The following is a 72,089-nucleotide window of genomic DNA, read 5'->3' on the forward strand; positions in this document are numbered from 1 at the left end:
AACTCCTATGTATGATAAGCGTTATATATGTTGAAACTTACAGATCGCCTGTCTAAGTTAACTGTTCTATTTGATATATCCAAATTTAAACCATATTATATAGATCGCTCTTCTAACTTAGGCGTTCTATAAGTATTAAAATTATTAAAAAAAAAAAAAAAAACTCAATTGAAGCCCATATAAAAGCTCACCCATACATAACCCTAAATATTATAACTACTGAATGCGAGCCGCCCTTATTCTCCATATCTTCTCTATTCTCTCTCTCCTCTTCCCCTTAGCTTCATATCCCTTTATCTGTTCTTTGTTCATCTCCTTCTCTATCTTCTTCCATGTATCAGTGTTTCTGTCTTTCTCTTTTTTAAAACTCCAATGTCGAGCCAAGTCAATTTGCAAGCCCAGGCCATGTCATCACCGAGCCACTTCGTAAGCCCGTGTTACCGCCGACCTGTTTCGCAAGACCATGTCACCAACTCACCACCGAGCCACCTAATCTCCACCGTCGAGGCACAACCCGTCGCACGTCCACCCGATGCAGTGGTTATGTCGCAAGGCCGCAAGTCATCATCGAGCCACCACCTCAAGCCCATGAGCATTATATTAATTGTACAAGGTTTTTCATTTGTAGATCTGTTTTTTTTTTTTTTTTTTTTTTTTTTTTTTTTTTTAAATTTAAGTTAAAATTTCAAATTCATTCTAGTTAGTATAATTTCGATTCAATTGTAATTTTTAATATAATACATTTAATTTATAGTGTTGAGATAATTGTTTATTTGTAAGTTTGGATTATAACTACATGTTTAATTATACGGTATAATTTATTTTTTTTTTATGTTGATTTTGTAAGTTGTCGTGGGTGGTCGTTGATGGCCGTGGGTTGTGAATCTGGGTGGGAGTAGTGGGTAAATTCATTGTATTGTACTAATATTGTTCTTCGTAGTTCTATCTTCAAAAAACTGATGTTGAATTATTATTATTACTATTAATAATATTAATAGTAATAATAATATTATTTTTTTTTAAACAAAAGGAAAAGAGAGCGCCTATCTATGTTAGGCATTCTCTATTTTAATAATTATAGAGCGCCTAACTTCAGATGACCGCTCTTTTTTCCTAGTTTTTTATTTAATTTATACCTAGAATATGAAGCGCCTATCTTAGAGAGGTGATCTATATACTGTTAGATATAGAACGACTCAAGGAGGCGTTCTGTAGACTTTATAAGGCACCCCACCAGAAGAGCGCCTCTGAAGCGTTCTATATTGCTTGTTTTAGGCAAACTGTATTCCTATTTTTGTAGTAGTGTACAATCGCTATAAATGTTTAACTCATTTTCTTCAAAAAAAAAAAAAAACATGCGTATGATTTTACAAGATTTGAACATGCAACCTCAAAATCTTATATTAAATGTTTCACCAATAAGCTATGACATATTTTACGTATTCTTTGTCAAACAATATTTATATATCTAGTGTTGAAAAGGCTTTTCGTATCGATTTTTAGGATTTAGTGGCGATTGTAAATAATACGATTTCTCAAAATTATATAAATGTGTAAAAATAGTGTGGATATGTATTATTATGTTTTATGTATCGTTTTTTCTACAGGACCGTATCGATTTTATATGGGAAAATCATGGCAATTGTAAAATGATACGACTTCCTTAATTATTTCACAAACACACTTGCATATTGTAGCGAATGTACAATTGCTACGAAATAATCGCTACGAAAAAATATTTTTCTTGTAGTGTTGACCCGCTTTCGATGGGCCGCATTAGTCACTACCCGTCCAGGAACAAAGTCAGAAAGCCCATACTGTGTCAAAGGAGAAGACCCTATCAAGTCAACACAGACATCGCGACCACGATCCCATGGATAAAGTAACACATCTGCAGGTCTGAGAGCCCCGTTGTTCCCTCCAGATAACCCAATGTCCACCTCATTTTCTAGCTGAAATCCCTGACTGATAACAAACATCTACAAGGGTATCCCGAACAACATTATGCCGATGTTAATGCCCACAATACCAGCATAGGATACCGCGTGATCACGAAAAATATCCCCAGTAAAAACCCTTGAACAAGCAGAGCATGGCGTCGTGATAGAGAACAATGGAATACCCAACCGGTAGCACAACACACAGCGATAAGTCTTGACGTTCATCGTTTGACCTAACCCCAAAATTGGGACCGCCCTAAGCCAAGCAAAGGTGTGATCTCCTTGATGTGATTTCCATAATGCTGATTGTCGAGGAGTTAAAGAATAAGCATATTCTGCTGAAGCGGTAACCTTTGTAAAATATATATCTGCTAATTTCTTCATGAGTTTAGGGGTAGCGACCTCACTAGGATTACTCAAAATGTCAGACTCTACAGTTCCAATAAACAGACCCAGCGCATCCTCAAAGGCTCGTCCAAGACCGACAACACCAGCATACCGTAGAAGTTGTGTCTGCAACCCAACAAACTGCAACCGAGAAGCAAGAAAAGCATAGTGACGAACATGACCTGCAGAATAAACACCAAGCCCTCCAAACGCAAATGGTAAGGTGGCAAGCCGCCACTGTCAGTCGCTAAACCCACGCCCTGAAGCAGTAACAATATGCTCCATGGAAGATCGAAGAGCCTCATCGAAAGTGCGCTGAGCCGCCTCAAAAGTACTAGGAGGACAACACTACTAAAATTCGGCCAAATTGCGATTGCGCCTGACAATCGTTGAAAATACCAAAAACGGTTGCTGAAAATAATTATGATCGTCAACGGTCGTAACGTGGTGGTCGTTATTCAATTGGTCGCAAAAAAAATATTATTAGGACCGTTTGGCGGTCGCAGATTTTTTATGACCGTTTTTATTATTTTCAACAATCATATGGTAAGAGGTCGAAAATATTTATAATTGCGACCGGTTTTAGTGGCGATCGCAAATTTGGAAATTAGCTACCGCCATAAGCTTTCGTTAAATTTTTTTTTTAAAAACCCACCTCCTGCACTTGAAAGCCAGCCCCACCACCACTATCTACTCAAACCACGTTTACCCACCCTAAAACACCAATAGCCACCACCGAATACACCACCACGACACCACTACCAACTCAAACCACCTTTACCCACCCTAAAACACCAATAGCCACCACCGAATACACCACCATGGCACAACTACCTACTCAAACCACCTTTACACACCCTAAAACACCACTAGCCACCCTGAATACACCACCATTCACCTCATATATGCCACCTTCACTCCAATAAATCACCCAACCACAACGAAAATAAAATCCAAACTAACAAAAATCAAACAAAAAAAAATAACATTGGAATTTAACGAACCACAAAAATCAAACCAAAAAATAACCAAAATCAAAACAACCCAAAAAAACAAACATCAAATCAATCCCAAAATCAACCAAAATGAAACCTAAATTCAACGAACTTTGAACAAAATATGAACAACATTCACGAAAATTTGAACAAAATCAATAAAAAAATCAAAATCAAATCCAAATCAACAAAAATCGAATAAAAACTCAAACAAAAATAACAAAAATCGAATAAATAACGGAACAAAACCACAAAAATAGAAATTAAACAAAAACAGACAAAAATTTCAAAAAAAAAACAACGTACCTTTCCCAATATTTCTTCCTCTTTGGGTTTATATGGTAAAGTTCGACTATAAAAACTCTAGATCTGGAATTTTTTATGGTCGAATTTGACCATGAAAATCATAAGTCGTTTTGATGATGAAAATCCGAACACCATGATTTGTTTGTTGAAGAAAATCTGAACACCAAAATTTTAGATCCAGAAAGAATGAAAAAAAAAGAGACCTAAAATGGAGGGGCATGAGATCATGCGAACAAAGACGAAAGAGAAAGGAAAGAGAAGAAGGAGGAAGGAAAGAGGAATAAAAGAGGAAAGAAGGAGAAAGGAAATAGAAGGAGTAAAGAAAAGGTTATGGAGGAACGTAGGAAATAGTGGAAAGAGAAAGGAGAGAGAAAAGAAAGAGGGGTGAGGGGTGAGCCGTGAGCGGCGTGAGTGAGATAGGGTTTTGGGAGTTTGGGGTATCTTTTTATACCATATTTTTTTATTAATAAAAACCCTTTTGCGACCGGTAAAAGTGGTCGCAAATTTACGACCGTTTCTTTACCGGTCGCAATTTACGACCGTTTCTTTAACGGTCGCAATTTACGACCGTTTTAGCGGTCGTAAAAAAATTATTTTAATTTTGAATTAATTTTACACATAATTGCGATCACTTATATGGCCAAAAATGGTCGCAATTCTACGACCCCTAACTAAACGGTCGCAATATTGCGGCCGTTTAAAAATCAGTCGCAAATTTCAATTTTTGTGACCTTAATTAAATGAGAGAATAAAATACCTTAATGAATAAAAATAGTAAACTCAGGAACAATCCATGGAGAATCCATGGAGTTGCCCATGAGAAAACTAGGGCTAAGATAACGAACGTAAAAACGGCCTAAGGGAAAAATAATAATCCCTTGAAGTATTTATAAACTTCCTAAATTCTAATCAAAAAATAAATAAAGAAAAGAAATAAGAAAATAAAGATTACATAAGTTGAATTATTATTGGATGATAGAAGATGACGTGGCCCGAAGACTTGTGACGATGTTGAATGAAAAAGCTACTCGAGACTTCAAGGCTGCTCGACCAGACCTGTGGGCGCAGGCTGGTGGCCGCAGGCTGGCAGTAGCTGCGGCTGGTGTCGAGTGGTCGCGGGACATGGGCGCAGCAACATCCCGCGGGTGGCTGATTGCATCGCTTGGATTCAAACTCCTATAACTTCCGTTCTAGAATTATTCTTGAGGTGTGCAACCTATCATTGGAAAGCTCTTCAAGTATAGTTTCCAATGAGACTTGAATCACTTAAATATGATCTATAGAACTCAAGATATGATCAAAATAGTGACCAAAGGTCATTTTTGATACTTTGCAAACCTTCGTTTTCCTTTGATTCTAACTCAAATTCATTTCCGTAAAGTGCATAATGACCCTTGTGGATGCTATTTTCATTTCTCATGCATAAAATCCTCAGATTCAACATCTAAGAACATGAGATCTTTGATTAATAAGCTCAATTCATTGACTTCCATCCAAATATCATCCGAATCAACTCCAAACACTTCGAAAGCGTCCAAATGACTATCAAATCATCTGAAACATTAAGAAAAACACAAAAAAGCGTAATATAGCACAAAATAAACAAATTACGCATTTGCAACCTTAAAAACGATACAAAACTCAAAAAGCAACTATAAAACTAGCATAAACGTGCTAATAAATCCGATATAAATGAGACTCATCAGACCTTTTTTTGACGGTCGTAGAAAATAGGTTGCAATTTCACCAAATTTTAGTAGTGCAAGTACGCAATGCAAAGTAGAGTTTAGAAACTCCGGTACATGCCCTCATGCTTGCTTCGAGGGTCTTATGTCGGCCAGAAAAATTCAGTTTTTTCCATATTAAGACGTAACCCATAACGAGACCCTTCCTCCATAATCAACTGTAAAACCATCCCCACCACCAACGTGTCACCAATAATAGTGCCGTCATCCGGCAAAATACCAAGCCTGAAAACATGCATCAAAAGTCTTTCTGATTTTACACACCAGGGGTTGTAAAACCAAAGCAAAATGCAAAGGACCAAGAGAATCACCCTACCGCACCGTACCCTTGAGATGACCATAAGGTTTAGTCCCCATAATATAATCAGGCTAGATTAGAATAGCATAATTCAACCCATCGCAAAATGCATGGACAACGTCGACGTACTTCACGTAACATGATCGAATGATCAACTAGATTGAAGGCGTTTTGAAAATCCACCAACAACATATATAGATAGACCAACATCAGAACCACGGTCCTCAAAAGTAATAGGAGGACAACAATTATTATCTTTAAATATTAGTTATTATCTTTAAATATTAATTTTTATTATAAAAAATCAATTATTAATAGTACTCTGTATTATTAATAATAATAATTATTATTAATCAAATCAGCATTCAAGAGGGATAAAATAATAATAATAATAATAATAATTTATTATTATTATTATTATTATTATAACTTTTTTTTTTAGGAAAATCTCCTAAGGAGCAACTAACTTTCATTAATAATCAAATCAACATTCAAGAGGGATATAATAGTAGATGGGAGGTCTGTCAGCCATATACGACTACAAGCCACCCATGGTAAAGAATGAGAAATCTCATGGGCAATTTTATTTCCCTCCCTACGCACAAAACTTCAACTAACTTGATCAAGATAAGGATTTTTTGTGAAAAACTACCTTTTAAACTCTGGATTTTGCGAAAAACTACCCTAAAAACAAAATGGTGTAATTAACTACCGTATAAAGTATAAAATGTTGTAATTGACTACCTCCCACCGGAAAACACATTTGACTTTTATTTCCCGACGTTGACCATGTCACTTGAGAGTCACATGAGCCTTTAATGACTTAGTTCCCCCACTTTCCCTCAAATTTTCCCACTTTGCACCAACTCTTTATCTTAACAATACGATTAATAATATTTTATATTGCTTATTTGCAACCCCTTTGATAATTGTATGGGCTAAATTGGTGTACAACAGGAAAATTTGGGGGAAAAGGGGGGAATTAAGTCATTTAAGGGTCACGTGATCCTCACGTGACATTGTCAACGTTGGGAAATAAAAGTCAAATGTGTCATTCCGGTGGAAGGTAGTCAATTACAACATTTTATACTTTATAAGATAGTTATAAGTCTATCATGTTGCATTCTTGAATATTCCTCTCCTCGCCTCCCTTCTTCTCTCCTCCTCTTCTCTAGGGTTTCTCCAAAATCTTGGCCGTTTAGGCTGAAAATAGTCTAATTTCTTCGTAAATTAGACTATTTTCGATCCTTTTCCCTAAATTTTCTTTAATTTTGCAATTTAAATTTCAATAAATCTACACGAGTAAGTGTAGATACGTCCGTCTCCCTATGGTGGAGTGTCTCCCTATGGTGGAGTCGTTAGTTTTTGTTAGTTTAGTTGTTTGTTTATGTTTAGGGTTTGTTTGTGTGTTAGGGTTTATCAACAAGGTAATCATCTTTTGCCCTATTGTCAGTTCTTTGGTAAAGATTTGTTCGGGATCGCAACGGTTGTCAAGTTTTCAAATGCGTTCAAGCGAATTAGATGAAATCATCCTTACGGCTATAACAAATCGTTAGACCGTCTCTCCGAAAAGGCTGTATATTCCAGCGATGTGTGTGAGAGATGTACCACAGTGCAATATTTTTTCAACGATTGTAGCTATGATGAAGGAAACCCTAATTTGATTCAATTTTATGTATTTGTTAATGTAGATTTCATTTGTAGATGTCGGATGACTTTTTATTAATGAATTGATTTGTTTCAAAAAAAAAAGATAGTTAATTACGACATTTTGTTTTTAGGGTAATTTTTCGCAAAATCTGAAATTTAAAAGGTAGTTTTTCACAAAAAGTCCTCAAGATAACTACTATAATGATGAATATCATTCAAAATCAGCTGAATACTACTACTTCCCTTATTTTGTGATGAAACTGCATCATAAAGCTGAGGTAATCAGCCTCCACTATCACCCTTTTGAACCCCGGTTCTATAGCCAACTTGACCCCAAAATAATGGCTTTGGCTTCCACAACAACAGGAAACCATCGATCCTCCATCATCCAAGCAACAACAATGAGAGCTTCCCCCTTTTCATTCCGAATAACAGCTCCTGCACAACACCCCCACCCCTCACAAACTCCCCCATCAACGTTAACATTGATCTTCACCCAACCTGAACTTGGGGCCTTCCAGCGCTGCCTCATACTCCTCTCACCCCCCACGTTGCTGACTTCTTCACACTTCAGCTCGATCACTCACTAGCTTTTTCACATATTCCATTGAACGATTCGAATCACATTATTCTTCCCCTTCAAAAATTGTCCAACATACCGTCATGAACAAGCCATGTTTTGCTTCTTGTAAGCGAGTTAAACATGTTGCAACAAAGTCCCAAAGCTGCAGAACACTCCCGAACATTACCACCCAACCCCAAAGCCATATTATTATTATTATTATTATTATTATTATTATTATTATTATTATTATTATTATTATTGTTGTTGTTGTTGTTATTATTATTATTATATCTCAAAAACAAAAATTCATACAACCTACAATAAATTAGTGGGAAGCCGAGATACAATTTAGGCCCCTACTCCTCTAGCTATAGCAAAGCCTACCCTAGTAAAAATATAAGCTGCAGCACGTGCTCCAATGTCTTGCGTCGTCGAGAACCTCTGAATTCGCTTAAGCAACGCAACAACCTCCTTCTCTAATTCACCAAACGAAGAAAAGGAGAAGGGAATGAACCCATATCCAATCGCTTGACAACGAGCCTCATACTTAACCCGTTTCCGCTGAGCTGCATCAGCCCAACCCGTCCAGGAATAAAGTCAGATAGCCCTGACTGTGTCAAAGGAGAAGATCCTGTCAAATCTACACAGACATCGCGACCACGATCCCAAGAATAAAGTAACACATCAGGAGGTCTGAGGGCCTCGTCGTTCCCTCGAGACAACCCAATATCAACCTCTTTCCTTGCTGAAATCCCAGAACGATAGCAAACATTAATTATTTATTATCATTATCATTAAATACTTAATAAATATTAAATATTTATTATCAATATAATCATTCAATATTAATTATTATCATTAAATATTAAATATCTATTATCATTAAAATATTAATTATTATTATAATAATTCAATATTAAGTATTATTTTTAAGGAGAGCAGAGCAGAGTAGATTTCAGAATAGCATAGCAAAGCAGAGCACGACTCAGCAGAGTAGAGCAGAGCAACTCTAAAGAACAGGGTAGTAGTAGAATATATAATTCTCAAGTTTTTATTTATATAAGACATTTCATATGGTGTTTTAACAATAATACCTTCGTTTTTATTTAAGGTATTGTTTTACTAATCTCAACTTTGCCTGATTTTTTTTAGAAATGAATTATTTTGGAATAATACAAATTTAATGCAGGAGTTGTTTTCTTTCTTCTATTTCATTGACCGGTGACTTGGTTTTTTTTTTTTTTTTTGAAAGGGTTTTAAAATGACACTTGTTACAAGTTAAATAATTAATTGGTTAGAAAAAAAAAATTCCAAAAAAAAAAAAAAAAAAACTAAATTAAAAAAAAATCACACCCAGCCCCTCATCCAGTGGCGGACCCAGGAATTTCCGACTAGTGAGTCACAATCGATAACCAAATATGTAAAAAATTTTTTTTTACCAAACAACCAAATAATAGTACTAAAAAATACATTCAAAAACCCAGAAACCATATATCCTCTGTTCTTGTACCCTCTTTCTCAGAAGCTAAATAACATTAAAGAACTAAATATTAAGTATATGCAACCAACTAAATATACGAAACTTAGGTCAAAACACTCGCAAAAACAACAACAATGTAAGAAATAGGGCGAAATGCATATGATCTTCAACAAGAGGACACAAAACAGAAGTGTTGTTGATAAGCATTAAGCAAGCAGGGCTAGAATCGAAGGCAACAAGAGGACACAAAACAGCAGTATGAAGTAATAACTCGTTTGGTTGATAAGGGAAATAATTTTCCATAAGAAGTTGTATTTCACGGGAAATTATTTCCCAAATGAAATTTCTGGGAATTTTCTTATGGCCTGTTTGGATATGCGGATTTCATTTGAAATTCCCATTTGGGCCTGTTTGGATAATACAGTCATTAGGATTTGTATTTGGGTCAAATTCATGCAAATCCAAGCCCTTACAAAATTAAGTCCAGCTCAATTATATCAACATCACAGCAAGAATCGAAGACCCTAACACAAACTGTGGCCATTGAAACTACACGAGGAATACACAAACTGTTAAGGATATTTGCTTCATTTTTTTAAGAGCCAAAGAAAGAAAAGAAGCATGCTAATACTTGAAAAAAAAACAAGATTATGTTTTGGAAAATGCAGAAAGTAGTGCATAATGAACGATATTCAGATTGGCTCAATAGTTTGGAAAGCGATCTAAAAATTGAGAGACTGACACATTTTGAAATCAGGAGAAGTACTCTTGCTTTTGCAGATAAGCAAGTCTATTTAATATCATTTCATTTCAGGGTATATCAATTTTAGAGCATCACCTAGCACAGTATTCTAATAAAGTAATAATGATGTATATGAAAAGAAGGAAAAAGAAAACAATATATCAAATAAATCCACCTATCTTCTATCTCCTTCGTATCACCTAGCTCCCATGGCCATCCCTGAAATCTCTTCCTCTCAAACTTTCAAATTCCATCTCACATATCGTCTTTTCAAATTCTCACACTTACCCTAATTTTCTCTCTCCTATTCTGTTTCCCTTTCCCGACATTTTCTCTCTCTTCCATTGAAGCAGCTCCAATGTCTCTCTTCCATTGAAGTAGCTCGTGAGCTTGCCCGATATTTTCTCTCTCCTCCATTTAAGCAACTTTTGAGCTTTATCTACTCCATGAAACCCCATTTCCCAGAAACCAATTTTTTTTTTTTTTTTTTTTTTAAATCTTAGATTTTTTTTTGGGCCCTGGTGAGTCACTTGACCCACCAGGCACAAGGCCAGGTCCGCCACTGCCCTCATCACGTATTTTACGGTTATCACCCCAAACAAACACCCGACCAGTGACCACCCACCCTTATTCTTTAAATAATAAAAAAAATTAAACGAAGAATGAAAAGTTAGGTTTGGAGTTCTTAGTTGATTTTTAAGATTACAAGAAGTTAACCAAATGCATGTGTGTTGTTTTGGGTTGCTGTCTTGATAATGCTTATCTCTATTCATTTTATACATGTTAAGTTAAGTTTTACTGCTTCGGCTGCTATTTTTAGATATTTCAGTGTTTGATTTTGTTGAAATTAGATATTTCGTGGTCTAGCAATGAGGATTGATCCAGTGATAAGGTATTTTCATGGGGTTCCTTAGATTTTTACAATAAAAGATGGGGTACTTCTCTGTTTATTCAGAGTTTTTTGATATCTATACACCTTGCCTGTGATATTATATAAATTGCAATTTCACTACCTATATACTCGCAACTCTTTTTGAGCCCTCTTTAGATTGAGACAATTTATTGCTATGAGTTTTAGTAGTTAACTGTCATATTAATCGTAATTTCAACCATTTAATCAAAAGAAAAGGGGAAAATAATTAATGTGACGAAATTGAAAGCTAAGAAAGAGGAAATGAGTAAAATTAACATCCATAAATTGGACAAATGAATTTTGCTGAAGAACAAGTGAATGAAAGAATTCCCCTCAAAGAACAAGGATGGAGGTCGGGTCGGGTGGGCCGGTGTGGAAGAGGTGGGTGCTGGCCGTTGGCTGGGGGGGGGGGGAGGGTAGTTGACTGGAGTGGGGGGAGGTGGTGGTCATAATCGGGAGGAAGATGGCATATTTAGGGACTGAACCAGCTGGAACACAAAAAACAAAAAAAAAAGACACGTCATTTATTGTTTACACATTAAGAGTAGAACATTTACAAATACATATTTAGGGCATATTCTGATTTACTGAGCTAAAATGAATTGAACTTATTGAAGCTGAATTGAATTGAACTAAATATTTTATCAGAGAAGAAAATTAAGAACTAAACTGAACTAAATATTTTATCAGAGAAGAAAATTAAGAACTGAACTGAACTTATTGGAGCTGAACTGAACTGAAAATAAACTGAAAATTAAATTTAATCTACTATTTAAAAGTCGTGGAGCTCTTTTGTAGATTAATACGATAATCTACGTGTTAATTAGAAAACAACCTTGTAGATAATCATTAAACGAGTTTAACTCTTAATTATCATAAATTTATTAATTAATTCTTAATAAACATGTATTAAAAGCGTCTTTACTGAATACTTTTTACGAAATTGGAGGGCACACGGGTAGCGCGTGCTCCCACAACTAATACGTAAAAAAGTTGATATTATAACTTTATATAAATATTTATTTAATAGTATGTATTTCATGATATTATTTGTTTTTTTTAAAGTTACTAAAAACACGATGGTCAAGTTAGTATATAAACAGTAAAAAAAAAAGTCAGCGTGTTAATTATTTATGAACAGAGGGAGTATAATTTACACACGTAACATTTAAAATTATTGATTATGAGATTGAGAATGATTGCTATATATTAGTAGTTGAAGTTTATCATTGGCCAATTGATTCGTTTTAATGTCATTTTTGATTTTATATGATGTTTGTGGTTAAAAATCTTAAAAATATCTACTTGAAATTGCTGAAATATTCTATCTTTTCTGGCAAATTTACAGTTTTACATGCTATACATTAGTGGACAATCTTAAACATTTGCAACTCCCAAATTTAGTATGAAGTACGTAGGACCATATGAGTAGTAGTGCATAATATGATCGAATATGCAGCACTTATAGATATCCTGAACTGATTGTTTTTTAGTGCATCATATTGCAAATACACTTGCAGTGTATCCTATTGTAAACATGCATTTTATGAAATCAGTTTTAATTAATTTACTATTTTAGAAATTAATATTGATTACAGCATGATAATATGTACATTATTGGCAATTATTATTAGTAAGTGACTTACATGTAGAAGACACTAGCTAGCTAGAATAGGCCCTTACTTGCACGTACGCAGATCGAGTTTGTTTCTTAGAGAATTCGCCTACTAACCTGTGTACAAGTATAAATAACATACCATTGTTGCAAAATTCAAACATAATTTATATCATTAAATAAAGAAATAACTCATATATTGATTGTAAAATTTTTTTTATCTCCATCAAAGGCAATAAAATACTGTTGAATTAACCATGGCATCAAAGCCATCAGCACAATCTCCTACTCACCAACGTCAAGGGTTTCCTCCATCCCAGCATCCGCGTGTTGCTACTACAAGGAGAAGTTCAGGCGCTCTAAGATGTTTCAGTTTATTCTCACGAATACAAATAACATGGTAAATTATATTTTACAATCTACAGATAACATTGCATTATTGTTAATTAAGTTTGATACACTAATTCTCTCTCAAAAAAAAAAAGTTTGATACAATGAAGTACACTAAGCAATCAATTAATTAAAGGACAAAGTGTCAATTAATCAATTCTTGGTAGTATGCTATTATTGCTGCAATACATTATTTTTTTTTGGCAGAAAATACACTAAGCACCTAATCAATTAATTAAAGGACAAAGTGTCAACTAATCGAAGAGTATATATAGGTTAAAAGTGTTCATATTATTATGCTATAATTGCACAATATACGAAGTTTTAAATTAATTTGTGAGGATTGTTATGTTCATGTTTATAATAATTAAGGTGGGAAATCGGGAGTCATGTAATTCAAGTTTAATGGTTTATACCGTTATACGGAGTAAGGACTAATCCTAATTTTTGTTTCTTTCTTTTCTTTTATTTACATAACCCTAATTTTAGTTCGACATTATATTGTATCAAAACTATAGCTTGGTTTTATTCAATCGATAAAAATCATTTTATCTTATTTTGTACTCTGTACTACTTACAAATAATAGAGGGTTTTTTTTTAGTTGGACTATTCAAGTGTTATGGAATTTTAATTAGAATTTGTTTATTGAAAATTTGTTTAACTTTTTCGAGGCTTATGATTCTTAGTATATTTTTACATTATCAAAATTCTAGCTATTCTAGGAATATAGACTGTATTTGTCTACGGTCGACTATATTAACTTTAACTAATAAAGGTCTAACCATTGAATTGTAATCCGTAAGTTGGTAATTAATCTAGACCATCCAAATCAATTTTAAGTATAAATTTTCATTAAGGGGTTATTTGCTTGAATTTTAATATGTAAGAGAATAAAATAGAATAAAAATATGTTTATTTAACAACAATAAATTGAAAAGGAACCTTATGAAATTAAACTTAAATTTGGGGTATAATACTCTTTATGCTAATTTCAATTACATTTATATATTCAGGTGGCTTATAGCGACCATTTTTGTTGCCCGGGTGCCCCTTTGCGAGGGATATACAATTGAACAAGCGGATTTACAGTCAATAATTTTGTTTTGTATATTTGTAGTTGTTGCAATTTTAATAGTTATTTTTCTTCGATGGTTAATGTATTACAAGGGAGTTTATCTCCCACGTAAATTATTTGATAGGACATTTCCATCACATATATATCTAACGGATGATAGGCAAGAGGTATTTGAAAACACCGATTGCCCAATATGCATTTCCGATTTTGAAGATGGAGAGTTACTACGAATTCTCCCAACATGCAAGCACGCCTTCCACTCTCATTGCATTGAACAGTGGTTGTCGACCGGTGTCTGGAAATGCCCGATTTGTTATCATGTTTATTCCAGGGATAGTTGAGATTATTATCATCATTTGAAACTGTAATATGATTGTGATATTAAATATGATTAAATTTTAGACTTTTTGTTTAATTGTTCTCTTAATTTTGTTGTAGTCTCTTTTCTATATGGATGTATACAAAAAAACTTACTTATATAAGACCATCTTATGGAAATACAATCAATTAGTTACATAAACAATTACTATATCTAAACACAAGAAAAAAAGTTAGTTTATGAAACTCAGTACATAATCTCTTAAAGTGAAATAGTAGCAAAAAAAAAAAAAAAAACACAATCAATATTAATAAAAATTTGGTAGATACTTCGTAGTTAAGATGTTTAAAATCGGTGTTATACATAATATAAGACAATCTTACACGTCAATATAATATTTTAAAACAGGAAAATTTAAGAGAAATTTAGGCTATCCATGTGTCACTTCTTAAACTCAGTTTATTATTATTATTATTAATATTATTATTACGGATGATTTAAAAAAATATAGCTTTTAAGAAACTTATTTATGGTTTTTCATTGGAATGAAACTTATTTACAAAAATATAATCCACGTAGGCTTGGAGATACATTTGGGGTAATTTTTTTCTTTAGAGACAAACCGCTACCTTAAGTAGCGGTTGTAGTCCAAAACCGCTACTTGAGGTAGTGGTTTTACCCTTCATAGATTGATTAAATGTCTCTTTACTTAGAGTACAGATTGATTAAATGTCTCTTACTTAGAGTACTAATGACAAACCGCTACCTCAAGTAGCGGTTTTAGTACATAAACCGCTACTTGAGGTAGCGGTTTTACTTTGAAAAATAAAAAAATAAAATAAAAACTTATCCGAGCCTACGTGGACAGTAATTTCGTAATTAAGTTTCATTCCGACGCAAAAAGTGTAAATAAGTTTTAAAATAACCATACTTTCGTAAATCATCCTATTATTACTCAGAAATCTCCTTTAATCAAGCAAATTCAAAAACTATTGTTAATCAATAAGGAGTATTTTGTAATTTTAGTGATTGATATAGGATTATCTAAATGTTAATAGAATTTTGATTATTATTTTAATTAAAGTTTTGTTTGGTTGAATTGAGATTTAATATTAATAGAAGTATTTGGCATTTTAACTGTTGTAAATTTTAATTGCATTTTTACAGTTTGAGTTGGCTTATACCGGTAAATAGAAAAACTAAACATTCCCTTCCTTTTTTTTTTTTTTTTTTTTTTTTTTTTTTTTTTTGTTTGAGAACCCCACAATCCTTTTAATTCCACTCTATTTCTCACTTAGAGTAAAGAAGCAAAACAATACAATGAGCCAAGAGACTAAGGATTCGATTTATTCGACATGGTAGGAAGACAAATCAAGTATTATGCTTTAGGGATGTTCAATATTTTCGTAATTAAGCGTGATTAAAGGTATATTCTTAGTTTTAAATTTCGGATTTGACTTACTTTAAAGGTAAACTAGATATAAGCCCGTGCGATGCACGGTTTTTTTGTATTTCATTTTGTATATTATTTTGTAATTTCTTATTATCTTTTATATTAGAAGTAGAATATTTTAAAAAATAATTAAAAAAATTAATTTTCTTTAAGAGAATTAACAAAAAAATCTTTTGATCGATCCAAATGATTTTATTTAACCACCCGAAGAATGAGATAATATTTTCATAGTTTATTTCAATTTAACAAATTCAAGTTTTGCATACTTGACTAATGAATAAGAATATTTTTTTAAAAAAACAAAGTTAAGTTGATTTTTCTGTTTCGTATGCTCAACAAAAATATTATTCCAAAGCTTTACATAAACTCGTTTTTCCTAATAAATATTTTAATAAGAACATTAAAAAAAATACACATAAGCAAAATGTAAAAAAAAATTATTAGATACACATAAATATATGTAAGAATATTATTAAAACCTAATAATAAAAAATGTTGATATAATTGTTGCGAAATAGATCTAAAAATTGTAAATGTATAAAATCAAATCTATGCATTGGAATTTTTTCATCATTTATTATTGAATTATTATTTTGTTGTCGATATCACAAAAATGAAACATTTGAAATTTCATCATACTTTAAATTTAGGTATTACTAGTATATTATTGTAAGGCAATTTTTCTCTATTTTTAGTGTTTTATTCTTCACTTTTATATTTTCAACAATTCATATCTTAAGTCTTAAAAATATAACGTAACTAGATTAATCACTATTTCTATTTTATAATCGATCTAGTGAATGTAGCAATAGCTAATTATACAAAAACTTTTGTATACATCCGGTTTACACTAATATTAGTGTACATCGAGCAGTATAAGGGTAACTTTTAGCTAATTTTAGGGTAACTTTTTGCCTTTTCTTTGGGTAACTTTAAACATAATACAATTTTTATATAAATAGATAACAAGAAAAGTTTTATAGAGGTAATTTAATTACATTCAATCACTAATAATTGATTTTTAGTCAATTAAAATGTGATTCTTTACTAATAAAGCGTAGATAATTTTTATTTGAATTGGGTTACTTTTACGCATATTGGGGTAACTTTTATTCATTTCAGGGGTAAATTATAATCATTTTATGTTATCTTTATAATGGATATACAATTTATTGTACACCCGACTTTTTTAAAATTTTGTGCTAATTATATAGGCCATTCCTGATGCCACCACTGTAAACACGAGTCACTCTCTTGTAAAATAATATACTTACCTAAATAGAAATGATAGCACCACAATCTACACTACTATTTTAAAATCGGAAATGTAAAGGACACATATCTTGTTCTTTTTTTTTTTTTGGTTTCAATTGAAGTGTAAACAGCCCCGTATCTGAGATTTTGGTGGCCCGGGGCAAAGATATAAAATGGGCCCTAATTAACAAAATAAATAATACAAGTATTATTATAAAAAGTTGGGTATGCAATTTTATTTGATTTTCCCGGTTACATATTTAAGAAGATTAAGTGATTAATAATATTTTAAAAGTAGCAATTTTTATATATAAGTTCTTAACCGCAAAATCACCACCCCACAACCCTCATCTCACAGCCACTAAGGATCGATAATTTGGTATAGGAAAATTAAACAAATATAATAAAATTACGTAATTGGACACTCCTATGACTTATGAATTAAAAATGAACTTACAAATTAGGATCATCTCCTCTTCAGCAGTGGTTCAAGCCAACCAATCAATGTGACTTTATTCTCCAATTTTGAAATCATTCAAACATATTAATGAAAAATTAATGGACAAAAGAGAATTTGACGAGTGATGGAGGAAGAGTTATATACAAATAGATTAATGCCCATTGAAATTATATAGTGAATTGATCGTTGTTGAAAATTTTCAACTTCAATTGAATCATTTGACTAGAAATTGGAAAAAGATACATTTTTAAAAAATTAAACTACCATGAGAAGGGAATTGTAATTTACTGATTGTATTCAAGGGGTGAATCAAAAATAAAATGATAGTTTTCATCTGTATCTCTTGGTCCTAATTTTTGTAAAGTTCATTATATAATTCCTTTTCATTTTTTGGATTTTATTTTAATTTTTGCAATGCATGACATTAAAAATATCTTTGAAATATAGAGTATATATTTATGTATTCTTATTACTTAATTACCTCATATAAGAAACATAGAGTGTATATATAATGAATCATAAGATTAAGATGCATTAGATACAAATAGTTGGTAATAGAAGGAAAATAAATAAATTAAAGAGTATAGATAAATCGAGAGGATGTGAAATGAATTTGAAATTTGAAACCAAAGAAAAATATAATTACAACATAATTTATTTAGGCGGAATTTTTTTCTTGTAAAGTTGCATATGATGTCAACATTTGCTACTTAAGTTATATTTATAGATAGATTATATGGTTTAATTTTTTTCTACTTCCTTTTTGTTTGTGATTTTTTTTGGTGGGTTTATAATACTATTTTTGCAAAATTTGAATTAGATCTTCAAAACAATATAATTTTCTGTTTGATTTTGTTATTAACTTCACCTTTTGTTTCTTGTTAATATAGATAAATTTGAATTAGACCTTCAAAACAATCTGCTATAATATTCTATTTGATAATTGTCTCAAGTCTATTCCATTTTGATTATTGTGGAATAGTACCACCATAGAACATGATGCGTCCAAATCTATTAGTCCATCCACAATCAATGACACGATAATGTGAATCGTCTGTATAAGTTTCAATCTCATGAGGGTCATTATCTGCCTTCAAATTTTCATCCAACACTACAATTGAACGACAATAAGCAGCATATTCAAGGTCTGCGATACCAAGGTAGCCATTTCCCATAGGTGGTAAAGGTTGATCCGCAGGGCCATAAGCTTCTCCACCAAATGAGACTTTAGTTGCTAACATTGACAATCCAGTGAATATCTCTTTAGGCCAAAATCCTTGTACAATGTTTTCATCCCCAAATGTAAGCCACCAATTTCCATCTTTCGGATCCTTTGTCATTACACATTAAACAAACCAAGTATAAATTATAATCCCTTAATTGACAACTTAATTAAAGTATATACGAAGTATAAAGATTACATTCAAATATGTAATTGTCTACAAAGACAATCTGCGTTGATTAACACTACTCCATATATATTCGTTCTTTTTTGTTCTATTTATTTTTAATTTTAGTAAGTTATTTTATTCTACTCACTGTGATTTATTCTATGGATCTTGTTAACAAAGGCCCCCAAGACGTTTGATAAGCCATTAAAATATTTGAAAATGCATGTCAAAATTGCGCGATGATTTGTATAATTGACGTTTATAAAGTAGTATAATATTTCTCTTTTTAAATTAGCTTATTCAACGTCTATAGGGTGTTCGTTAGCTTTTGCTTATGGCTGACCTTTACCACTTTTACCATATATATATATATATATATATATATATATATATATATATATATATATTTTGCCGATTCGAATGAATTCACTTGAACCTCGGGATGGAACGAGTGGTTTGCCAATAGTGGATGATCAAAAGCAGGTTGCTTATAAAAATCTACAGTCATATATGTCTCCATACTCATTCTGCAATCAAATCAAAATAGTTAGTTTAATTAACTCGTGAATTGTATGTAATAAAAATGCTTTTTTACCTTTTATGTTTTCATTTTTTTAACAACCACCTTAAAATTTAAAATTTGTAAACAACAACTTCATCCACTATTTACAATTTAAGAATATCTTCTAGTAAGTTATTCCATCCTAACTAATGTATATACTTCTTATGTGCCAACGAAAAAGAAATGATATCAGGATTTTTAATCGTGCAAATGTAGAGGATCGGATATTGTATTTAAAAAGATGAAAGACTTGCTGAAATTTAGGGCTTGTTCTCATATGATTATTTTCAGTTCAGTTCAGCTCAGCTCAGCTCTAATCAGTTCAGTTCAGCTCCAAATTTTCTTCTCTTATAAAATATTCATTTTAGTTAAGTTTAGCTCTAATAAGTTCAGTTTAGTTCAGTTCAACTCAGTCCAGTCAATTAAACATACCCTTATTTTCTTAAGCATATTGGAGTCCTAATTTTTATACAGAAGGGTTAGACTTTACATGCATTTTGAAATTCGGAAATTTGCAAACATATTACATGTATAAAGAGTCAATCTAATATATATAATATCAATATATAAATAATAGAGTTGTAAAAACCAATCTAAAATTTTGAACTTAACTGTTTCAAACTGTTCAAAAAAGTAATCGAAATGCTAATAATTTGTTTTCTAAAAACGAAAAATCAAACTGGATTTTGTAATAACCTAATAATTTGTTTTTTGAAAAACTAAATTTCCACCCAATATTTTTAAAACTCAAACTGAATAGAACTCAATTTTTGAAAACAATTAATGACACGTACCCATTGTCAAGTCGAACCATTACAATCCAAAACAGAGAATTGAACAACCGGAATTTATTGAGTCCAAACCCGATAGTAACCCGACCCATTTTAAACTGAAACTGTTTAAATTCGATAAAAACCCATTGCAACCTGGACTGTACCTCGTTGTGATTAGATTGTTTACAACCAGTAACTTGTTATGACCGAACTATTTTAAACTCGTACCCATTACAATTTAACCATTTATAACACGTAACGTGTTATGATCAAATCGTTTATAATATCACCAACCCGTTAACAACTTAACCTATTATGTCCGAGCCATTTACAGCTAATAATTCGTTGTGACTAAAACATTTACAACTCGTAACCTATTTTGACCGAACCGTTTACAACCTGTAACTTGTTTCCCCAATTTTCTCTATCTCCTTCTACATCCCCCATTTTTTCTATCTCATTTAACCCACTATTCAATCAACACAGCTTGTTTTATGACTTTTATTAACCGTGAGTTTATAACCAAAGCCCTGCCGACTTACTGTGACTTTTTGTGGTCAGAATTATTGGATGCTTTGGTAAGTGTTTGAGTCGGTGGATCCGGGTTAGGGTTTGGATTATGGGTGGATCTGGGTTGTGGGGATTTTCGGTTGTGGTGGGTCGTTTAAGTTAGGGGTTGTGGGGATTTTTGGTGGTGGTGGTTGTTTGGGTTAGGTAGGTCTGGTTTTGTGTTCGATGGTGGATGACGTTCGTGGTGGTGGTCGTTTTGCTGATGGTGGTCTGTTTTCTAGTAGTGGTTTAGGGTTAGGGGGTCTGGTTTGGTTTGTGGGTTCTGGTTTGGTATTGGTGGTAGTACGGCTTAGGTGGGTTGGGTGGTGGATGGTATTGTGGGTGTAGGGTTAGGGGGATCTGGTTTGGTTAGGTGGGTTCTGGTGGAGGTTTTGGTGTGTTGGGTAGTGGGTGAAGGTACGGGTTAGGTGGGCTGGGGTGGTGGCTGGTGTCGTGGGGTGCTGGCTGCTGGTGGGGGTAGGCATTTTTTTTTTTTGTTTTTTTTAAAGCATTTTTCGACGAAATTTCCATTGGAAATTTTCGGCGGAATACAGTCCGTTATACATTTCTGACGGACTATTTCGAGCCTGAAAATAACTTTCGGCGAACTGAATTCCGTCGGAATAGTGGTTCCGATGGAAATTCCGTCGGAAAAGGCCCATTTTCCTACAAAAAGTTTTCTGACAACCAGTTTCGACGAAAAATTTCCATCGTTATTTGCCTGTTTTCTAGTAGTGTGACGTGTTTATGATTAGATCAATTACAACCCGACTCGTTCTAATTTCTTACTTGATCACCCAACTTACCTGAGTCGTGACTCGATTTTGAACACATCCATTCCTACTTGAAACACAATTAATTATATCTATTTAAGACACTGACTCTTAATTTTTCTCTTGTTTAAAACTCGTCTCGATTTTGATATGACCCGTTTCAACTCACTACTCGATAAAAGTAACTTCTGTAAGACTTAATCAATTATTTCTTGACCCATTCCTTCTCATTATCTACTTAACCATACTCAATAATTATCTAATTTTAATTCTATATGATTTGAACCAAAACTTGTTTTATACTGGTTAACTCATATTCAAATCGACCTAGTTCAATTGAAATTGGCTATGACCTGAACTGATAATATCCCGACCCGATTTCACTCGATCTTTTTTTATCCATAACCCGTTTTCAAACTGACTCGCTTACTTCAAACTAAATCAATTATAACCCGTGTTGATTTTATCAAATTTGTTTTTAACCAAAACCCGATTTTCAAACAGACCCAGGGGCTCAATACAAATAGATTACGACCCAATTTGATTCCAACCCAACCTGAATAAGACCCAATTTATTTTGTCTCGAATCACTTTGAACTTGCAAAACCCGTTTTCAAACTGACCAAGTTTCACCCAAACCAATTATGACCCAAAGTGATTACAACTCGATTCGATAAGGACCTTATATGTTTTTGACCCAAAACTTGCAAATGTCATTTTCAAACTGATTGTGTTCAACTCGAACTGATAAGCACCCAACCCAAATAAAAACCAAAAAAAAACCCAACCCGAACCGACTCAACAACTTTTAAAACTGACCCAAATCAACCCACTAATTGTTTCAACCCTTTATAACTGAAAATCGATAAATCAAACTCAAAACCGTATCGTTTACCTGATTAACACCCCTAATAAATAGGAATTTAATTTGAAAACTTTTAATCACAAACCTCTTCATCTTTTTTACAATTTACAGTTTTTTTAAGATTTAAAATTTTGGTGTAGCTTTGATTCAGGTTCTAGATTAACAACACTTGCTTCTGGTCTTTTAGTTGTTTTAAATGGGATAATAGGTCAAATGTAATTAACTTAATTAGATTGAAAACATCGGATGTGAGGCTTATATATGGAAATTTAAACGGGATTTGTCATATAACAGTGGATAGAAAATAAGTTTTCACATCCATGCTAGACTTTTCACATCCATTGCTCTGCAAATTAAGTTTTCATAAAATCAATCAATAAACTAAAACACTATTTTACGTAAAAATATTATTGTTATATTATACATCCAAACCTTTAATTTAACTTCAATCGAATGCAACTCTTAAGAATATGACATTATGCAAGCCATGTCTGTCACGAAATTTATACTCATAAGAGAAGGCTAAATAATTGAAAAAATTATTAATTTTTGACACCTAGTCTATCATTAAATTTTATAAGAGATATTCTATCCAAACAAATCATTACAGATATGGAAAATATTGATTAATATAAAATATATAGCATTAAATACAATTAATGTTAAAGAAAAATCAATACATTAAATACTACATTTTATTATAATTGTTACCATATCTAAGTAGTACTAAATAGAGCTGTCAATTCAGGTAAATGGGTCGGGTAAGTGTGGGTCAGGTCAACTCGGGTCGTTTAATAATCGGATATGGGTCGGTTTTTCGAGTTGGATCAGCTTTTGACAGCTCTAGTACCACTACAAGAAAAAGGTCAATTACCGACGAAAAATTTCCCTTGCAAAAAGGCCAATTTCCGTCGCAAACAGCATTTCCGACGGAATTCCGTCGTAACGATCTTTCGTAGGAAAAAATAGAATTTCCGAGGAAAATTCCGTCGGAAAGACCTTTTACGACGGAATATCTTCCGTCGAAACAAAATCTGACTTTCAGGTATAATCCGTCGCAGTTTTACGACTGAATTACCGACGAAATATCTTCCGTCGAAACAAAATCTGACTTTCAGGTATAATCTGTCGCAGTTTTACGACAAAAAATTCCGTCGCTGAAGAATCACTAACGACGGAAAATTCCCTCGCAAAAGTTGAGAATCTGCGACGGTGTCGGAGGTTTGCGACGGATTAATCCCTTGCAAAAAGATTATTTGCGACGGAAAAGTCCCTCGCAATACACCGACGGAATTAAATTCCCTCGCAAACTTTCAAAACTTTTGAGAGGGAATTTTCCGTCGTTAGTGATTCTTCCAGCGACAGATTGTTCTTCCTTTTTCCGTCGCAAATCAATTCCGACAAACTTAATATTAATTATTTCCGTCGCAGAATGTAATTCACAAAGCCAAAATTCTAGTTGTTCAGCATTAATAACCTATATTCCTGCACCTAATACCTGTGAAAATTAAAATCATAATCCAATTTCGGAAATATAAATATATATATTTCCACAAAAGCTATGCTTAAGTTAAACCTATCCAAAAGCTACATAATATATAGTAATTCTACAAAAGCGGGAAAATAATCAAACGTTACATAAATTCTAATTAACTACTTGTTCGTACTACATAAACCTAAGCTAGGCTAAAAAAATGCAGGGTTACCCTGGCTTGCTCCTCCACTACCCGGGTCATCCCTAGGGTCTCGACGCTGAGGCTGAATGGTGGAACATGTGTCGCTGTTGCCGAATCGTCTCATGAAGTCATTCCACCTCTCCTCGGCTCTCCTCTCCATTTGGGCCACTTCAGCTTGAATTTGAGCTTGCATCTCAACTTCCATTTCACTCCGAAGTTCACTCTGTATTTCACTCTGGAGTTCATTGCGGATCTCACTACGAAGAGCCTCCACCCTATGGTCCATCTGCTCCTGCATCTGAGAAACAACGGACGGTGTGTACTGTTGTGAAGACCTAGAACCTCGACCCGTCCGGTTGCCATAGTACAGCTCTGCACTTTGGCCAACTCCCCTCACTCGACTCTTCTTGTTGCGACCACCCACACTCTCCCAATATAACTTGTTAGGACTCTTTTTAATCCCTTGAGTGGTGGCTTCTTCAACATTCTTCTTGTAGTTCTCCTACAAGAAAGACATTATACAATAATATATAGTTTAAACAATTAACCAACAACATAAGTTACAAGTAAAGCAAATAAACATATAAGTGATGACTTGAAATCACGTAAAAGAAGAAAATTTCTAAGTTTATGGGTCCATATCCTCAAAATGAAGTCATTTCAAGTCAAAATGGGTTCTTACATGCCTATTTTCTATATTTCTTAACTTTTGGACTCATTCTTTCTCAAACCATCCCATATTTACATAGTTATAATAATTTATGACTTGAAATCACATAAAAGAAGCAAATTTCTAAGTTTAAGGGTCCATATCCTCAAAATGAAGCCATTTCAAGCCATAATGCCTTCTTACATGCCTATTTTCTTTATTTCTTAACTTTTGGACTCATTCTTTCTCAAAACATCACATATTTACAAAGTTATAAGATTTTATGACTTGAAATCACATAAAAGAAGCAAATTTCTATGTTTAAGGGTCCATATACTCAAAATGAAGCCATTTCAAGCCAAAATGGGTTCTTATATACCTATTTTCTATATTTCTTAACTTTTGGACTCATTCTTTCTCAAACCATCACATATTTACATATTTACATATTTATAAGAGTTTATGACTTGATATCACATAAAAAAAGCAAATTTATAAGTTTAAGGGTCCATATCCTCAAAATGAAGCTATTTCAAACCAAAACGGGTTCTTACATGCCTATTTTCTATATTTCTTAGCTTTTGGACTCATTCTTTCTCAAACCATCACATATTTACATAGTTACAAGATTTTATGACTTGAAAACATATAAAATAAGCAAATTTCTAAGTTTAAGGGTCCATATCCTCAAAATGAAGCCATTTCAAGCCAAAATGGGTACTTACATGCCTATTTTCTATATTTCCTAACTTTTGGACTCATTCTTTATCAAACCATCACATATTTACATATTTATAAGATTTTATGACTTGAAATCACATAAAAGAAGCAAATTTCTAAGTTTAAGGGTCCACATCCTCAAAATGAAGCCATTTCAAGCCAAAATGGGTTCTTACATGCCTATTTTCTATATTTCTTAACTTTTGGACTCATTAATTCTCAAACCATCACATATTTACATATTTATAAGATTTTATAACTTGAAATCACATACAAGAAGCAAATTTCTAAGTTTATGGGTCCATATCCTCAAAATGAAATCATTTCAAGTCAAAATGGGTTCTTACATGCCTATTTTCTACATTTCTTAACTTTTGGACTCATTCTTTATCAAACCATCCCATATTTACATATTTATAAGAGTTTATGACTTAAAATCACATAAAAGAAACAAAATTCTAAGTTTAAGGGTCCATATCCTCAAAATGAAGCCATTTCAAATCAAAATGCCTTCTTACATGCCTATTTTATTTATTTCTTAACTTTTGGACTCTTTTTTTCTCAAACCCTCAAAAATTTACATATTTATAAGAGTTTATGATTTGAAATCACGTAAAAGAATCAAATTTTAAAGTTTATAGTTCCATATCCTCAAAATGAAGTCATTTCAAGCCAAAATGGGTTCTTACATGCCTATATTCTATGTTTCTTAACTTTTGGACACATTCTTTCTCAAACCATCCCTTATTTACATAGTTATAATATTTTATGACTTGAAATCACATAAAAGAAGCAAATTTCTAAGTTTAAGGGTCCACATCCTCAAAATGAAGCCATTTCAAGCCATAATTCCTTCTTACATGCCTATTTTCTTTATTTTTAACTTTTGGACTCATTCTTTCTCAAACCATCCTATATTTACATAGTTATAAGAGTTATGACATGAAATCACATAAAAGAAGCAAATTTCTAAGCTTAAGGGTCCATATCCTCAAAATGAAGCCATTTCAAGCCATAATACCTTCTTACATGCCTATTTTTTTTATTTCTTAACTTTTTGACTCATTATTTCTCAAAAAATCATATATTTACATAGTTATAAGAGTTTATGACTTGAAATCACATAAAACAAGCAAATTTCTTTGTTTAAGGGTCCATATCCTCAAAATGAAGTCATTTCAAGCCAAAATGGGTTCTTACATGCCTATTTTCTATATTTCATAACTTTTGGACTCATTATGTCTCAAACCATCACATATTTACATATTTATAAGATTTTATGACTTGATATCACATAAAAGAAGCAAATTTCTAAGTTTAAGGGTCCATATCCTCAAAATGAAGCCATTTCAAACCAAAATGGGTTCTTACATGCCTATTTTCTATATTTCCTAACTTTTGGACTCATTCTTTATCAAAACATCACATATTTACATATTTATAAGAGTTTATGACTTGAAATCACATAAAAGAAGCAAATTTCTAAGTTTAAGGGTCCACATCCTCAAAACGAAGCCATTTCAAGCCAAAATGGGTTCTTACATGCCTATTTTCTATATTTCTTAACTTTTGGACTCATTCTTTCTCAAACAATCACATATTTACATAGTTATAAGAGTTTCTAACTTGAAATCACATACAAGAAGCAAATTTTAAAGTTTATAGTTCCATATCCTTAAAATGAAGTCATTTCAAGCCAAAATGGGTTCTTACATGCCTATTTTCTATATTTCTTAACTTTTGGACTCATCCTTTATCAAAACATACCATATTTACATATTTATAAGATTTATGACTTGAAATCACATAAAAGAAGCAAATTTACTAAGATTAAGGGTTTATATTCTCAAAATGAAGCCATTTCAAACCATAATGCCTTCTTACATGCCTATTTTCTTTATTTCTTAACTTTTGGACTCATTACTTCTCAAACCATCACATATTTACATAGTTATTAGAGTTTATGACTTGAAATCACATAAAAGAAGCAAATTTCTAAGTTTAAGGGTCCATATCCTCAAAATGAAGCCATTTCAAGCCAAAATGGGTTCTTACATGCCTATTTTCTATATTTCTTAAATTTTGGACTCATTCTTTCTCAAACCATCACATATTTACATATTTATAAGAGTTTAGGACTTGAAATCACATAAAAGAAGCAAATTTCTAAGTTTAAGGGTCCATATCCTCAAAATGAAGCCAATTTAACCCAAAATGGATTCTTACATGCCTATTTTCTTTACTTCTCAACTTTTTAACTCATTATTTTTCAAACCATACTATATTTACATAGTTATAAGAGTTTATGACTTGAAATCACATAAAATAAGCAAATTTACTAAGATTAAGGGTCCATATTCCCAAAATGAAGCCATTTCAAGCCATAATGCCTTCTTACATGCCTATTTTCTTTATTTCTTAACTTTTGGACTCATTATTTCTTAAACCATTACATATTTACATAGTTATAAGAGATTATGACTTTAAATCACGTAAAAAAAGTAAATTTACTAAGTTTAAGGGTCCATATCCTTAAAATGAAGCCATTTCAAGCCGAATTAATAAGTTTAAATACTAATTTATATTAAAGTTGTTACCGCAATGTTCTTGACTTTGACATTTGCTGGCACCTTTCCTTTCCCAGGGATCTCCTTGAAGTGTGTCTTCATGAAAAGATCATGTGTAGTTGGTAAGTGGTTGTTGTTTTCGCTGCCTTTGAACGTACATGCACCGAACCAAATTAGGCTTATCATTTCAATGTAATCATAATTGTTATCTTTTTCAATTGCCTAAAAAACAAACTCACCATCCTTTTAGCATGCTGTACAAATTAAATTGAACCCTGGTAATGGGTTGGCTCAACCACATTGTCTATCGATCCGCCTCTTCTGTTCTTCTTGTTTTGTTTGGACCTCTTCTAGTACGTATCATTATTGGCCAAAACGTCCATCATATCCTTGTGGACTTCCTCGATCATCCATTTCAGCTTCTTACCGTTCATCCTGTGTGCGACTGCGTGAAACATGTCCCTCATCTGATCTGCGAACTTGACTTCGAAGGTTCGCTTCACATGGTCGTTTAACTCAGGTGCCCATGTGCATTGTTTCTGCATATGACAAACATTTAAAATTATCAAACACAACTCCATCAATAAATTTAGTAATACATAGTTATAAGTATAAAATGTCATACGCAAAACAAGTTCCACCGATAATCCTTCGTCCCCTGATCAACCTCTCCGTAATTCCTCCAAGCAGATCGATAGTGGCCTGTTAGGGTGCTAGAGACGACGTTTCTCGCAGTTTTATCGTCAAACCTATTTTAATGTGCATCATGAACAAATAATAAATAAATAGTTCATGTTAGAGTAATACATAGGTCAGTGATAGGAAATATGGGTAGAAAGGGAATGAAATTACAACTACATACATACCATCAAGTTCCAGGGTCTAATACCACCAACTTAGAAGACTGTGAGGCTTGTTTCCCCTGAAGTTGTTGCTCATGATATTGTATCTGCATTTGTGTTTGAGGATCCTCATTGTCACCTCTTCCGCGTCCTCCGCGTCCACCATTTCCTCGTCGTCCTCATAAATGAGAACTTTCCTTTTCTCCTTTTCCTTATTTTTCTTTGATGTTTCTCCTTTTTTCCCTCCCACCATTTCCACCTGAAAAAGATGTTAATCACATTCCATGATATTATTAACATTATAAAAATTACAAGTATAATGAGATATAACAAGATTAACAATAAAACGACAAACTCTTTAATTGATTTTACAATGACAATCAAATTCAACCGACAATTACACAACTACAAGCAAATTTAACTTTTCATTTTACAATAACAAGCTAATTCGATCTCCTAGTCGTGACTTTCATCGCTACTATCACTACTGGTATCATCACTACTATCATCTAAAACCACATCGATCTCATCATCCTCGTCACTATCACTAGAGTCGACGCTTGATTCATCATCTTCATTGCTTGAGATTATTAAGCCGCCATCATCATCTTCGTCGTCATCCTCAACTAGGTCATAGTCAGGAATGTCATTCGGTGGACAAAGCGTTGCATGGACTTGTGGGGACGGTGCCTGCATAAAATCAAGGTCCACTGGAGCATCAACCACTAACCTTGCTTGTGTTTTAAACACAGCCCACCATTGAACTCGATCCCTTTTTAGGCTTGGGTAGGATGTGTAGTACACTTGGCTCACTTGATAAGATAATGCGAAGGGATCATACTTGGGGTAATTCTTAGTATGATTCACTTTGACTAGCTTGTATTGTTCATGTATGTTCATACCCCTACCACAATCCATCCAACTACACTTAAACAAAATAGTCTTGTGCTCTTTTTTGGATCAGTGTAGACAAGTTCAATTATATCGTCTAGAATGCCAAGGTACTCTCCACCGTCCTCACTAGAAACACACACACCATAATTCATCGTAGACTTGTGTTTGTCATGGGAATGTGTATGGAAATTAAATTCACCAACAAAAATCTGCCTCCAAGTTCGAACACGCTTGAAAGGACGCATGCACAATGCTTGCAGGACATCTGAATTTGGTTTCTCTTTAACCACCTATTTACGTCACAATTCAATAATTAATTAAAGTGAATTGCAAGATCTAAAAAACATATTTAAAGACCTAGAACATTTCTATCACCTTATGGTGAAACCAATCAGAGAATTCGGTGTCACATTTCTCCATAACTTCTTCTCTATGCAAAAACGGTCGGGAACTAAGAACGTAGTCCTCAAACTTCCTATTAGGTCAATGATACAAGAGAAATTAGTAATTCAACAATTTTAATTCTTCAGAACTATGAATAAAATTCATTCCTTAACACGTATACCTTTCATATTCACCAAGAATGCCGCAGTTTCATAAAACGAACAAATGAGCACACTCAAGTTCTTTTTCATCTAAATACCGAGTTTTACCCTCAGTTGAGACACGACCGGTATCCACCGAGAACAACTCTGGTAAGTCAGCGTTGTCCACTGTGGATTCCAGGTCTACATTTACATTTCGACCGAGACCCCGAGTTTTTGTGTCAACTGACGCCTGAAAGTAATTTGAGCAAAAGTTTGCTATCTTTTCGGTGAGATAAGCATTACATATGGAACTTTCAACTCGAGCCTTGTTCCCAATTTTACGTTTCAAGTGATTAAGGAACCTGCAATTAAACTAGTATAAATAATTGTGTAAATAGGTCATGACTATGAAGGTTTTGTATGAAAGAGGAGGTGAAGGGGACTTTGATTTACCTTTCGAAGGGATACATCCATCTATATTGAACAGGACCACATAACTTGCCCTCATATGGCAAATGAATAGGTAAAATTAACTTTCGGCGAACTGAATTCCGTCGATATAGTGGTTCCGATGGAAATTCCATCGGAAAAGGCCCATTTTCCTACAAAAAGTTTTCCGACAACCAGTACCGACGAAAAATTTCCGTCGTTATTTGCCTATTTTCTAGTAGTGTGACGTGTTTATGATTAGATCAATTACAACCCGACTCGTTCTAATTTCTTACTTGATCACCCAACTTACCTGAGTCGTGACTCGATTTTGAACACATCCATTCCTACTTGAAACACGATTAATTATATCTATTTAAGACACGACTCTTAATTTTTCTCTTGTTTAAAACTCGTCTCGATTTTGATATGACTCGTTTCAACTCGCTACTCGATAAAAGTAACTTCTGTAAGACTTAATCAATTATTTCTTGACCCATTCCTTCTCATTATCTACTTAATCATACTCAATAATTATCTAATTTTAACTCTATATGATTTGAACCAAAACTTGTTTTATACTGGTTAACTCATATTCAAATCGACCTAGTTCAATTGAAATCGGCTATGACCTGAACTGATAATATCCCGACCCGATTTCACTCGATATGTTTTGATCCATAACCCGTTTTCAAACTGACTCGCTTACTTCAAACTAAATCAATTATAACCCGTGTTGATTTTATCAAATTTGTTTTTAACCAAAACCCGATTTTCAAACAGACCTAGGGGCTCAATACAAATAGATTAAGACCCAATTTGATTCCAACCCAACCTGAATAAGACCCAATTTATTTTGTCTCGAATCACTTTGAACTTGCAAAACTCGTTTTCAAACTGACCAAGTTTCACCCAAACCAATTATGACCCAAAGTGATTACAACTCGATTCGATAAGGAGCTTATATGTTTTTGACCCAAAACTTGCAAATGTCATTTTCAAACCGACTGTGTTCAACTCGAACTGATAAGCACCCGACCCAAATAAAAACCAAAAAAAAACCCAACCCGAACCGACTCAACAACTTTTAAAACTGACCCAAATCAACCCGCTAATTGTTTCAACCCTTTATAACTGAAAATCGATAAATCAAACTCAAAGCCGTATCGTTTACCTGATTGACACCCCTAATAAATAGGAATGTAATTTGAAAACTTTTAATCACAAACCTCTTCATCTTTTTTACAATTTACAGTTTTTTTAAGATTTAAAATTTTTGTGTAGCTTTGATTCAGGGTCTAGATTAACAAAACTTGCTTCTGGTCTTTTAGTTGTTTTAAATGGGATAATAGGTCAAATGTAATTAACGTAATTAGATTGAAAACATCAGATGTGAGGTTTATATATGGAAATTTAAACGGGATTTGTCATATAACAGTGGATAGAAAATAATTGTTAACAAAATCATCCAATAATAAAATTGTGCAGTAAGCCAGTAATCAACAGTCAGTCAGAACAATTTGTAACAAATATTAAATCATTTAAAAATCACCAAATTGAGGATGTGATTCGTAATATATCATATATCCTACAAGAACTAATTAAAATAAACAACATACCTTGATTGTTTTAACACTTGATTTCTGGAGGAGCTCAAATTGTTTCTCATAATCAAGCTCTTCTCTAGTCAAATGATGACCTTTTGCTCCATGGTCAATTAGAATTAACAACAAAGCTACCGAGCATGCTAGAATTTTCACATCCATTGCTCTGCAAATTAAGTTTTCATAAAATCAATCAATAAACTAAAACACTATTTTACGTAAAATTATTATTGTTATATTATACATCCAAACCTTTAATTTAACTTCAATCGAATGCAACTCTTAAGAATATGACATTATGCAAGCCATGTCTGTCACGAAATTTATACTCATAAGAGAAGGCTAAATAATTGAAAAAAATTATTTAATTTTTGACACCTGGCCTATCATTAAATTTTACAAGAGATATTCTATCCAAACAAATCATTACAGATATGGAAAATATTGATTAATATAATATATATATATATATATATATATATATATATATATATATATATATATATATATATATATATATATATATATATATATATAGCATTAAATACAATTAATGTTGGTAAAGAAAAATCAATACATTAAATACTACATTTAATTATAATTGTTACCATATTTAAGTAGTAGTACTAAATAGAGCTGTCAATTCTGGTAATTGGGTCGGTATGGGTCAGGTCAACTCGGGTCGGTTAATAATCGGGTTCGGGTCGGGTCAGCTTTTGATAGCTCTAATACTAAAGGGTGGTTATTGCAATTCAATCATCAATTCTTTTGTGTTACTGTACTTTTTATCTTAATTGTTACCATATCTAAATACGGAGTACTATCCATCCGGCACATTTTGTGTTTACTCATACGCACTTTGGGAAAACTTCCCAAGCCAAGAGGTCACCCATCTCAAGACTACTCTCAGCTAAGCACGCTTAACTGGAAAGTATCTAAACATGTGAGCTTTTTAAAAGAAAGACGTGCCTTGTTGATACAGGTAGTATATATCAAATCCTTTTAAAGCAATCACATGAGAGGTATAACACTAGTAGTCCCAATGACCGGTAACGTACTGAAATGGTTCTTTTTTAAACAAAAAATAAATAAATAAAAAAAAAATTAAAGGTCACGTGTCATCAGTAAGTGATTGCTCCAATGTGAAATCCTATCACACCCACTAACCCCATTGGAAACCGATGACCTCCTCCTAAACCCCCAAAAACGACTGATTGGCCCTTGCCACCCTGAGACAATCGTAACCCCTCCTCTCAAAAATTAAAACCCCTTATAACTCCGTTGTAACCACCGAAAGTACACAGCCAAACGTGGCCTCCCCCCACCACAGAAATCTTAGCCGACAGTCAGGGAGGAGTTATAAGGGGTTTTAATTTTCGAAAGGAAAGGAGGGGTTACGTGTAGTGGTCTAGTGGAACATTACAATGGATAGGGAAAGGAGTATGGCTGGCCCCGGCGACCAATGGATAGGGGTCAGGTCATCGGTGGCAGGGGGTAAGGCGTGGGTGGAATTTGGATGGATAGCGTGGAGGATGGGTGTGTTTTTTTCCCAATTTTTTTAAAGTTTTTATTTCGACCAACACATATTGTTACGTGTCTTTGTAACCTCTAATAAAAGGTTATTAATCGGTTGGGACTATATGAAAATTTTGTTAATTACTACCTTAAAAACAGAGGCTTTGTAAATTACTACCCCTAAAAAAAAGTTTTTAATTATTACCCCTAAAACTGATTAATTCAAGGGATTGCTACCATTTTCCATAATCAACCCCTAAATAGGCGATTTCAGCTCTTAATGATATCGTTATCCAGCAAAATTGTAATTACAATTACGCTACTTTATATTACATATTCTGGTGGCTTATAGCGACAATTTATATGTTGCCCGGGTGCCCCTTTGCGAGGGATATACAATTGAACAAGAGGATTTACAGTCAATAATTTTGTTCTGTGTATTTGTAGTTGTTGCAATTTTAATAGTTATTTTTCTTCGGTGGTTAATGTATTACACGGGAGTTTATCTCCCACGTAAATTATTTGATAGGACATTTATTTCCATTACATATATACCTAACAGATGATAGACAAAAGTTATTTGTAAATCCTAATTGTCCAATATGTATTTCCGATTTTGAGGATAGAGAGTTATTACGAAGTCTCCCAACATGCAAGCACGCCTTCCACTCTCATTATATTGCATTGAAAAGTGGTTGCCGACCGGTGACTGGAAATGCCCGATTTGTTATCATGTTTATTCGAGGGAAAGTTGAGATGATTATCATGATTTATTATTGTTAGTTTAAATGAACTACTATGATATGGGGGGGTGAATAGTAGTAGGTTCCAATCGTGAAACTTATGCGGAAATTAAAAACAAAACATAAAAGGAACTTAAAGAACACAACAAGTTTTACGAGGAAACCATCTAGTGCCTAGCTGGATGTAAAACCTCGGCTCTATTGGGACTTATAAACAAATTCCACTATAATAGGCAACTCTCCTAGTACAACCAATTACACAGACCTTTGCTTTGCAAGTTCCACCACTCACACTTGCCACTTGATTGATAGGACACCTCCTATCAAACCTAAGACACTTCCTAGGTACCTTTTCCCCTTTAACCCAGGACACTTCCTAGGTGACCAAAGACACCTCTCAGGTTCCTTTCACTCACTGTGCACTCACAGCTACCACTTGAATTTTAGAGAATTCAAACTCATACACTCTAACGTGAATTTGTAGAGAATTCACAATCTCACCCCAAAAGCAATTACAACACAAAGACTCACTCTAACACGTAAATGGAAAGCTACACATGAAACCCGAAATCAAATGATAAAGCTTAAATCTTTAGCAAACTTACTCTTAAGCACTAAGTGGTTTTCACGCTGAAAACTCTCATTTTGTTTCATTGAATTACTTTTATATTTATAGAAGCTTCTCAGTTCACAAAGTAGTGTTTTCGCAAATATGATAATCTTAGACAAAAATCTAATCTTATCACTTTAAAACCGAAATCAAAACAGATTTAATTTTTCTTTATTTGAAAACCAATTTTATCAATTCGTTTTAGTTAAAAGATAGAATTTTATGAAAAAAATAAAACCAAGCTAAACCAGATTTTAGAAGATAAATCCAAATAAATACTTTTTCATAAAATTGTAATTATCTTTTACGAATTGATGAGCTTGCCAAGCTCTACTGATTTCTAATAAGTTCCATGCATAACAACCAATTACATGCTTACATCAACCTATAAAAAAAACTTATCTTTTTTACAACTATAAGTTATGAAGTCCATCTTTTTTAGTTGATATCTCGAGCTTTGCACTGATCCTTGGTCGTTGAGGTTTGGCCCAGCATTACACCAGAATACGGTCGTTACAACCCGTTGTGAAGTTCTTATTAAGAAACTTCGGGAAGTTCCATTTCTGGAACTCTTCTTCTAGCTATCTTTACTTGTTCCCATGGATCTTCTAAAGTTCCTTTGTTTCCGTTCATACTTCAACTCCCAGAGCTTACTAAACCTGCAAACAACACAACACTAGAAAATCCTTATTAGATGGAAGTTTGCTCAATTCTTAACATCATCATCTAAACCTCATAAGGGTCAACAGTTTTCATGTTTATTCGAGGGATAATTGAGATGATTATCATGATTTGATCGATATTGTAATATGATCGTGATATTAAATACGACTTAATTTTAGAATTTTTGTATAATTATTCTCTTATGTTGTAGTCTCTTTTCTATATGGATGTTTACACAAAAACTTACTTAGATAAGACGATCTTATGGAAATAAAATTAATTAATTAAATAAAAAATAACTATATGACGATGAACCTATTCACATTTACTGAAGTGAACTGAACTGAACTGAACTAAACTGATTGGAAATGAGATGAATTGAACTGATTGGAGCTGAACTGAACTGAGCTGAATTGAATATTTTATGAGAGAGGGAAATTAGGAGCTAAATTGAACTGAACTGAAATTAAGTAAATGTAAACAGGCCCTAAATCTAAACACAAGAAAAAGTTAGTTTATGAAAACAAGTACCAAAAAAAAAAATAAAAAAAAAAGATAAAAATAAAAATAAATCTTAATTAAATTTGGTAAATACTTCGTAGTTAAGATGTTTATAATCGGTGTTACACATAATATAAGACAATCTTATACACGTTAATAAAAATAAAAGTAAAGGGGGGTTTTCCAAAAGAAAAGAAAAGAAAAGAAAAGAAATTTAATTGTACTTTAAATTTAGAAACTACTTATATTTTATGTCAACTTTTCTATATTTTTAGGTGTTTTATTATTTACTTTTATCTTGTCAAAAAATAAATTCCTTACTTTTTTATTTTCAAAAATTCATATTTTATATCCTAATAATATAACGTAACCAGGTTAATCACTAACTTTATTTCATAATCTAGTGCATGTAGTTATAACTAAAACAAGCCATTGTTGATGCAACTGTTGTACACACGTGTCACACTCTCATAAAAAATATTCTCGTGTAAATAGAAATGAATAGCATCATTATTAATTTTTTAATAGATTTAAAGTAGAGTAGGCCTGATCCATTTTGGGCAGGCTATTGGAATAAAATTACACACTGAAATTGGGTTGGGCTCAACCCAAAATTAAATTTGGGCCGGGCTTAGCCCAAAAATAATTTTTTTTGGGGCGGGCCTTGAACATGTATTTTTACACTTTTTAGTTGTTTTTTCCTGGCTCAAGATGGCCCGAAAAGTCCGCTAGGTCCATTAAAAATTTGCGGATTTGAGCAAGAATTTTTGCCCGAATCGGCCCAATTCGATGGGTTTTCTTAATGCCCAAGCCCAATCTGAATTCGGCATGGCCCGCCCAATGTTCACCTCTAGTTAAAAGTTGTTTTTAATTTATTTTTATTTTTTCTTTTAAAGAAATAATCATTTTTTAAATTTTTTTTTTTTGGCAATATACAAGGCTATTGATTCAATATTGCAACTATTATTATTGTTATTACTATCTATTATTTTGACAAAAAATTTCCTGAAAATAAAAAAAATATATTATTTTGACAAAAATATCGCAATTATTATTATGTTTAACCTTTCTATGTTCCAAAATGTACATTGTATTATTATGTTTGATGATTGATATTATGATAGCAATTACTTACGGCACATTTAAAAATTTAGTAAACTTATTGTAAACAAGTTTCACAATAAATTTGTTTAAAACCCAAATTCTCGCCTCTCCTCTTCTCTTCTATCCTCTTTTCTAGGGTTTCTCCTAAATCTTGGTCATTTAGGCTGGAAATAGATTTCTTCGAAAATTAGACTATTTTCAACCCTTTTTCCTTAATTTTCTTTAGTTTTTGCATTTTACGTTTCAATAAATCTACACTAGTGTAGATATTTGCTCATCTCCCTATGATGGAGTGCAGACCCGTATCTGAGCCAGGGCAGCCGGGCCAGGGTCCCAAATAGAAGCCCAAAATTTTATTGTAATCAAATTTAATGCAATCAATTCTATGTTTTTCACATTTGTCTTGCTGGTCAGCATTAATGAATAGAGTAGGCTATCTTTGAAAAATGGAAGGTTCCAGTACCACATCATCCATTTTAAAAAAAAAAAATCTTTTTGTCCTTTACACTCAGTAAAATGCTTTCTTCAATTTTTTTTATTTAATTATTTTTTTTAAAAAAAAATCCTATTTTTATCTCTACATCATCTTATGAGAAAAAAAAAATATATTTTTATGAAAGACTCATGCATAATGTAAGTAATTAATTTAGTTTTGAGATTATCATAGTGTTGTTTTGACTTGGTATATGAGAAATGAGATACTTCCATATGCACAAATTTTTCGATAATTTTATGTATTTTATGTGCTTATTATTGTTTTAAGTAATGATATATGCAACTCTATATTATATTTACTTCGTGCAAAATATTATTTATACTACAGTATATATAGTTGGACTATATAATTTTTTTCCTTTCTAAAATAGCGAGCTAGCCAAACGTAAATTTTTTATTCAAATTTTCAAAGTGATAACTCCTACATGGCTACATTATTCAAGTAAAAAACTCGATTGAGGGATGAGAGAAAAGAAAAGCCGACCAAAAGTTGTCACGTCAATTGTATGAAGTATATTTCCCTATTCAAAGACCGGCTATATTTTTTCGACCATACAACGGCTTGGAAGCTAAGATGGTCATTGTTTACACCCCAAAAAAAAAAAAAAGGAGAATTTCCCAGTGGCAGAAAGTTCGTAGGAATGGATATTTATTAATTGTTAGAGTGGTTACCTTTTTAAAAAAAAAAATTACCTTTATAGTAATAAAATTAGATACATATAATTAAAATAGGACCCCAATATATTAGTTCTACCATTTTGACTTCTGACATTGTTTATGTATAGGTTTAACTATACTTCTCTGTCCATTCACAAATATAATTAAGTAAGAGTGTTATTGAGATTAAATTGTTGTAGCTTCTATATAAAATAAAATAAAAATACCTTTTTCATATTTGTAAGTGACATGTCTTGACTTTTGACATTAGACAACAAATTCTAATTTGACTAGCTTTTATGTTAAAATTTTGTCGTGTACGAATCGTCTTAATATATTCATTACATTAACTCTTTTAACTTTTATATATTATACATTCATTATATTAACTCTCGTGCCATGCAAGATAATTTTCAATATTTGTAATTATTATTTAACTATAAAATTTATATCTAATTGCAAAATATTATGAAAATTCTGTAATACAAAGATTAAAATTATATCACAATAAAGAAAATATAGGGAATTATATATGCATGACTAATAATAACTATGAGAGTGAGGGATAGATCAAGTAGTTAGAGCTTTCCTTTTGATTTCAGGAGATCCTGAGATCGATTCTCACCCCCGCCCTTGTGACTTTCTAAACACCAAAAAAAAAAACTATGGATCACAAAGTTATACATAGGAAACTATTATTACATAGTATATTGTATCTATAACTTTATACTAAAGATGAAACCAGGAATGACACATGTCATCTCCTGGTTAAAAATTTTCCCTCCAAAAGTTTTTTTCTTAATTTTTTTAATTTTTTTGGCCAAACCTTCTTGGAGAAGTTTTTAATACAAACTATGCAATAATATTTCATTTCCTATTTGATAAGTATATTCTATTTGTACACATTCAAACAAAGATATTATTTTTTATACAATAATATGCAATAATAGTTTGCTATCTATAAATTTGTAATGTAATTCATAGTTATTTTTATTAGTCGTGCATATATTATTCTCTCTGTTTTCTGTAGTGTGATAAATTTTTTAATTTTTTTTCTTTTTTTGTAATTACAGAACTTTCATCCTATTTTACAATTAGGTATAATTTTTTATAATTAAATAATAGTGTTAAACTAATGATAAGTATTAAGTATAAAAAATTACCGTGCATGGCACGGGGCTTAACCTAGTAAAAGAATAATATCTTTGTTGAAGGTGTATAAATGCAATATACATACCAAATAGGAAGTGAAATATTATCGAAGAGTAAGTATTAAATACTCCTAAGAAGCTTTGTTTCCAAAAAAAAAAAAAAACCAAAAAACTACTTTTATAGGGAAATTTTTAACGGGAAGATGACATGTATCATTCTTAATTTTATAGATTAGGACATTATTTGTTAAACTTGTGCATTCAAACGTAATAATAGATAATGAATGTTGGGTAGGTAATGGCCAAGAAAAGAAGTGGGCTAGAGTGGCCCATCGTGGCCCGATGAATAGAAAGAATGATAACCCAAACAATGCGTAATTGCCTGCCATGTCGCATTTCTCCCATTACCCGGCATGTGACTTCCTTATCTGTATTCGAATATAAATGGCTGCTCCTTATCTCACGTTTTTCATTGGGAGAGCTACTATTTTCTTTGTCTTTTTTTTTTTTTTTGTTATTCTAGACTTTGTTTTATCTTTATCACAATTATATTACTTCCTTCATTTTATAGTGCTCTTTAAATTTTCGTGTTTAAATGTAGATTATTCATCATACTTTGAGTTACATTTCTTTTAAAATGTGCACTAAAATGGATGATAAAAGTTTTACTAACAAAAGTATGAAGATGAACTAGTCCTTATTCATTTAACACCACGTGTTATGTAAATTTACGTCAATAGTCAATACCATTACTAAGTTATACTAACAAAACTACAAAAGCCTTTGTGACAAATTAATTTTCCATTAAGCATCATATGCGATGTATATATATGTAATTACATAAATATTAGCACTAAACCGGTAAACTCAAGTTGAGTTGGATAGCTTTTAAGGGTGTTATGTAAAGACGATTAGACAATCTATTGATCTATATATAGAATTAACAACTTGATGATTGCGTGCACTTAATTTAAAAAATACCGTACTACAAGGTATATATATCGTATATCGTTCTTTTACCTTGTCTCTTTAAAGGGTTGGCATGAATGGCATCCCTAGGCCCTAGCCTTAAATTCAAAAACCAAATATGCGCTTAGTATTAAGAACTAAGTAATGATTCAGCTATACTCATTATACTAAGACTAATAAGAGACTAATTAGTTTAGATAGCTCGTTGGTATGTCGATCTAAATGTCCCCATAATTAGGAAAGAGTGAGATGTGAAGGCTGCTTGTTATATAGTTGTTATAATGACAAAAACCAACCACATCATGTAAATCAAAGAATAAATACAGCTGTTGGTCAAAAACTAAACCCAATTAAAGGAAGAGAGAGAACAAATTATAACAATAGAGGAGGACCATGAATCCACTTACTACAAAAACCCTAACCATCTTCATAAACAACTCAAACTACCCCATAAACAACCTCAAACACCCAAATAAACAACCCTTAACACCTTAAAAACAAAACAAACTACCAGATCTATGAAAAAAAATTTGAAAAAAAGAGAGAGGAGAAGGATGGCATGGGTACGGCGAGGTGTCGGAGTCGGAGTCGGGCAGTGGGTGTCGGTGTTGGAGACTTGAGAAATAGCAATGGTGGTGGTGGAGAACAATGGTGGTGTGGAGAATGCTGGTGCCATACCAAGTATTTGATTCCCATTCTTTTTTAATAAAACAAACAACACATTATAAATGGGGGAGTTGCTTTCCTCTCTCTCTCATTCCCTTTCCTATTGTGTTTCCCTTTTCCCTCTACCGACCAAACAGCCCCTAATATTAGAGCAAATAAACTCTCTTAAATTACCTGCATTATCAAGGAATACAAATAAAAAAGAAAGGTGGGAGTTTCTTTTAGAGATATTAAATATGTTCGAGCTTTAAAAATATCAAGGGATTCTCATGATACTAATTAAGGTCTATCCCCAACAAAAAAATTAGTATATGGTGTCATACTCTTCTTATTAAATTGGTTTAACAAGGAGAGTATTAAACATGCTTTAAAGGTCTATTGAAAATAAAAGTTATAACAAGGAGAGTATTAAACACCCCTTATTTTTAGTTTTTTACTTTCCTTAGCTTCTTTTATTGGACTCATTCAACCTAAAAGTCTTTTGTTTGTACGAAGTATATAATAGGCACAACAAGTCAAATTGATATGGACTCACTATGAATTTATTAAAAGAGTACACTACTTAAAGTTAATTGGTGAATAGTGCTAAATTAAATGTCAAATGTTGCAAGAGTTGCGAAACAAAATTGTGTTGTACCAAACATTTACGATTTGATTGTATATGCAATATGCGTATGGCATTAATTTACAAAAATATAAATTTTCAAAATACTGTACTATGTACATACACGACTATGATCTTCATTATTTCACCTTCAATTCTTTTTCTTTTTTTTTTTACCAATCTATTGAATCATGTTTTGTAGAAAAACTAGTACTAATCATTTTTTTTACAAGTAGAAAAGGAATTTCATTAATAAAATATAATCAAACGCCACTTATATAAAATTTCTAAGAAATCAAGAATTTCAGCACAAGTACATATTACCTTAAAGCTAAATAAATCGTGGATTCGATCAACAATTGTCTTAATAAAAAACTTCATCTGAAGCAACACAGCCTGTGAATTAGCACTGACTCGGCTTGAAATCCGCTGATGCGTAGTCGTTTGATTAAAAATACTCATGTGGTCCGTCCTTTGGATTCTTTGGGAAATTATAAAACCCTAAACCTTCAATTCTCGTCATACAAAAATAAAGTAAACATAGAGAAAAATCATCATCTCAAGGATAAGATCTGTTCATTGAAAGCAATTAAAAAGTTTTTTGGGTTTACCACTAGTAAAAGCACATCGATGGAAGCCCCTACAAAGATTCACAACTGAAACCGGGAGGAAAAAAGATTGCACAAATGGAGAGAAAAGGGAGAAGAGAAGGAAAACATTCAAAAAAAAAAAACCTTAGCCTTCCCAAAGGAGAAACCATAAAGGGAACCAATCAAGAAAAACCCTCCCAATTAAGGAGAAAACTATAGGGAACCTTAACTAAAGGTATGTACTCAATTACTAAACTTGAACTGAATAGTCTATAAGAGAAGGAAATTAAGAACTGAATGGAATTGGACTGAAATTAAGCTTAAAAAAAATTATTTATTATCAATTAGAAATTATAAATATCCATCAATATGTCTTGCATAATATGTCAAAGGTTGTTTATCAATATATATATATATATATATATATATATATATATATATATATATATATATATATATATATATATATATATATATATATACACACTAAGGTTTGTTTGCACATCCCATCAACTTAATCTTATTGATTATTATTTTTTTTTTGACAAGAGGTATACTCGTATATTTTCATATGATGTAATGTAAACTTAATAACCGTGAGAGTAGCTTTGGAATCTTGAATTTGTTATTATAAAATTTGCTTATCATATATTGAAGATTTATTAAATGGAGATAGAAGAGTCAAATTTGAGATCAAATGAATTAATGAAGTGCATAAAAATAAAATTAATCTATCATATAAATATTTAAAGCTGTCGCCTTACATAATATTTGGTTGTTGATTACTTTGGCATTTTCCATCATGACATAATATAGAAAATCTTTAAATCATCTTTAGTTATATGAAAACATCTATATGATGTTTAGGTTATGTCCAAAACTCCAAAATGAATAATTTACTAGATTTATTTTTATCTTAAATGAAACTGATTGAACGTAGACATACACGTAACACGTTTATGGGAACATAATTGTGGATGAAATCAACAATTTCATTCATAGATATAAAATAGTTGAAATGTAGGAGAGTAAGCATTACATCATGGATTTATGGATGAGTATTATTGGTGTCCTTGAAATTGGATGAATGTATGGGAGTTGTTTGGGGTAATACTGGGCTTTTAGTGACTACTTTCTCTTTTCATTTAACCATCTTGATGTTTTACTTCGGTTCATAAAGATTTTTTATGTTTTAGAGTTTTGGTCTTAGTTGATAGTGTTAGATAAGAAAATACATTATTATTATGTGAGATCTTAATACGATAGCTTGTTTTTATACCTTTTAAATGACTAGTTATGTGTTCATTTATAATGGAAAAAATGAGAAAGTTACGAATATTTTACAATAACACAAAACTTAAAACTTCTTCGGATATTTTCCCGAACTTTCCTTTAATTTGCATCAGTTTTGTTTTTCTCTAGACTTTGTTTCCTAATATTTTGGATATATATGCTCATGAGTCATGACGCTTTCAATGGTATTTCTTATAGAATAATTTAGGGGATTTTTTAAAGGGGATGAAGTAGGGTACCATTAGATGGAAAACAAGATACACATGTGAGAAGAAGTCAAGCCCATTTATTTGTAACAAATTTTCCACGGGGGCGGGAGTTTTATCTTTTCATTGTATATCTTCCTCAATCCTATATGAAAGCTAATAAAAACAATTATTCCTTGTTTTGTAGAGACAGATATTTGACTGTTCATCTCCTCTACTTATATTTCTCATATATCTATAATTTATATACTTGTATTGTCGTTGTAAATCAAACACAATATCTATTTATCAGCACAAATCAACTTTAATTTAATGTACCCTTTTATTATTTACAAAGTTACTTGTAGGGTGTTATTACTGGTTTTGTCAGGGTTATATTCTGGGGTTACTTGTATGGGTGTTATGGTTTTGGCCAGGGGTTACTTGTAAGGTGTTACTGGTTTTGTCAGGGGTACTTACTTGTAGGTGTTACTTGTATTCTGGGGTTATTTGTATAGATGTTACTGGTTTTGGTCAGGGGTTACTTGTAGGGTGTTACTGGTTTTGTCATGGGTTACTTGTAGGTGTTACTTGTATTCTGGGTTTACGTGTATTGGTGTTACTGGTTTTGGTCAGGGGTTATTTATAGGGAGTTACTGGTTTGGTATAGAGTTTTGGTTTGGAGTTACTTGTAGGAGTTACTCAGAATAGGAGTTACCCAGAATACAAGTAACACCTACAAGTAACCCCACGATACAAGTAACTTCATAACACAAGTAACACCTTACAAGTAAACCTCATAATACAAGTAACACATACAAGTAACTCCAAAATACAAGTAACTCATACAAGTAAACCTAGAATACAAATAACACCCTACAAGTAATCTCTGCCGCACCATGTGGCTTGCCGCACTTAAAAACCTCTATTTATTATTTGGTACTCGGAAGTAAAAGAAATATGTTTGTTACAACTCAATAGAATCAATTGATTCCATAATAGTAAAAAGACTAAAATCTAACTCTCCTACATTCTGACACAAAAACTTTTGGCAGTAGCAACCAATACACTACCAAACCAATTTCGTATATTAGACATCTACAATAGAACGGTACCAGAAAAGATTTGAAATATACGCAATACACTAGATTGAGTATTAGACTAATGTTTTTGTTGGGTCAACTCTGAACACCTCCCTTAGAATAAAAGTACAATGCTTTCCGACATTTCCTTAAATCACCTGCCTCGTGCAAATCTTTCTTTTTTGTTTTTAGGGTTAACTACTTAACTTGCTCTTTTAAAACATTGTATACTCGTACAATTTCCTTGAATCTTCTTAGACATCGGAAATGTTGCTTTGGTTCAATGTTTTGGAGATTCTTCGTTTGAATTTTGAAAACTATACTATAAATAAATCACTTTGATTTTGATGGGTAGACTAAATTTTATACCATTATATTATATAGATATAGTATGGTGTGATATATGGAAAAGGGATAATTGTCTTCAAACTAATCTATGCACAACCCCACACGGTCCAATGCTTGTTACCAACTATAGTTCTTCCCTCCATCTCCGCTATATGGTTGCTTCAATGCTTCCCACGCTCCACCCTAACCTAATCATAATATTTTTAAAGCCACAAGTTTAAAAAATAAACTACTTTTTTCACTATATCTTTTACTTAGTATCACTAACCTTATGGTAGTTCGGAAAGCAAAAATGGTTTGTCAACCTTATGTTTTAGGTTGTTAAAATTATAATCCGTATTAGCTACCACGCAATCTGTCTATGTAAGCATGACCTCATACTATTAGTCATAATTTCTGTCTTTTATGTTACTAATACATTGTATTTAATACTTACGTTACAAATTAAATAATTGCATATTACTTTATGAATAGTTTTCCTAAATTTATTCCATGCCCTACACATACCCAAAAAAAAAAAAGTACTAGTACAAAGATTTGATCTCATGAACTTGAATTTATACATTTTAAAGTTCTAATCACTACACCATTCAACAATTGATGTTATATTAACTTCTTAATGATACTTGTACTTAGAAGAGTTCACATTGAAACGAAAGATTACTTGAGTACGTCTTATAATTTATAAATAATCTCTAATTGCATTTGATCATCGTATAGGGGACAAATTAGTAAACACTAATAAACACATTCAACATCCAATGAATGTTAGGAAGTTTATCTTGAAATCTTGCTAAGTTAAAATAATAAAAGTACTTAAAAGGAAGAAAATCATCAAATAATGTTCATAAGGTAAGGTTACTTTACACAAGAATAAATTCCCATTAAATGGATTGGCTTACTCATCCTCTAACCTCTATCATTGCAATAGAGAGAGAAAAATAAAGCATGATTATATAATTCCCAACAATAATTTACTATAGCATATATTCACGGACCAAGTACTCTTCCCTTTTTCTTCATTTATAACCTCCAATAATATAAAATATATTAGTTAATATAAAAGTCGGGTACTTAACTTTGACCTTTGTTGCAAATTGGGTACTCAACTTTCAATATTGGCAAATTGGGTACTATGACCTGCCTGAATCTTCTTTTCTGGCAAGTAACCTACACTACCAGGTTACCATATTGCATTCTATTAAATGAAAAAAACTAAAATAACTCAACCTCTTTCTCTCTCTCCTCCTTTTCTCTCTTCCTCGATTAACAAACCTCCATTTATTTTTCAATTATGCAGTAATATTTCTACTTTTGATATTTGCACATAATTATTGGTGCAATTCGAAGTTTTTTTTTATTTAATTTCGCGAATGCTGATGATCAGATTACAACTGGCACAATTTTTAGTGGAGGTAAATTTCTTTGTTTCTATATTTTAACCATTGAAGATGCAAAATTGATTTAAATGGTTACTGAGGTTTTAAATTTTAGTAGGTAGGTTGTCTGGGATAATGAATTGAAGTGAAAAGTATTTTACTTTTGGTTAATGTTTTTAGTATATGGGAGATTTTGAATTGCCATTTATGTAGAAAAAATCAACTAAACAACAAAAAAAATGTAGAAAAAATCAACAATTTTTTTTCTTTGACTACCACCACAACACCACTGCATCCACACCCCCACGAAATTTTCACCTCCATGAAACCCACGCCCACAGATCCGACCACCCTCACGAAAAACCCACAAATTCAACCACCCCCACGAAAGCCCTAAAAAATCCAACCACCTTCACGAACCCAGGCCACCACCCTCACGAAACCTAGGCTAACACCCTCGCAAAAACGTCCTCATAATTCCAACCAACCTCACAAAACCCAAGCCACGAAACGCACTCACGAAACCCCCCACAAATTCAACGGAATCCACTATGAAAACTCCACAAATTCGACGAAACTCACCTTGAATTAGTTTCTTTAAGGTCGGAGAGAAAGAAAGTTGAGCTAAAAAAAGTTGAACAGGAGAGAGAAAATTGGGGAAAGATGATTTTTTTTGGTTAATTAATTCAATTGAAGTTTAATTTTTTTTTTTTAATTTTTTGTATGTTATTAATGTTTGGTAACCTATTAACCTGTTGTTAAAGGTCAAAATTCAGGCAATACCCAAGTTTAGTACCCAACTTGCAACAAAGCAAAGTTGAGTACCCAATTTGCAACTTTGGGCAAACTTTAGTACCCACATTTTATATTTACTCTAAAATATTTCCTAAGTTTTGCTTTTGTCCAATCATGTGACTAATATTCCCATTATTTTAAATTAATGCTTTAAAAATAATTTCCCTAAATTTATTTTATGATTTATATATACATATAAGCACCACTTTGCTGCCTTTACATGATCAATTCCCTTCTCCTCTCTCTTTCTCTCTCTAAAAACCTTTTTCTTCCCAACTTTCTCTCTCCTCCAAATTCATGAACAGAGCATAACCTTAATGCTTTTCAACAAAAATTTAGCATAAACCCATTTTTTGTTTCTCAATTTTCTGTTAATTTTTTCATTAATTTTCAAATTTTGAGAAATTTGATTTCTTGGAAAATATTTATTTAATTTTTTTTCCAAGGAAAACAAACATTCTATTAAAACAGAGTATCTCTGTTTTTTCTATTTATCTGTATATATTTTATCAAAATGATGAAGAAAACAAACTGCAATAATAACAATAATTACAACAATAATAATGTTGGAAAAATGGGAGGTTTAGAATGGGAAATGAGGCCAGGAGGAATGTTAGTTCAAAAGAGGAATTTGGATTGCAATAGAAATTATTCTATTCCAATTCCAACAATCAAAGTTTTAGTGAAATATGGTTCTTATTACCATGAAATTCACATTAATTCTCATGCTACTTTTGGTAAGTTTCATTTATTTTTTGTAAAAATATAATTCCCTTTCCTTTTATATAATGGAATTTTAATGAGTATGAATTTGTGATTTTACAGGAGAATTGAAGAAAATGTTAGCAGAAGTAACAGGGTTACAACCACAAGATCAGAAACTAATCTTCAAAGACAAGGAAAGAGAATCAAAATCATTCCTTGATGTTTCTGGTGTTAAAGATGGATCAAAGATTGTTCTTGTACAAGATATCATTAGCCAAGAGAAAAGATTTCTCGAATCGCGTCGAAATTCGAATATGGAAAGGGCTATGAAATCTGTAGCAGAGGTTGCCATTGAAGTTGATCAGCTTATTTGCCAGGTAAATTTTTCTCTCATTTTTTTTTTTTTTTTAAAGTGATGATTTATTTATGTTGTTTGCTTAATTATGTATTAATTTGACGCAGGTAACAGCAAAGGAATCAGTAATTTGTAAAGGTGGGAGAGTTGCTGAGAAAGAATTGTTGACTTTGATTGAATTGTTGATGTCTCAAATGATAAAATTGGATGGTATTGTAGCTGATGGAGAAGTAAAGTTGAAAAGGAAAACACAGGTATTAATTTATTTATTTTAATTTTTTGTTAAAAAAATATTAGAAGTCATTAATAACATAATTATTGTTAGTAATTATATGTTAATAAAGTAATTAATTTCGACGATTTATTTTGTTTATGAAGGTGGTTAGGATTCAAAAATATATCGAAATTCTCGATCGATTGAAGGCTCAAAATGCAATGGCAACGACTCGATATGGTGATAGTCAAGTTGGGTTAGTTGTCTCACAACAGCAACAAAGGCCCTTAATAATGCAACAACAAAGAGAGCAAAGGAATTTTTCCAATGGACTCATGTTGACATCAAAGTGGGAGAAATATTGAGATATATTGAGACTTGATAAAATCTTGATAGTTTGTATACACTATAATAATGGATTATGGTACTGTTAAGTTTATTGATCGTGAAAAGTCAAATGTTGTGCTTCTTAGAAGAACGCCAATGTAATGTGTATAACAAATATAAATAGCTAGTATAGTGCGTAGTTAATAAGGTGTTTTGATTGCTAGGTAATGGAATTGCCATCTTGGTTGTTTCTAGCCATAGGTTTTTACCTGTAGTACCATATAGTATAATTTATCAATTCCTTTCTTTCTTTTTCTCAATTCATTTGTGGGGATATAAGGAATATAATTTTGAGGTTAATATTCTTCTTCTTTAGCTTTTGTCTTGTTTTCTTAAGTTGTTTAATAAGTGCTAAAAAAAAAGAGGATAACAAATGGAAACAACACATGGCATTACTTTTTTTATAAAAAAAACACCAATAATAACTCCACAAAACTGTAAATGATGAACCAAATAGACTCGAATATATTCAAATAAGGGCCAAGTGTTGATAACTTTGGTTATGATAATTTTCAATTCACAACTAAATACGGACTACAGAGTATAACTTCTATGAGTAATAAGTTCATAAGTATAATATTTTTCATGTGAAAAAAGTCCAAAAACTAATAAGTTGCAAATGGTAATATGGTATAGCAAAAGAACTGTGTAACTCTTGCAAAAAAGAAGTTATATTCCGTTACTTACAAGTGAAAAAGAATGTGTTGGAAATTTGGAATAAGTTGCAATTGGATAGCGACTCCAATTACTCCGTAGTTTATGTAAGTGTTTTTCATGCCTAAAAACCTTTTTTGCCAATCAAATGCACTTACGAATAACATCCCTATACCCATTCAAAAAAAAAAAAAAAAAAAAAAAGTTAATAGCATCCCAATACTTGGACTCCCTCCATATTTTTAACGTTTATTTTGAATCTTATACTTAAATGATTTAAATGCATTTTCCTTGTATGGATATTTATCCATACATTTCAACGTTATAGGAGTATTAATTTGTTATAATATTTGAAGATATTTTAGTGTGCATTATATTTGTGCAAAACTGCAAAAAGTGAAATGAGATAATGAAAATAAACCTAAGAAAGGAGTTCAAAGCATTGAAAAAAAAAATCCATTTAATTTTCGATTAAAAATAAGCTTAGATGAATCTTTTGTGCTTAATGTTACAATGGAAAATATTGAGTGGTAAGTAATTTAAACTTGAGCAAATAATTATGAGTTTTAGCTAATTCATTTTTGTCTAAATTAATTTCTATCTATTGTTTTCCCTTCAAAACTATGGAAAACTAAGCAAATACAAAACCAAGGGTGTGTTCTATTCACTTAATTTTTACGTATTTGAACGTAAATTAACTTATCTGAACTAAATTGAATTTATCTTAACTTAAATGAACTAATTTTAATTATAAATTGGGCTTGGATAATCCTTATCATAACTTATTTTTCCAAAACTAGACTTTTTTTTTTTTTTTCTGAACTAAACTTGTCTTAACTTATTAGACTTGATATAAGTGAAAATAAGGTAAACAGAACATGTCCCAAATTTAAAATTTAATATCATCTTATCCCTCAATTTCTATGTCTTTCTCCGACCATTTTTTAATCAAACTTTTAATTCATATTTTTCATTTTCCTCATTGTAACAATCAGAATTCATACAACAAAAAATTAAAGATTTTCATATGTTTATGTGAATTTTTACTTTTACATGGATCCACATAGTTTTAGTTTTTTATTTATTTATTTTTATTTTTTTATTATTACTAAACATTGACCCTTAAAAAAATAATGTTCATTAAAAATAATTTCAATTTAGTAAAAATATTTAAGTTCAGTAAAATTAATTTCAGTTCATTAAGATAATTTAAGCTCATTCAACAAAAATAATTTCACTTTAGTAAAACTAATTTCAATTCGGCAAAAATAAGATAAAATTGGCCACATATTGTTAGTCTTATTACGATTATTTTATGGTAATTACTTTAATCATTTAAAGTTAGTGATGTCCTGAAAATTAGAGTGGTTTTTTTTCTTAAGATTATATTTTGTTGGTCCATAAGCTTTACTTATTTTGATTGATTGACTAATATTATAGAGTGATTTGCTCTCAATTATGTATAAAATCTTTATAATTATGTTGAATGGGACTTTCCTTGGGGATGTTTGTATGTCTTTTTTGGGGTTTAAAGACAAATGGATAAATGGTCTTTTCAAAGGGATTAGGACAAAGTTTCAAAATATTTCAATTCATGATTTTACTAGAGGAACTCACTTTAATTCCTTTAATAAGCTAATTATTGTATGGTATGTTTATCTTGGCATCTTGCACGAGTAATATTTTTATCTCTACACTTTTTTTTTTCTTCTCTTTTCTCTTAGATTATACTTTCTTTATTTGATTTAAGAAATTCATCATTTTAAGAAAAAAAAGTTTTCCAATGCACAACTATAAATCATGAAACTAATTAATTCATTTTCTCATTCTAAATAATTTCACTTGTATAATGTTTCAATTTTACTACAATCTAGACTTTGAAATCCGAGCCTTCTTAGCTTTCCCTTCATATGCATTGTTCTCACATAACATTAGATCCAAATATCCAATAAAAGTTTCAAACTTTCAATCAATATATAGTTCCCCCCAAAACCCTTTGTTTAATACATGCTAATATGTAATATGTAGTTTATAAATAATTTACAATTGAGAATTTGGTATGAAGATGTGATTTATCATGTAGTTTTTTTTCTAAACATTACAACATGCACATATCGAAAGTCTCTAATTTAAAGAAAAATACATAATCATCAAAGATTACACACGATACAAAATCATGTATGCAAATGCAACGGTTTAAGGGCCTGTTTCGATTGACTGAACTCAGCTGAACTGAACTGAACTGAACTGAACTTATTAATTAGTGATTTTTAACTACGGATTAGTGATCTTTGATTATTTATTGATTATTTATTACTATACATATGTGTATATACAAATGTACATATTATTAATATTGTTATTATTATTATTATTAATTATTGATTATTATTATTATTATTATTATTATTTATTGATTAGTATTATTATTATTATTATTATTATTATTATTGTTATTGTTATTATTATTATTATTATTTATTGATTATTATTATTATTAGTATTATTATTTCAATTATTATTGTTATTATTATTATTATTATTATTATTATTATTATTTATTGATGATTATTATTATTACTATTTATTACTTATTGATTATTATTATTGTTGTTGTTGTTGTTGTTGTTGTTGTTGTTGTCGTCGTTGTAATAAGAGCTTAAAAGAATGAAATTTGGCTTTATATCATTAGCAATATCATTAGACGTAAATTAAGAGCTGAACTGAACTGAACTGCGCTGAGCTGAGCTGAACTGAATTGAACTGAATTTCAACGGAAGAGATCGAGAACAGGCCCTAAATGGTTAAAGTAATTACCATAAATTTTTTTACAAATACATAAATCAATTACTTGTAATTTTTTTTTTATATATTGGTAAATCGCATGTATTATTTCAAAAGATACTCAATTACTACTAATGGAGGGGGTAAATTATGATTTATAACGACAGGATTAAGAGTATTGTCATAAAGAAGACAAAAAAAACATTATGAAAAAATAAATACCATATGTTTCTTGGAAGGTTGCATGAATAGCTATGTAATAATCATGGTTAAAGCTAGCTAGATTAGCTAGCTATATCTATTAGTAATAGTAATTAAAAGTATTAATCCAACCAATCATGATAATGGAATGGCTGACTTTGGATGCCATGATGTGTGGTGGATGGTATGATATTTATTAAGCCTGCATATTAAGAAGTTTAATTAAAATGTTTATTCAACTAATCCAATCAAAAAAAATATTCTCCACTACAAATGTTGGAAGAATATGTACATAATGCTTTGTTAGCCATTGGATTGACTAACTTATATAGTTTCCTTTGTCTAAATGTCTGATTATCTTAAAAATAGTGCGTGCTATAGAATAGTTTAATGCCCTAGGAATCCAATGATTAAGAGAGGATTTGTTGGATAAATGTGGTGTAATTTTAGTTAGTAGCCAATTAAACACTATATTGAAATTACCTACTTTTGTTTAATTAATAAATCTGTTATTAGTATAGCATCTGTTCCAACAAATTTACCTGTATACATATCCATTTATATTATAAGTTCATTTAAGAGTATCATCTTTTTTACGAGGAAATAAAAACTAGATTGTCGGTCCATGCAATATAATAAGACATATCTAATTCATCCTTTAGAATAATTAAGTAAAACAAATTCAATTACAAGAATTAAAGCAATAGAACATGGAGTGATAGTTATAATCATAGTTATGCGAGAAGCCGAGAAATCTGTGGCTTGACTTGCCTCCCAAAACAGTGGTAAATAGGAACTTACTACGTAGTATAATTTCAGAGGATCCTTCTTCGGCCACATCCACATTGCGTATCTATTATGTCAAAAATAGTCTTAGACATATTCCAATATTACTTAGTTGATAGTGTTGATGACGCAAAGATGATTCGTTTTAAGTATATATAAGACGTGTGTTTAGGGTAAAATTACCCCAACACGTGGTCCATTAACAACTTGTGATCTCAAGAAACATATAATTTGAATCGTTGATTTTATACCGTATGCGATTAATAAAGTTTTTCTCATATATTAAAACAGTCAAAATTCAATCAAACCAGAAGAGCGATAAAATCATTTCAGACCAAGCTAAGTTAACAAAGATCAAATTTAACCAATCCAAACCTTATAAATTTAAATTAGGTAATCTTATTTCTAGTAAAGAGAACATTATATATAGCCTTATTATATAAGTTAGTCTCTAAAATATGGTAAAATAATTTATTATATATAAGTAAAAAAACCAGTAAATCGGCCTATTTCGTCTTTATTAATAAACTCGTCTGTAGGTCAAGGTGGATGTCAATTTTGATCCCTCTATATGCACTCAGGGTTTTAAAATTTAATCATCGATCATATATGCGCCATCACCCAATTAAGTGGATATTATTCATATCCGATTAACACCCATCTTACTCGTTCTACCACCAACCTACATAGTTAATCCATCCCAAAATTAACCAGGCCACACACATGCCTAAACCAAGTATTTATATCTAACACATATAATTACATAATTCTATATGTACCATACACTACTTAGGTCCATCCTAGGGTCCATGAGAAACATTCACCCCATCTTCCTTTCAAGAGTTTATGATTACAAAGCTAGCTAGTACTTATCTACTTACTTACATAAAGAAGATATAATGTGCATAGATAATGAAACATCAATATTTTTATGGATGAATATATAACACACATTAAAATAAGGGTACACATGGATCATATTGAAAGATGCACACCATGTGGGCAAGTATAGCATCTAGGTGCTCCAAATAAGTTACACATACATAATGGATCATATTCATATAGTGTGAAAAAATAAAAAAATTAAAAATTAAAAAAAAAAAAAAAAAAGAAAAAAGAAAAAGAAAGTTGAAAGCAAAAGCAAAGGTTGAAGGCACAGTTGTTTATGCTGGGGGTTAGGCACATCATAAATACCTTGAGTGCCATGTGCTTAATGAATGCCAGATTGGATTTGGGGACCATATTAGCAAAGCCACGAGCCTTGGAGAAATCATACTATAAATCTCATCATACTATAAATCTCACTGTGTTTTGTCAGAATATGCATATACTTAGATTGGATGGAGTTGCATAGGTTTTACTTTCCACTTCACATATCATTCACTCAATCTATCCTTCCTTCAAAATAGGGAGGTTTTTGCATTTATTTCTTTGTTCCTAAATAATCGCAGCGTTTTTATATAGAGATAGCTGCAAAAATAATGTTATATTAAAATAATTAATTACAAAGAGAAATTGATATGAGCATAATATATAATTACATAACCAATTTTCTAAGATATTTATTGTTAATGTAATGTGTGCTCTTGTCAAATACTTCGTTCATATTTAAGAAGCTTTATATAAAAGGGGTTAATAAAATACGAAGTATGAGTTTAGCTAGTTAAAGTGAAAAATATAGGTAAATTTTAAAGGATACTTTTAATTAAAGAATAAGATTTTTGAGTGAAATCCAATAAAGGGAATACTACAGAAATAATACCTCCGTTTTATTATTTTTTTTTACAACGATTAGACACTTTATACTGACACTTTATGTTAAATCGTTGCAAAAATATGAAACGCGCGTAGGTAGTATAATACAAGTAGAAATAGAATTTCCACAATTACTGAAATCAGTTGAATATCATTGTCCAAGAATATTGTCATTTTGTGTTGTATTAAATGTTCTGCAATATTATTATTTAGTTGACAGGAGGCTGTTAAGATTGTCTCCATTGTTTTATGTCTATCTCAACTGTCCAGCTCATATTCATAAGGTTTTATTTTTATTGGTTCTTGAATGTGAGATTTTGAACTTGTGATACAAATTTTTACAACACTACTGGCCTATTCCTATAATTCCATCAATTAAAAAAAGAATGCATTATAGATCTTTATCCTAAAAAAGGTGGCAATAATGATATAATGTGGCTATAGGTCACAAAAATCATTACTAAATCAATGACATGTACATTTCATGAAACAATATCAATGTACTGTATTAAAATTATTTTTCAGGCACAAAAAAGTATTTAACTGAGTTTTTGATATGAAAATTGATAATTATGTTTTATCGTTTGGATACGAGACAATAATTGACTTAGATGATTAAGTATGTATTATACTACCAATATTTTTTTTATTATGTGTAAAAAATGAATATTTTATGTCTCACAAATAATATCATTTTGGTGCATATAATAAAAGGTGGAGGTAGTATCTTTAATTCAAACAATAAACCATGCTCAATAATTATTATTAAACCCCTTATTATACAAGTTAGATTCTAGGTTAGTAGTTCGATGACCATTATACATGTAATCATATTCTTGCTCATGGAAAACAACTTGGTGGACAAAATTATTCATAAATTAAGCCAATGTCACGAGGGCTTAGCTTGAATTAGCAATTAGTGGATTAAGGGTTGGCTTATAATAATTATCAATGTTGGATTAAATTTCATGTGCCTATCAATCTTAGGCAAACTAATAGTGAGTATATGTTGGAAATAAAAATAGCTAATAAATTCATATCTATCTCCAAAATTCAATAAAAATAATAACTTTGAATGATCCAAAGAAAATGTCACCCTCATATGAGCATTACTAATAATGATGAGGAGACATTATTTTGTGATATGTATTGTACTCCTTTTAATTTCATGGTTTCCTAGTCTTATTGCTGTCCAATTAGAATTTATATCATTGACCTTGCCCAAAAAAAAAAAAAAAAAAAAAAGAAAAAAAGAAAGGGTCTTTTGCACTTGGGATTATTTGTTTGAAAATAATGCAAAAATAAAGGTCATGTTGGTTTCAATAATTAGGACAATTACCCTAACATGCCAACTAAGTTGGGATTGTGAGTTGGGATGAGAAGCACAAGACATGTAGAATTTATGTACTCCATCTGTTTTTTTAAGCTTATTGATATACGACGTATTCATTACGACCTTTAATCTTCACTTTGACGTGTTTTATTTTATGCACTTATTTTATTTTATTTTATTTTTTGCAAACACATATTACTATACTACGGAGTATATTATTTATTTTATTTATAATTTTCCTGTTTTTCCGAACATTCTGCTCTTTCATACACCCACCAGACCACCTCTATACGGAAATTGATTTTGGCACACCCCTATGTGAGAAGATCATAGAAAATTGTGCTCTCACATAGGAGTTTGCCAAAATTTATTAAAGGTGTGCCAAAACCATTTCCCCTCTATACCCTTACTATTCTTATACTCCGTATTATTTACATTTTTCTTACTTCGACCTTTCCTTAAGACATGAGTATATTGTAACTTATTTTAATAAAATATTACAATCCGTTATATTAAAAAAAAAACCAAGTATTTTTATTATTATTATTAAATACATAGGCTAGTACTCCCTCCGTTCCCGAAAGTTCGACTCACTTTGCATTTGCGCGGTCTTCAATGGACATTATCTTGATCATGAATATGTATGAATAAAAATTACAAAAAATTGATATTTAAAAAATTTATAATAACATGAATCTAATAAGAGCCCACATGTTAATTTATTTTTATTGTATAATTAAGTCATAAAGTATGGTCAAACTTATTTTATTTCGACTACATGAATAGTAAGTGGGTCGAACTTTCAGAAACGAAGGTAGTATATATAATACTTTTTGTTTTCGTGGTCAGAAAATTCCACACACTCTAGACCTTACGACCTTATTTCTCCTGCTTAGCATACATAGAAAGTGGAGTAGTTATTACTTCTCTTTGGCTTCATTTGATGTCACATTCATTGAAATATAAAGACCCACAACTAGGAGTCTTAGGTAGCTTATAAGGAACAACGATCGTGGTATGGGACCAATTTGTGAAGTGTCAATACAAAAATTATGATAATATGGAAAATTCAAAGGGGAAATAAAAACAATAATATAGCCAAGGCAAATGATAAATTTATTGTATGAATATGACAAATTTTTTTTGTTAGCTTCATTCAATATTTGTTTCACCAATGTGTGTATGTGTCAACGACAACTTCAACAATATTGAAATAGATCGATTGTTAAAATGAGTGATTCAATTTTAATTTTCTAGGGTCTTAAATTGTTTAATCAATACTTGTATGATTTTATAATCTTGTAAACTTTGAAATAATAATTTAAGCTAAAAATGTGCATGATTAGGGAAGTGGGGTTAGGAAGGGATGGGTGTTTGGCTATTTTAGGGATGATTTTGAAAATTTGGTTGATATGTGGGTTGTTGTTTAAGGCAAATTATTGTGATGCACTAGTAATTGTTTGTTTGTAAGTGAGTAGAGTTGTTTGTAATTGAATAGGAGAAATGACTTGAAGAAGAAGATCGATATAAGGAGGGGCCAAAGCCCAAAGGGGCGCGCGTCCAATATGCCATTTCGACCATTACTATATTTTATGGATGCACTTTAGTTTCTTTGTTTGCAAGTGTTAAAGTTGTTTGTAATATAAGTTGAATAGAGATTGTATTGTCAAATGTGTTTTCCTTAAATATCTAAATTATAATTTATCTAAAGTGTCCAAGTATATATAGATAAAAAAAATGTCATAACTTCTAATTTTATTAACCAATTACAAGTATATGCTCAACTATAGATGAAGGGACTATATGTTCATTTACCGTCTCTTTTTTAGAGAAAGGGTCGTAATAATAAGTGATGCGATAGATTTATAACAATTTGACTTGAGTGGAGGTAGAACTATCTAACCAAAAACAAATTCACCTAAATTTAAAGTTATTTAGTATGACCTAACTTTTTTTTTTTTTTTACAAGATAGTATGACCTAAATTTAATATAACTTTTTGTAAAAACAAAAAAATTAAAAAAAATGTATATTACTTAATTTAAATTTGGCCTACACATTTGATTTGACAGTTTAATTAAAGAGATTGGTCACGATCCGTGTGCTTATAAAAATCGCACTTGCTAATGATTATATTCTTTTATCTCTTTTAAAAGAATGAAATAAAGTTAATAATCCATCCGTTTCAATTGATAGCTAGTTCTAATTATTGTATAATTAGTTTCGGCCTTGTGCATTGCACGGAAACACAATAATAAGATTTTAATTGTAATGATAGTCAATTGAAATAAATTAAAGTTAATTGTAATTAAATGACTTATATAATTTTTTTTTGAAATTCGAATTTATTTATAATATCTACCTTTAAAATTATGTGTTAGATTGTATATATTAAAAAAATATATTAAAAAAATTTCACAAATTTTTATATATGACTGACTACATCGTTTAGCCAAGGATACTTATTCAGGGGTTACTCAGTTGGGCAGGGGTTACTTGGTCGATCAAGGGTTACTCGGTTGGTCAGGGGTTACGCTAACACGGAAAACGCGCTAACCGACTGAGTAACCCTAAAAATGAATAATCTTTGACCGGATGAGTTCCCCCTATATAAATAACCCTAGTCATACGATGTGACCAGGCACACAGAAAAAACACTAAAGAATTCTAGTTTTTTTCATAGAATAAAATTAATAAATAGCATTTTAAAGTTAAAATTTTCCACAAAATTTTATCAAATGTCCTATTTGATGATTATTTTAGTATATAGTATACATTTGATTTTTTACTCTTGTTTTCTTCAAAAAAAAAAAAAATTCATCATGGAGAAATTATGATAAATCCCATGGGAATGAACAAAAATTGTAACAAGTTAATTCCATGTATCATTAAGCTTGTAATGCAAAATAACATTTCATGAGACTTTAGAATGATATCCTGTATATAAACATTTCATGAGACTCTTCATATTTGACTCTTTATTTAAACTTTATAAGAATTTGATAACTAATAGAATAAAGTTGAAATGAAACAGAAGCGTTCGATATTTCGTCTGTGGCCTAAAAAAGAATTGACGCAAAACTGCAAAAGGACTTATCAGTAATGGGCCTTAAGCTACATGACAAAGCATAACTGGCAAGTCTTTAAACTTTTAAGGCCCAACACAATTTATGAGCTTAGCCATAATAAAGCCTTAAAACATGAAAAATGGCTAGCAACTTATTTTCATTTTCTTTGGTTTTTTCCTAGTTTCCAATGACTAATGGCTTGGAATTTGCTGGGGATGACAATTTTAATCTAATGCTAGGTACAAATACAATTAGGCCATAATGATATAGCCAATCTTTCTTTTCAAAAAAAAAAAAAAAAAAAAAAAAAGTATTTCTACATTTTATTCACAACCCCGATAATTTTTTTTCTTTTTTTTTAAATATCACCTCTATTTTCTATTATTCTAGCTAAGTGTACCCTAAAATATTCATGTACATGATTATGGAATGTGTGTAGACTGTTCTTCAGAGTTACTCATATTGTCTAGAACACTTTTAGTAAGAAGATTAGAACATTCTACATTTAGGATGTTTTTAAGCTTAGGGGATTGACTTATAAATTGACACCGAGACTCATATTTACGAACAAGTTGAGTAAATGCAAGTAATCTTCCTCTAAATAATGGTGCTTCAATTAACTTCCATCCCCAGCTATACAATTTTGAAATGAAAAATGTTTGTGTTCTTGAGTAATCGTTTATATTTTATATTATATGATTCCAAAAAATTAATTTTTGTTGTTGTGTCTCACAAAAGGTTCCATAAAACTAGTGTTAGAGCCATCTCAATTATTAAGGAGACCCCTATGCAATTGAGTTAAAATTAGACTTTTGATTAATGAAATAGAAGAGAAACTAACCATTATATATATATATATATATATATATATATATATATATATATATATATATATATATATATATATATATATAAGAAATTCCTTATACCACTAAACCACGCCTAATTATTTCAGATATATAGTAACATAAAAAATTGGGTAATGTTAATTATAACTTGAAAGGTATCAAACAAAATTGATTTGCAAACTATCATTTAGCTAGTTTGTAGAAGTAAAGATTTATGTGAAAAAACACAAACTCGAGCATATAGCAAGTAGAGAAGAAGCAGCGCACAAGATTTTCTTCCCTCATTGGTTTAGAGTTCGAGTTCGGGTTATAGAATTAAGTAGGGATGAGCAAATCGAGTATCCGATCAAAATTTTAGAAATCGGACTTGAAATTGGTTGATACTGGCTCCTAAAATCTAGAATTGGAATTGAAATTGGAATCACTTCAACAGGATCCTAAAATTTAGGAATTGGTATTGGAACCACCGGGTACCGGTTTCGGTTCCGGATACCCACTAATGTACACAATTGTTAAATTTTAATACAATATTTTGATCCATTTTCATTTTTAGCGTTTAATAATAATATTTACATATGCATAAAGCTATTTTTTCTATGTTTAGTATTATTATAATATTTTTTTTAATGTTAATATCTAAATACATTCTAACATAAGTTTGTTCTTTAAATACGTTTAGTTTAATAATTATTGGGTAACTGGGTACCCAACCGGTTCCGGGTCCAAAATGTTGAGAATTGGAATTGGAACCGGTTACAACCGGTTCCTTAATGTATTACCCGGAATTGGAACCACCGGGTCCAATTTTGATTTCGGACATGCTGGTTCCTTACCGATTCCAATTCCAATACCGGGTACCCGGAATTTCTGCTCACCCTCAGAATTAAGCAACCAGTTAAGAACTACTAAATATGAAAAGGCTATTAATACTGATCACTTAAAGTGGTTACCATTTATTGTAATATAAGAAAATTAAATACTGATTGTGTAAAAGTTAAAGTTTGTTATAACGAAAATAATAGGGATGAGTTAACTTGTGTAATAATAGGACGTAGATCCAGTGCTTATAAGGGTGGTATGACACAATAAGAGAGAATTAGATTTTGAATCACAAATTATAATAATTAACTTTTTATTTTTTTTATTTTTTTATTACATTGAGATACTAATTAAAATGAAGTTAAATTGTTTGATATGAGATAATAATTAAAACAGAGGTATACAATTTTAAAATCAATATTATCATTAATTATGAAAAAAAGACGCAAAAATCAGGAAATTTGTCCATTTACTGTTATATTTTATGTATTTTGTATTATAAATGTACTAGTATAATTCCCGTACGTTGCACGCTGGTGATAAGTATTTTTTCCATATTTTTTTTATATTTTTGTTGTTGATAAAATTTTAAAATAACTTGGCTTGCTTTAAAAAATAATAATACAGAGTAATAAATAATAAAAAATTAAAATAAATAAATATATTGGTATATAAATATTAAAAAAACAACATAGTTTTTTTTTTTTAAAAAAAATGTTTATTATTTATTATTGTATTATTATATTTATATAAAATTGTCTGATGGTTAGATAAATTAGTAATGAATATACAACAATATTGATGATATTTTTAGTTTTAAACCTAATTAATCCTAAAATCTAGCAAGTAAAAGAAAAGGGTAAAAAAAATTATAAAAATAAATAAATTGATGACATCATAAGTAAATTTGGAGGGAAATTTTGTAATGACAATTCGACACGTATGACACTTTAAGGAATTAATGACATCAGCACGTTTTGTTTTAGTAATGATTAATAGATTATAAAATTTGTCAATAGTTTCATCTAATATTTTTAATAATTTATATATAATTAAATAATATCAATGAATGATTATATAAGCTAATGTAATTAGTATCTTTGAAGTCTGAAAGTTATATTATTTTTCATAATTTATTAAGCATGATATCCAATTAAAAACATTATAGCTAATTTAATAATGTTTTGTAAAGAAGGTAAGTAATCTATTAATTATGGGGCTAATTAAAGATTTAAAGGTAAGACACTACTCATACTCTCTCGTTCAAATAGATTCCAACAATTTTAAAAAAGCAAAGTATACTTTTATTAAAATCTAGAGAACCTATTGATGGTTGATATGTAATAAAAGAAATACGAAATTCTGAGCGGCTGGCTTGGCTTGATATGTATTTATTTGATGGTTGATATGTTTTATGTGTTCGCTGATATGCTTTATTTGTGTTGGCTAATATATTCTTTTTGTTGACTGATATATATTTTTTAAAAAATTTTGATAAGTTTGATTGATATCAGACATCATTTGGCTTATTATATGTTTCTTTAGTTGGCTTATATATCTATATTGTTGTCTTTCAAAAAAAATTCGGAGTATATCTATTTTGTTGGCTGATATATATATTTTAATTGTGGCTTATATGTATCATTTTGTTGGCTTACCTGTTGCTTTTGTTTGTTGATTTAATCCTTTTGTTGGCTGATATGTTCCTTTTATTGGCTGATAAGTACCTTTTGTTGACTAATATATATACTCCTCTTGTTGGCTGATATGCATCTTTTGTTGGCTAATATATTTCTTTTGTTGGCTTACATGTTACTTTTGTTTGCTGATTTTATTATTCGGTTGGCTGATATACTTCATTTGTTGGCTGATATGTTCCATCTCTTAGCTGATAAGTACCTTTTATTGGCAAATATATATGTTTGTTGGCTGATACTCTAATAGGTTCTTTTTATTAGCTGGTACATATTTTTTTTAGGGTTTTTCTACATTATAACCCTTTAACTTTCCGTTTTCTACGGTGTGCCCCCATTTTTTAGAAATCTACATTGTAACCCCAAAATATATTTACTTTCAGTACGGTAACCTTGTCGTTATCCCGCCGTAACAAATTTCGTTACACTACTACAAAAATGCTCAAAAAGACCCGAAATAAGAGACCCGTTAATCAAATAACCGGTCTCTTTGTTTTAAGAGACCCAATGTTACAAATAACCGGTCTCTTTGATATTGTGTTATGAGATAAAAATTTAACGGAGACCATTTATTGTAGATAACAGGTCTCTCATAGTTTTTTTTTTTTAAATATAACAGGGGTAGATCTATATGTAACTTAACCGGTCTCTCGTAACTATTTTTATTTTAAAATTGAAAAGGGAGAGACCTCTATGCAACATAACCGGTCTCTCTTAGTTTTTTTTTTAATTATTTTTTTTTTGAAATAAAAAACCGGAGAGACCAGTATGTGAGTTAACCGATCTCCCTTACTCAAAAAAAATTAATACCTCCGTTACATATTAGTTGCAACTTTGGGTATTATTTGTGAGAGATAAAATATTCCAAAGTTGCAACTAATATGTAACGGAGGTAGTAAATGAATGGAACCCTAAGCTAACACTTCACTATGCTAATTCCGCCTCCAACTTTCAATCTCCATCTCCTTCATCTTCCTTTTCCTCTCCTTCTCTCTCCTCCCTTTCCTTTAAACGAATTTCCTTCACCTTCAACTTTCCCAGATCGTCAAATTCAAGATCTCAAAAGAGCGATTAAGGCAATACACACAGAAAATACAGGGGAAAAAAACGTACGTTTTCTCTTAATTGTGTTCTTGAATCTAGTATGCTCTGAAATTCTCCATTGAAGCGGCTTTTCAGCTTTCTCTCCTCCATTGAAGCAGCTTCTAAGGTTTGATTTTTTATATTTTATTTCTATTTTTTTGTTTTGGTTTTTTAATCGTCGAATTCCAATTTTACAATCTAGTGTTAAATCGATGATTTTGTTTGATTTAGGGTTCTTCTAAGGTCGATTGAATATTGAACTATTTGTTATGATTTGATTACTAAGAATTTTAACTTGTAATTTCGTTGCTAGAATTTTGATTTGATTATTGAGTCTGGTTGATAATGTGTTGTATGGTTTTGGTTGTTATATGTTAGAATGGAGTATGAAAATTGAATTTTTATCGCCGGATCTGAGGATTTGAATGTTTGATCAATTTTTTTTTTTCGATTTTTGGATTGTTTTGTTTGTGTTTATTTTCGAATAATTGATTTTGTGGATTTCAGTGAATGTTAGGCTTCTTAATTTCTAAGTTGTTGTGATATGGTGAACAAGTAAATAAATTTCTGTTTGGATTGTTGTCTTGAGGGAAGAAGATGAAGATTGAAATTGAAGAGATATGGGTTTGAACTGCTGGGGTTAGATCGAACGGGGTCGCCGGCGGGGCTGATGGCAGGGGGATTAGGGGAGGGGGTTGTTCAATGGCAGGGGAGGTTTTTTTTTTTGTTTTTTGTTTTTTATCAATGAGTTAATCTTTTTATTTTATTAGTTTATTTTTTCAGTTAAGTTTTCTAAATGAATGTTTAATTTTGTGGTTATTCTCAATTATTATGATTGCTTATTGTGTGCTTTTATCTTTGACAGATATGCTAGTTTTCACACAAGATCTTGAAACAAAGGAGAGAGGAAGAAATTGGAGTACTTAAGAGACATGTTTGACATAATTTTACGCATAGATTACAAGATTTGATGTATTATAATTTTAGTGGAATTTAATTAAAGTTCGTTAAATTTCTTTGTATCATTGTTAAACATTAATGTGGCATTGTTATTCTCTTTTAGTGTTATTGATTTAAATATCGCATAAATCAAATTAAATATGCTATTTTTTTTATTTTAAATGCGACATAAGAGACCTGTTAAGTTAAATAGGCAGTCTCAACTTTCACAAAAAAGAGACTACCTATATTAAATAGGCGGTCTCAATTTTCTAAAAAAAGAGACTCTCTATCTTAGATAAGCGGTCTTAGTTTTCTCAATTTTAAGACCGCCTATATAAAGCAGTCGCTTTGCCAAAGAGACCGCTGAGCTAGAGTCCGCCTCTAAGGCAGTCTCTTTGGCTAATATGGACGGGTCTCTTTGGCTAATTTTGTAGTAGTGTTAGTGGGACCTACTCTCCACTTAATAATTATATTTTTATCGATTTGTGTGTTAAAAATTATTCTATTAAAGGTTTTGGAGGCTATTTTGGCTTTTAAGGGTCCAAATTGAGCTAAGATTTAACAAAAAATAACATAAATACCTTGTTTTGCGTATAAAATATGTAAATACGCAAATCGAGATATTTTTAAATACGCCAAATGAGGTATTTATGTTTTTTTTTTTTGCTAAATTTGAGCACAATTTGGACCTTTTAAGGCCAAAATAGCCCCAAAATTAAACCTTTAACAGAACCATTTTCAATATGCAAATCGATAAAAAATTATCATTAAGTGGTGAGTGGGCTCCACTAACGGAATTTGTTAACGGCAAGGTTACCGTATAGACACTGAATGTATTTTGGGGTTACAATGTCGATTCTCAAAAAGGGGGGCACATCGTAGAAAACGGAAAGTTACATGGTTATAATGTAGAAAAACCCTTCTTTTTTTATTATTAATATCTAATATAAGACATTTATTAGCTTATATGTTAATTTTTTTGCCTTATAAGTCATTCTCCTTCTTCTACTTTGTTCTTTACGCCAGGCTGTCGCCAGCCTTCTCCATCATTCCTCACGCCCAACCTACTCCTTTGTTCCTCCTCTCGCCACCAACAAAAGAAGCACCCAGCCACCATCAAACCACTAGCAACAGCAAACAACCACCCTCCTTCTTCAACTACCAAACCCAAGCTAGCCACTCCCACTCCTTCTCCTTCATACAAATTCTTAAATGGACTTGGTTCACACTAATTTATTGTGAACCATCAATATTATAGACAATATGATTGTTTTATTAATAAAAAAAAAAAAAGTCACTATATTATTATAAAGGTTATTATGTTGAAATAAAGGTTATTATGTTGAAATAAAAGTTAGTGTGACATTATTAAAATTATAAGAAGTTAATTTTCTTAATAAAATTTTAATACAATGGTCAATATGAATAATAAAGATCACTATGTTAAAATTAGGTCACTATTCAATATAATGTCGTACTTTAAGTTCATTATAGCATTAAAGGTCACACAAGTTTTTAAAAAGGTTACTATGTTGTAAATAAGGTTACTATATTAAAATTAGGGGTCACTATGTTGAATATAATGTCAGTTATGTTGTATAAACCTTGGGTTCACAATTATATTATTGTGGACCAGGTCCACGCAAGATTTTCTGTCTCCTTCAGCCACCAAGCCCAAGCCACTCCCACTCCTTCTCCTTCAACCACCGAACCCAAGCCACCACACCCACAAACCACTGAACCCATGCCACCAACCAATCGACCACCAACCCCTTAATTTTTGGCCACCAAACCCGCATCCCCACAACACTCACCTGCAACCACAAATTGTAAATCGCAACAATCAGTTCGACTTCGATCTTCCTGAGCTGCACCTCCCCAAAATCACCCAATTGTAGCACCATCTCCAACCACAAATTGCAAATCGCAACAATTGGTGGTGCGAAATTGCAAATCTCCTCCAAATAAATAGTAAATTGGTGGAAGAAAGAAGAAAGAGGAGAGAGAAAGATTCACTTTTCTGATTTTTAGAGAGAAGAAAAGTAAAACAGAGTAAAATGGAGAATGGCCACACAAACTATTGGGTGCGACTACTCGCACCCAATAGTTTATGTAAAATCTATTAAATGTTAATTATAGTGCTTCATGCTTTGGAGTCTAGTGTAGATTTATTGAGACTTAAATTGCAAAACTAAAGAAAATTAAGTAAAAAGAGTCGAAAATAGTCTAATTTCCGAACAAATTATACTATTTCCGACCTAAACGGTCAAGATTTTATTTTAGAGAAACCCTAGAGAAAAGGAGGAGAGACGAGTGTGTATTTGTTTTTTTTGTTTTTTTTGTAGGAGTACTCTTAAGTTAAGGTTTCTTAGATACTACTTCGTAGTCCGTACCAACAATATGAAATTGTCTTACATTTGTAAGATCGACATATTGTAGTCTAAGAGATAATTATCGATTACATAATCACTTGTTTGAATAAGAAATTCTATTCTGTCAAAAAAATAAAATAAAATTATGTTCTCAACATCTAAATAAGTATATAGTAATTAATATTTTGGTGAAAGGAAACACTTCTTCCCATTTTTTTTTTCAATTTTGTAAAAAAAACATACTTCCTCTGTTATTTTTTATATGGCCTGTCTCTTTTATTACGCTTGTCAATGTAAAACTTTAACGATCACTAACTTTAATTCTACATAAGTAAAAATTATAAAAATTATATATTGTGATAGTACTTATTGAGATGAATTCAAAAAGATCCTACGTGAATATGTTTTTCCTCATATAATATTTACAAAAGACGGTCAAAGGAGCGGTGATAAATAGTGTAAAAGTCAAAACGGGTCATGTACAAAAGAATGAAGGAAGTACAATACAAACTAATTTAACAACAACAACAAATTCCCTATTTGAATAATTGAAAATTGTGGGAACAATAAAAATGTATAGACGAGTATTCATTTTCAATGAAGTGTACAAAGATATCAAAGTTCCATTACTGATGACTTCCCTCTCTGTATAGCACAAATAGCCAAATACACGTTAGACGTAGGCCTTGAATTTTACTTCTTGACTCTAACCTACGTGCCTATTGAATAATTTGTTAGGTACTTTACTCCTAATATCTTCTATCGTAATATAAATATAAATATAATATTAGTTTAAGAATATCATACTATGTTGAATAAAATGTATGGTACAACTTTTTTCCATGTGACATACCATGATACTAATGACTGATTTATATCATAACTAAGCTATCTAATACACCTCGGATTTTTTAGCTCGATGCTCCATTAGCATTTTTTTTTGTTAGTATATGTATTACTTCACGAATTCACAATTATCCGCTCCAAAACTACAATCATCTAAGGTTAACTCTTGAGCCCGTTGGGCGTGAACCTTCCAATTCGTCCGAACCAATACGAAAAACATGGCAATGACACATGAACCTTGTGCCGTTAGCAACCCGAGCCACAAACCTTCGAACCCAAATCCTAACTTAAATCCCAACCATAAAGCCACAGGCATACCCACCAAATAAAAGCTTCCAAGGTTAACAATTGCACCTAATTTGGGCCTAGCAAGCCCCCTTAAAACCCCACATCCTGTAGTTTGTGGGCAATTTCCTAGCTCACAAAGGCCAATTATAGGCAAAACTATTGAAGTTAGTGCTACAATTTCCACATCTTTGGTAAAAAAACTTGCCCATTTTTTTCTTACCATGATTGTAAAAACAAGTGCACAAAATCCAAGTATTAAGCTAAAAAAGAGGCCTATAATCGTTGAAAGTTTTGCTCTTTTTGGTTGGTTTGCACCCAATTCATTTCCCACCCTAGTTGATACACTTAGACTTAGGGATGATGGGAAAATGTACATTAATGCTGTAGTTTGGATCAAAATTCCCATTGATGCAACTGTAGCTTGAGGATTAGACAATAACCCACATAGTAAAATCATGATTTCATACCACCACCATTCTAAGCATACCGAAATACAACTTGGGATTGCTAAGTTGATGAGGGTCTTCCATCCTCGAACACATTCGCTTGTGATTGCACACCAAGTGTTTTTATAGATGCCCGAGAAAATAATGTAAATGATAAGTGATCCTACTAGGTTGAAATTGGTTAACACCCCACTTAAGGCAACCCCTTTTGCTCCAAGGTTAAGGTGTATAACAAGGAAGTAGTTGATGGGCATGTGGAGGAGGATTGCTAGAGAGGCACAACATGTTAGGGGTAGTGTTATGGATTGAGTTCGTAGGTAGATTCGTATTGGATGGAGGAGTGATTGAGCAATGAGGTCAGGAAGAGTGAAAAGAATGTAAGATTGAGCCTCATTAGCAATGTTTTCGTCTTGGTGACAAAAGAGCAAGATTTTTCTCATGTTGAGCCAAAGGAAAGAAATAGGTATTGATGCTAAGAGGAGTAGGAGGATTGTTTTTTGCATGACTAAGCCTAGGAGCTTGTATCTTTTAGCCCCAAAGGCTTGGCCACAAATGGGTTCCATTCCCATGGCAAGGCCAGAGAGAATCGAGTAGCCGGTTATGTTGGCAAACCCTATGGCTAGAGATCCACCGGCTAAGGCAAGATCTCCAATTCGGCCTAGGAAGAGCATGGAAATCATGGAGCGCGAGTAAAGAAGAAGGCCGGTTAAGACTAAAGGAAGTGCTAATCTAGTGATTAACCTTGCTTCATTTAAAGCAAGCATAAGGTGAGTTTGTGAGATTTGATGATGTTCATGTTGCTTTTGTTGGTAAGGTATTGGTGTTTTGTTGGCTAGCAAAGGCTCATGAATTATGTTGGTGGATTCTTTTTCATGAGTTTTAGTTGTGTAGGAAGACATAATGACTTTAGAGGTTGATGGGAAACAAAGAATGGCCTTGTTAGTTGATGGGAAGAATTGGGAGGGAGTCCTATGGTTTTATATGAGTTCTTTTTTGTCTTTTTCCTTTAAAAAAAATCAATTTTATTGTATTTTAAATTGAAGTATCTTGGTGTTTACATTGCCAACGTGGTTAAAAATAAAATCATTTAATCTATAGTACATTAGTGCATCACATCAAATCAGCAACCTCCATTCTCATATAGTCATATATGCACCGTCCCTTTCTCCCTGTCTAGAACATAGACAAGTATCAATGCTCAAACTTGTTCAATATCTTATCATTAAACTATTGGTAATCAAAATTATTCGAGTTGAAAAGGGTTAAAATTTTAAATACGCTATACTGATCATAATGTGAAGCTACAATTAGCTAGGTATTGTACTCTATACTTGAAATACTTTTTTTTTTTTATCTTATTTGACTTTATTTATTCTGAATTTATATTATCCAAACTTACAAGAATGGATTGATTAATCTTAACTTATTTTAGTGTTAAACTCATATGTATACACTTATTAATTAACCCAACAAATTTAAGATAAAAATAAGGTAATAAGAAGAACGGTGAATTGAAAATAAAGTGAGGAGAACATTATTGCCTAAGCCCTATTTGTTCACCTTATCTCCAATTTCTTTAGAAACATATGTTCTAGAGATATAAGTGGATCTTTTACCAAAACGGCTAATTTGATAAAAGTATTTACCAAAACGGCTAATTTTAAATCTAATTCCCAAACTAGTTAATTTATTGACGTGGAAGGAAATTATCAATTTTCTTATTTTTCTTTAAACTGGTTTGGTTCACTTTATTGACTTTTTTTTTTGTTTTATTTTAATTTTCTTAATTTTTTTTTTTTGGAAAATTTAAGCAATATACAAAAATACAAAGTATGCCAACAATGGGAGAAACCTAATAATTTCGATCAAAAATAAAATTAAAAAAGCCCTAATTTTTCATCAAGATCATATCAATCACAAAAATTTGAAATTTCAAGTAGTATTGGTCTATTAAGACTATCGCAGATTATACCACGATAAGGGAAATAAAGTATTGTTCGTCTTTTCCGGAGCAAATAAAATGATATTATGGTCAATCGTTGTATAACTCTAGTTATTTATATATAATCAAGACTTGATTGTTCCTACTTGCTTTCTAAATTTTAGGCTTTTATCTTATTCTAATAGGCCTTTTCTCGCTGTAAGTGCATTAGAAACTTTGGGCCTTTAGACCTTAATACAAAGTATATTTCTATATTTATGTAAAAATGAGTTTTATTTTTTTATTTTTTGTGGATTGGAAGTCCGGATCAATTTTTTTAATGATTGTTTAATTTGTGTAACTTATTAAGAATTGAGAATTGTTGCAAATATATTACTCATTATTCAAAATAATGGGATATTTCAAAATAAGGCATTAGAATTTCTCAAAGAAAAACAAAATTCCAAAATTTTTTTTTAAAAAAAAAAGCTAATTTCTATTTTTTAATAAAACAAAATAAAAAAAAACCATAATGTGAACCAAATTGGTTTAAAGGAATATAAGAAATAGATAAATTCCTTGCTAGTTAATAAATTAGCTACTTTGGGAATTAAAATTTATAATTAGCCGTTTTGGTAAATAATTTTGCAAAATTAGCCATTATGGTAAAAGATCCGATATAAGTTCGTGTTAATTCTCATAAGTGTTAAAAATAGCTACGCAAGCACTATTTAAGTAAAATAAGGTCTAATAAAATCTTGTAACTTGAGATGATGGGTCCAAATGAGTTTAATTAAGTTTAAACTTAAAACACAATAAAGTGGAACATT

At 31.3% G+C, this 72,089-nt stretch overlaps 5 protein-coding genes and 2 long non-coding RNA genes across 7 annotated transcripts; 2 read left to right on the forward strand and 5 right to left on the reverse strand.

Annotated features, from left to right (window-relative positions):
• Window positions 1-18,556: 18,556 nt before the first annotated feature.
• Window positions 18,557-21,701, reverse strand: LOC110702289. Its single transcript, XM_021879993.1, has 3 exons — window positions 21,670-21,701; window positions 19,410-19,506; window positions 18,557-18,919 (listed from the first exon to the last, which is right to left on the reverse strand). The coding sequence occupies exons 1-3, from the start codon at window positions 21,699-21,701 to the stop codon at window positions 18,557-18,559; spliced, it is 492 nt and encodes a 163-aa protein (XP_021735685.1).
• A 2,423-nt stretch (window positions 21,702-24,124) lies between these two features.
• Window positions 24,125-28,253, reverse strand: LOC110702379. The gene is made up of 2 exons (XM_021880081.1): window positions 28,144-28,253; window positions 24,125-24,679 (listed from the first exon to the last, which is right to left on the reverse strand). Exons 1-2 carry the CDS (start codon window positions 28,213-28,215, stop codon window positions 24,188-24,190), a joined length of 564 nt encoding a protein of 187 aa, XP_021735773.1. The 5' UTR covers window positions 28,216-28,253; the 3' UTR covers window positions 24,125-24,187.
• A 108-nt stretch (window positions 28,254-28,361) lies between these two features.
• On the reverse strand, window positions 28,362-28,982 carry LOC110702290. Its single transcript, XM_021879994.1, has 3 exons — window positions 28,972-28,982; window positions 28,739-28,862; window positions 28,362-28,652 (listed from the first exon to the last, which is right to left on the reverse strand). Exons 1-3 carry the CDS (start codon window positions 28,980-28,982, stop codon window positions 28,464-28,466), a joined length of 324 nt encoding a protein of 107 aa, XP_021735686.1. The 3' UTR covers window positions 28,362-28,463.
• A 12-nt stretch (window positions 28,983-28,994) lies between these two features.
• LOC110702380 lies at window positions 28,995-32,564 on the reverse strand. The gene is made up of 3 exons (XR_002507456.1): window positions 30,415-32,564; window positions 30,225-30,324; window positions 28,995-30,139 (listed from the first exon to the last, which is right to left on the reverse strand). It is a non-coding gene; the product is annotated as an uncharacterized LOC110702380 (long non-coding RNA).
• Window positions 32,565-47,013: 14,449 nt separating this feature from the next.
• LOC110702502 (BAG family molecular chaperone regulator 1-like) lies at window positions 47,014-49,735 on the forward strand. Its single transcript, XM_021880222.1, has 4 exons — window positions 47,014-48,496; window positions 48,585-48,841; window positions 48,927-49,073; window positions 49,198-49,735. Exons 1-4 carry the CDS (start codon window positions 48,274-48,276, stop codon window positions 49,396-49,398), a joined length of 828 nt encoding a protein of 275 aa, XP_021735914.1. The 5' UTR covers window positions 47,014-48,273; the 3' UTR covers window positions 49,399-49,735.
• Window positions 49,736-64,239: 14,504 nt separating this feature from the next.
• Window positions 64,240-65,506, forward strand: LOC110702503. The gene is made up of 2 exons (XR_002507469.1): window positions 64,240-64,571; window positions 65,310-65,506. It is a non-coding gene; the product is annotated as an uncharacterized LOC110702503 (long non-coding RNA).
• Window positions 65,507-68,183: 2,677 nt separating this feature from the next.
• Window positions 68,184-70,425, reverse strand: LOC110702504 (protein DETOXIFICATION 49-like). The gene has a single exon (XM_021880224.1). The coding sequence runs from the start codon at window positions 70,235-70,237 to the stop codon at window positions 68,714-68,716; it is 1,524 nt and encodes a 507-aa protein (XP_021735916.1). The 5' UTR covers window positions 70,238-70,425; the 3' UTR covers window positions 68,184-68,713.
• Window positions 70,426-72,089: the final 1,664 nt, after the last annotated feature.

Source organism: Chenopodium quinoa, unplaced genomic scaffold, assembly GCF_001683475.1.
Source record: "Chenopodium quinoa cultivar QQ74 unplaced genomic scaffold, ASM168347v1, whole genome shotgun sequence".
NCBI lineage: Eukaryota > Viridiplantae > Streptophyta > Magnoliopsida > Caryophyllales > Amaranthaceae > Chenopodium > Chenopodium quinoa.

Excerpts from the sequence above, each read along its gene's own strand:
- LOC110702504 (XM_021880224.1), bottom strand. The coding sequence starts at position 70,237 with ATGTCTTCCTACACAACTAAAACTCATGAAAAAGAATCCACCAACATA.
- LOC110702379 (XM_021880081.1), bottom strand. The coding sequence starts at position 28,215 with ATGAAGACACACTTCAAGGAGATCCCTGGGAAAGGAAAGGTGCCAGCA. Across the intron at positions 24,680-28,143 it reads TCAAAGTCAAGAACATTGCG|GAGAACTACAAGAAGAATGT; the intron begins GTAACAACTTTA and ends TCTTTCTTGTAG.
- LOC110702502 (XM_021880222.1), top strand. The coding sequence starts at position 48,274 with ATGATGAAGAAAACAAACTGCAATAATAACAATAATTACAACAATAAT. Across the intron at positions 48,497-48,584 it reads TAATTCTCATGCTACTTTTG|GAGAATTGAAGAAAATGTTA; the intron begins GTAAGTTTCATT and ends GTGATTTTACAG. Across the intron at positions 48,842-48,926 it reads TTGATCAGCTTATTTGCCAG|GTAACAGCAAAGGAATCAGT; the intron begins GTAAATTTTTCT and ends AATTTGACGCAG.
- LOC110702290 (XM_021879994.1), bottom strand. Across the intron at positions 28,653-28,738 it reads ATCGGTGGAACTTGTTTTGC|AAACAATGCACATGGGCACC; the intron begins GTATGACATTTT and ends TGTCATATGCAG.
- LOC110702289 (XM_021879993.1), bottom strand. The coding sequence starts at position 21,701 with ATGGATGTGTTCAAAATCGAGTCACGACTCAG. Across the intron at positions 19,507-21,669 it reads AAAATCGAGTCACGACTCAG|AATGAGTATGGAGACATATA; the intron begins GTAAGTTGGGTG and ends ATTTGATTGCAG. Across the intron at positions 18,920-19,409 it reads CGTTCCATCCCGAGGTTCAA|GATCCGAAAGATGGAAATTG; the intron begins GTGAATTCATTC and ends GTAATGACAAAG.